The sequence below is a fragment of the Suncus etruscus genome, chromosome 13 (genome assembly GCF_024139225.1).
Source record: "Suncus etruscus isolate mSunEtr1 chromosome 13, mSunEtr1.pri.cur, whole genome shotgun sequence".
NCBI classification, from domain to species: domain Eukaryota; kingdom Metazoa; phylum Chordata; class Mammalia; order Eulipotyphla; family Soricidae; genus Suncus; species Suncus etruscus.
In genome coordinates, this window is record NC_064860.1 from 16,974,205 (window position 1) to 17,045,774 (window position 71,570).

At 45.1% G+C, this 71,570-nt stretch overlaps 2 protein-coding genes across 3 annotated transcripts in view; both read left to right on the top strand.

Annotated features, from left to right (window-relative positions):
- The first annotated feature begins 20,883 nt into the window (after positions 1-20,883).
- On the top strand, positions 20,884-47,685 carry CLRN1 (clarin 1). 2 transcript variants are annotated; one of them, XM_049785362.1, is made up of 4 exons: positions 20,884-21,136; positions 38,445-38,624; positions 45,902-45,944; positions 47,418-47,685. In XM_049785362.1, the coding sequence occupies exons 1-4, from the start codon at positions 20,884-20,886 to the stop codon at positions 47,683-47,685; spliced, it is 744 nt and encodes a 247-aa protein (XP_049641319.1). The 2 variants fall into 2 exon arrangements, with proteins under 2 accessions (XP_049641319.1, XP_049641320.1); XM_049785363.1 differs by lacking the exon at positions 45,902-45,944 and having other exon boundaries at positions 47,420-47,685.
- An 11,805-nt stretch (positions 47,686-59,490) lies between these two features.
- MINDY4B (MINDY family member 4B) overlaps positions 59,491-71,570 on the top strand; it is a 22,490-nt gene continuing 10,410 nt past the window's right edge. Inside the window, exons 1-9 of the mRNA XM_049785516.1 lie at positions 59,491-59,603; positions 59,830-59,860; positions 61,622-61,783; positions 63,003-63,119; positions 65,134-65,222; positions 67,402-67,567; positions 68,123-68,188; positions 69,891-69,961; positions 70,671-70,743. Coding sequence (XP_049641473.1) covers positions 59,491-59,603; positions 59,830-59,860; positions 61,622-61,783; positions 63,003-63,119; positions 65,134-65,222; positions 67,402-67,567; positions 68,123-68,188; positions 69,891-69,961; positions 70,671-70,743 — 888 coding nt within the window. The remainder of the gene's footprint in view (positions 59,604-59,829; positions 59,861-61,621; positions 61,784-63,002; positions 63,120-65,133; positions 65,223-67,401; positions 67,568-68,122; positions 68,189-69,890; positions 69,962-70,670; positions 70,744-71,570) is intronic.

Sequence of the window (71,570 nt, forward strand, 5' to 3'; positions counted from 1 at the left end):
TGCTATTGTGTCTTTGGTTTTCAGGCCACACTTTGTGTGCTTAAAGCATACTCCAGGCTCTGTGCTCAGGGAACACTCTTGATAGTGCTCAGGGGAATCTATGTGATGCCTAGGATCAAACCAGATCCAACCACATGCAAGGCAAGTACCTTAACCCCTTTACTATCTCTAGTCCCCTAGCTTCAATATTTTAACTATTTGCATCAAGGTATCTATGTTGTTTAGAAAGTAATTCTAATGGGAGCAATAATCATTATAATAATAAAGTTATTTAAGATTTAATGAAGATTTTGTACTAGACACCAATTCAAAGAGGTTATATTATTATCTCATTTCATCCTCAAGATCCATTTAAACCCTCCACCCTTTTTTTAAACTATTGGACCAGGGATCAAATCCAGAGCCTTTACCTTAAAATCTCTAGCTTTACCTCTGAGCTATAAGCCCAGACCCCAGAATTCCTATTTAATCTGAGGACCACTCTCACAGTACAGAATTGGGTATTGGAAGAGTCTAGGCTTCTTTATGGAGGCTGAGGGTGACAAAACACCCAAACACCCATGTGCAAGGGAGCATGTTATGCTCAGATATTTGGTTTCACTTCAGGGCTAAGAGTCGGCTATTTGGGTTGGTTCCAGCATAGATGGGGACTTCCATTCTTGGTTCACTCTTGGCACGCACAGTCCAAACTCAGACCCAGCAGCATGGAACATCTTGCTCTAGTGATTATTACCAGGCTAAATTTTTCAGTATAAAGACAAGATTCCTTTGTAGAGTTCTGAGCAGATATGACAGCCCAGAATTTCGGCATTACGAAAGTGTATTTAGGCTGAGGTCTGTTTGGACAAAAGGGCCATACACGGGATGATCTAAAGTCTCAAAATGGGTTAGATAACTAGTCCTCACACCCACTGATAGGAATGACCTGGAGATTGGGGGGGGGGGGGGTAAAGTAGCCTTAAGTCCGATTGGAAAGCATTTTTAGTTCGTTCACTTTAGGTAAAGTTCCAGGGGAGGTCCTGGAATCACTTATTTTTTTTTCTTCAAAGGAAGCAGAAGGTCAAATAAGTTTGGGTTCCTCCTTTCTTTTCTTTTCTTTTTTTGTTTGTTTGTTTGTTTTTGGGTCACACCCGGCAGCACTCAGGGGTTACTCCTGGCTCTATGCTCAGAAATCTCTCCTGGCAGGCTCAGGGTACCATATGGGATGCCGGGATTTGAACCACCGACCTTCTGCATGCAAGGCAAACGCCTTAAGTCCATGCTATCTCTCCAGCTCCATGGGTCCCTCCTTTCTAAGCAAAGGGCAAGGCCCTGTTGGCTGGCACGGCACAGAGAGTCCCAGGAATGGAATAGAGCCATGGGCAAAGCTGGTCACCCTGAAATCAGTTGCTGCCATTTCTCAGGTGTATTGCAAGAATAAAAGCACAATAAAGCAGATAGGAAGCATGAGCTTCTGGAAAAGTCCAGATATAATTCTTTTTTTTGTTTGTTTGTTTTTGTTTTGTTTTTCGGCCATACCCCTTTGATGCTCAGGGGTTACTCCTGGCTAAGCGCTCAGAAATTGCCCCTGGCATGGGGGGAACATATGGGACGCCAGGGGATCGAACCACGGTCCGCGGTCCTTCCTTGGCTAGCGCTTGCAAGGCAGACACCTTACCTCTAGCGCCACCTCGCTGGCCCCCAGATATAATTCTTGAATCAAAGTTCTTATGTGGACTTTTCTGGATCCCTTTGTAAGTTAATAGACCATTGGAAAAAACCTGAAGACTCTAAGTAAAGAATTTTCTTTCTGATTTTTCTGGTCAGGACATCTCCCATTGGCTGAGTTGTTGCTGGGCAAAAAGGACCCACCCCCAGATCTTCCAGTACTGCCTTGGTCAATGAGGTCCTATAGTATCCTCTGGATGGATTCTGCAGGTTGTGAGTTACTGAGAATACTGCCAACTCACTGGCCTGTTATTTTTTTAATGTTAAGGAATCTGTGTCTCAGTGTTTTCTGTCAAAATTTCACATCAGATTAAAATGCAATTAAAATATCTTTATCTTTTGCCACTGAGATCTATAGTTCAGCTTGGTTACTCAGAAGCACTTTCTCCAGCTACTCTGGCCAGACAGCCCTTATTCCTGGAGTGGACTCACTCATGAGATGCTGGCCCTGCCATCAGCCTACAACTGCTCCTCAAAGTCAAACTCACTTCTTGCTTGCAAGGAACACATATGCAGTGCCACAGTCAAGTCTTGATTTAAATGAAGAATTCAAAGGATGCTCTACTCAAAGTGGCTACTCTTAACTCTTTGGTCCTCCTGGCACCCCTTCATCTGTGTGGTGTGGGTCCACACTCCTTTGCAAGCAAGCATCATTCTCCCTCATCCTCCAGGATAATCAGCCCCAGATTCCTGGTGTCATCTGAAAAAAGAATGAATAAAGAGCAGTCTAATGGTGTGAAAGCAACTTAAGTTGACAGTCCGTTGCACCAGTGCAAGCTGGAGAAAGTGCTTAAAAGAGAGGAAGCGGGAATCTTACTTCTTACCTTGCAGAGAATGGAAGATTCTAAACTTTCTTTAGGAGACTCAGCATACTCACAAAGGGAAAGGATAATATTCACATTATTTTTTACTTAGAGAGTTTTTTTTTTGTTTGTTTTTTGTTTTTGTTTTTGGGCCACACCCGGCGATGCTCAGGGGTTACTCCTGGCTGTCTGCTCAGAAATAGCTCCTGGCAGGCACAGGGGACCATATGGGACACCGGGATTCGAACCAACCACCTTTAGTCCTGATCAGCTGCTTACAAGGCAAACGCCATTGTGCTATCTCTCTGGGCCCGAGAGTTTTGTTTTTTTATAAAGTCTTTACTTAAGCACCATGATTACAAGCATGATTATAAATGGGTTTCAGTCATAAATAGAACACCCTCCTTCACCAGTGCAACATTTCCACCACCAATGCCCCCCTTTCTCCCTCCCAACCCTTACCTGCATTCGAGACAGGCATTCTACTTCTCTCATTCATTAAGATCGTCATGATAGTTGTAGTTATTTCCCTTAACTGCACTCACCACTCTTTGTGGTGAGTTTCACGTTAGTTCACACACCTACAATGAACATACGTGGCAAGTACAGGAAACAGCAGGAAAGCTCTGTCCAGCATCAGATGTGTTCAGGGATAGGTGGCAGAAGAGGTGCCACTGTGCTAGTACTGCCCATTTTGGAGCTGATCCTATAGATGCATACAAACCTGAACCCTGTCTGGCCCCAACCTGAGTCAAGATAGTGTCAAGAGGTGGCTTTTTCAGGAAAGGATGTCAGAACTTCTAAACTTCAGGCCTCAAGCCAGTCTGTTTGAGCTTTACCCAGCCCCAGAGTGTCTAAGCTTTGCTGTTATTGTTGTTTTGGGGTGGGGGGTCAAAGTTACCAAAAAAGCTTTGGCACTTAGCTTTCCAAGGTAGAACTCTTCTCTTCACATTTTCACCAGGAAGCTTTCCTGGGCCATGGTTCTTCCTTGAAAGGGGTTCTTTTTCCTCACCTCTGACTAACCTGTGTCACACTTGGAGAACAGAATTTAGAATATGATGTAGTAATGGCCAAAACCAGTGGCTTCTTGCATTTGTTTTGCTCTGTAGTCACTATAGATCTCGGGTCTTGGCTGGCATCTCTGGAATCATGGCCTTTCCCTGTTACCCTTTGCATCCCAAATCATTTTCAAGCCACCAGATTCCAAGTGTAACCTGAACTTATTTCTTGCTTAATTGCCCAGAGGAATTATTCCGTCAATGCCTGGCAGTCATATGCAAGGCAAGTGCCTTCCCTGCTATACTATCTCTCTCCACCCTCAGACTTTTCTTTATCAATTGGTATTTTCAACTATGCTATTTCACTTCAAGACTCACCTTCCCACTTTCCATAGTGTCTTTAAAGATGAGGCCCCCAGGGGCCAGAGAGATAGTGCAGTGGATAGGGCATGCAGCTGGATCTGGTTCAACCCCAGCATCCAATATGATTGCCTGAACATTGACAGGAGTGATCCCTGAGTATAGATCCAGAAGTAACCCCTAAGCACAGTCAGGTGTTCCTGCCACCCCCCTAAAAAATTAAGAGTGAGGCCAAAGAGATAGCACAGCAGTAGGGCATTTGCCTTGCACATAGCTGATTCAGGATGGACAGTGGTTCAAATCTTGGCATACCATATGGTCCCCCGTGCCTCCTGCCAGGAGCGATTTCTTTTTTTTAAATTATCTTTATTTAAACACCGTGATTACAAATATGATTATAGTTGTATGATTACAGTCATGTAAAGAACACCCCCCTTCATCAGTGCAACATTCTCACCACCAATTTCCCAGATCTCCCTCCTCCCCACCCAACCCACACCTATACTCGAGACAGGCTTTCTACTTCCCTCATTCATTCACATTGTTATGATAGTTTTCAGTGTAGTTATTTCTCTAACTGCACTCATCACTCTATGTGGTGAGCTTCATGTCATGAGCTGTACCTACCAGCCCTCATCTCTCTTGTCTCTGAGATACTGTTAAAAATGTCTTTCATTTTTCTTAAGACCCATAGATGAGTGAAACCATTCTGCGTTTTTCTCTCTCCCTCTGACTTACTTCACTCAGCAAAATAGATTCCATGTACATCCATGTATAGGAAAATTTCATGACTTCATCTCTCCTGACGGCTGCATAGTATTCCATTGTGTATATGTACCACAGTTTCTTTAGCCACTCGTCTGTTCCAGGAGCAATTTCTTACTGCAGAGCCAGGAGTTATTCCCTGAGCATCATTGCCGGGTATGACCCCGAAAGCAAAACAAACAAACAAAAAAAAAGTAGACCTCAGCTTAGCACTATAACCAGAACATGTACATATGCCATAACTAAAGAGTATGAACCTACAATGAGTGTTCCAGGACCCCAACTAATATATAGGCAGGCACCCCTCTTACCCCAACTCTATCAAGAATGAAGTTGAGTGTGCAAGCTATATGGCTAAATGTAGGGCCCTGGGTGAGTACCCTGAACAATTATTTGTATATATGTGTGTGTATGAGCACATGCGAGCACACATGATGACCTCCATCAATGCAACAACAGCAGGAATGGATGAGAGGAAAGCAGGCCCAGGAACCACACTGGTTCACACAATGCAGGCTGTCTGATGTTTTTATCCCCATTGTATGCAAATCATAAATGAAAACTGGCCCTACCAGATCTGCCCATGACCCCAACTATGGTAACTACAAATCAACTGGATGCCCAGTGTCCATCCAGAGCTGCCTGTAGGTCTTGGAGCAATAAGGCACTCCCAGGCCTCCAGTTATCCTTGTTTTGAGGCTAAACTAAAATATTGTCTTGATGGCATTTTTCAGATAATAACTACCACTGCTACCCACTGGGAAAATAAGCAGAGACAGTCAAGAAGCCAACAAGAGCCCATACTTTAGTCCCCACTCAGGGGAAAGGGCAAGAAGGCCAGGGCCACATCAAGCAGTACTCAGGAACTACTTCCAGCTTGGTGCTCAGAGCATCACTCCTGGTAGTGCTTGGGGACACTGCGGTACTAGGGATGGAACCCAGGTCTTCTGCATGCAAAGCCTGTGTTCCCACCCTCTGAGCTGTCTAACTTCCCAGCCTCTGGAAAGGGCTTCAAAACTTAGAAAGTTTCTTGTGTTTTACAATTGTTTCAGCAAGTTTTCTAGTCAGCATTTTGTTTTGTTTTGTTTTGTTTTTGGGCCGCACCCGTTTGATGCTCAGGGGTTACTCCTGACTAAGCGCTCAGAAATTGCCCCTAGCTTGGGGGAACCATATGGGACACCGTGGGATCGAACCACGGTCACGATCTTTCCTTGGCTAGCACTTGCAAGGCAGACACCTTACCTCTAGTGCCACCTCGCCGGCTCCTCTAGTCAGCATATTTTAAATGTTTTGTTTAGTTGGGTTTTTGTTGTTGTTGTTGTTGTTGTTGTCTGCAGGTGAGTGGGAGTTCATGCTCATGGAGCTGATCAAACCCAGGACTCCTGGATGCACATATGTCCATCTTTATTTTTGTATTGTTCTATATTTCCAATTTTTCCATAGTGACCAAAAGTCAATTTTGTATTTCCTAACTCAAAAAAATACATTTATTAATACTAAAATATGCTATAGAAAAAGCACCACAGGAAAATTCCAAGAATATAGTGATTAGAATAAGGAAAGAAAGAACCAATATTCAAAGGCAGCAGAGACTGAGAACTAGTCTTTGGTAGGCCACATCACCAAAGGAAAGGAACAGGGCAGTGGAAACACAATGGTACAAGTGGAGAGCAGCTGACACTCTGGTGGAGAATATAATGTTATAATATTTCTTGCAAAATGTTAAAACACTGCCCCAGCAACTAGTCTCTTCATGCCCAAGGGGACAAGGCTGTTTGGCAAAGATGAACAAATATGTGGTTCCCTTCGTTTTCTCACAGGCATCTATATTTGTTTTTGATAATTAGACTGGGGAGGAGAAAGAAGACAGGAGAGCATTCAAGAGGAAGGGTAGAAAGAGAACATTGGGATAGAAGAAAAAGCATTTAAAAGATGGAGCCACACAAGGTCTCTCCAGTCCTCCAGGATGGGCAGAGAGGTACACTGAGACTCACACAGTCACCTTGGCAAGGAGGGCACAGGGACTACCCTGAGCTGGTACCTGGTTGAGAACTAGGTAGAGGACTCTGAGCTGGGCCTCAGATAAGGAGGGCAGGGGAGTCAGGTTCCCACTGCATGACCTTTTCATATCATCATCATGTCCTTGTGGTTAGCACAAGGGGATACCGTTTGCACTCTGGGGTTCACAGGGGTCTCCCTACCTCCTGCCCTTCTCAGAAAAGCTATCTCAGAAGGTTCAATAACCTTAGACTGTTGGTCCCTGCAGGTTGTGGGTGAGGAGAAAGAGGAGTCAGTAGGACACATATTTTTTTTTTTTTGGTTGGTTGGTTTTTTTGGTCACACCCAGATGTGCTCAGAGTTTACTCTGGGTGGGCAGAGGGAGCTACAAACTGGGTTTATACCCTGATATTGAAGGAAGTTCTCCAAGATGATATCCCAGACTGAGCACACATGCTAGTGTTGTTCTGAACACTGTAGTTGTACTTACAGCTGTCATTTTACACTTCTATCTGGTTCATCAATTGTCTTTTTTGGGGCAAAGCCTACCAACCCAGTTTTCTCCGAGTGGGCATATTTTTTGCCGCTAAAACAGGGGTCTCAAACTCAATTTACCTGGGGGCCACAGGAGGCAAAGTCGGGGTGATCCTTGAGTGCAAAGTCAGTAGTAAGCCTTGATTGGGGGGTGTGACCCAAACAACTAAAACAAAACAAAACAGAAAAAGATTCCTCATGGCAGGGCCACAAAATGTTGTACGGAGGGCCGCAAATGGCCCGTGGGCTGCGAGTTTGAGACCCCTGTAATATACACTATGAAAGCAATCTCAACTCTCCCCTTTGTCTTTTTATTACTTCCTGCTGTCTTATTCACAGGTGATGCTCAAATGAAGCTTTGCTTAAAGCTAATACTTTGGATGCTAGAGTCTGCAATTTGATGAAAGCCATAGATAAAAGTGTGTGTGTGTGTGTGTGCGTGTGTGTGTGTGTGTGTGAGAGAGAGAGAGACAGAGACAGAGACAGAGACAGAGAGACAGAGAGAGTATTTGTGTGTGTTAGGGTATGGGGAATTAATCTAAAGATCCATCCAACACTGCTCTTTGACAAAACAGAAATCCACCTAATTGGACAATTATCTAATTTTTCATGATGAGAATATTTTCAGAGACTTTGTGATCTGACTGAACATGAAGTTAGCTGCTACCTTGAACATGTGAAGGGAGGAGGAATAGGTTATCAAGTCACGGCCCCAAGTGTGTCTGAGGAGAAATGAGTTGACACACATAAAGTATTTTCAAAGACAGTAAAGAGAGAAACCCACAGATATAGTACATTTTTGTTAATTTTGCCATGACTATTTTGATGCAAGTCATCAAGAAAATTGTCAGTATTTTAAGTGTCACACACCCACACAGGGAACACATTTATACAATAATCATAGTTGGTAATGACAGACTCAAATGACTCCAAAATTTACCATCATATCCACCCCAAGTGATATCAATTAGGCACTACTTCATTTTTCCCCAGTGCTGGGAATCTGCTCTGTCTCCACCTTTTAAGGGATGCATCTCAAACTCTATCTTATTTTGTCACTTATTTAAGGTAAATAAGGTGACATAACCCACTCCTTTTTTGGCCTAGTATTTTTTCTGGGTTGAAATTAATGTATCAATCAAATATTGGTTTAGATATCAACAGAAATGTGAAAAGATTGAGACAATCACATATCTTATAGTAAAATTCCATGCCAGCAACCTTTCCCACTTCAGGTGAGACCTTCTTTAGGTTATAATCGCTTTCCACTGGAAGTAACCCCCCTCCAGTAACCTTCCCTTAACCTTCCTCAACTTTCAGCTTTCTGCCAAAGTGGCCCAACTCCTGAAGTTACTTGGCATACCCCCCAACAATCACAGCCCTGAAAACCCCTCTACTGAAGCCCTTCCCTCAGTCCAAATCCACCATGGCTTCATCTGTATTCCAAGGGAACTTTGTTTTCTTTTCCTTTCCTTCCCTCACCCCTTCTAATCCTCTGGTTCAAGCAATTAGCTCTACAAATATTAGCTGCAATCAAGGTCTAGCATATGTGGTAATTTCCCCCCTAATAAATCAATCAGTTCTTTCTGTGGAGTGTTTTTTTCCTCTTTCAGTCATTAGAGAATTACAATGCTACTTGAGGATCACCAGCAACTTGAATTCGTCAAGGAGTGTCAATCAAAATTGCTAGATTTTGCTTTAAAGAAGAATAAAATGGGACAGATTCACAAAGGCCTCTTGTCTTAGAATAGGAAGCTTGATAAACTCAGGCTGCATATTTTTTGAGAGAGGCCTTGGGGTATAATGATCCATTTGGAAGAAAATCTAAATCAGTATTACCCGTGATAAATCAGACAAAACCCAGAAACTCTCATTAAATAATCTAAAAAATAATAATTGGAATAATCAACCATCTAGTGTCTCCAGGCAAAGTCATATTCTGTACTAGCTAGCAGGTTAGGATAACAAAGGGAACAAGAATAGGAATGAATTCAGCAAATGAATAAATCTTAATGTCCTAACTTGCAGACTATGCTTTGTTTTGTTTTTAAGGTAACTTAAGGTTCACAATCATCACAATGCTTCCCAGAATGAATTTTTTGGGTGGGAGTAAGGAGCTCTCAGGGAATACAAAGCAGTGGGGGAAGTGTCTTGATTTTACGCTTCCCAGTAAAGAAGCTCAATTGAGACTTCTGATTCCACTCGAGAAGGAACTGGCCTCTCTGCTTAAGAATAACCTAAGACTTTTCCCTACAGCTCACATCACATTTCAAAAAAGTGTATAGTAGACATTAGAGAGATGAAAGTCTTAATAGAGTCTCCCCATTCAACCAGATCTTGGAGTCCATATTTTCTGCCAGGACCCATTTCTCCCCATACCATGCTGCTTCTTGTTGTTGGGAGAAACAGATGAAAATTCCCACATCTTCAGAGGTCAGACCTCTTCTCTCTGTCTCTCTCTGTCTCTGTCTCTCTGTTTCTGTCTCTCTCTCTCTCTGTGTTTGTAAGTCTCTCTTTTCTCTCTGTCTCTTTCTGTCTCTTTCTGTCTCTTTCTGTCATTCTCTGTGCTCTAGGCTTTCTTCTGGCTCTTCATTTAGGAATCATTCATGGAGGGCTCAGAGGATCATATGTATTGCAGGGGATTGACCCCAGGTCAGCCACATGTAAGGCAAGTGACTTAGCTGCTGACTTATCTATTTAGTCCCTTGGTCTCATTTTTTAATGACTATAAGGAAGATTCCGTTAAGTCAAGTACTTGTGAACCAAGACATAAATTCAGCATTGAGAGTCCTCATATCAGGAGCATTTGTGGGCCTTTCTCATTCACACACTGAGGAGTGAGCTCATGGCCTGTGCCTTCAGGGGTCTTGAAGCAGGAAAAGGTCTCACTACATTTCCTTATGTCACTTAATGCAGTGCCATTAAGACTGAGCCAAGGAAAGATCTAGTAGGGTACCTGGTGAAAACTTGTTGACATTAATGACTCATATTCTCAGGGAGACTGCAAAGAAAATGGTGTCATCACTGTCATTCAAGACATTTCAGATGAAGATTCAAAAGACGGCTGTCAGGTGTGATGAGTAGAGCTTGTATTATCACATTATCAAAGGGTGGATGCTACACCCAGCAGCACAGTCAGTGGGTGGCTGGAACTGAGGGATAAAAGGATATTGCAAGGGGTTGGAGCAGTGGCACAGAGTGTAAGGCCTCTGCCTTGCCGTCGCTAGCCTAGGATGGACAACGGTTCAATTCCCTGGCGTTCCATATGGTCTCCCAAGCCATGAGCGATTTCTGAGCGCATAGCCAGGAGTAACCTCTGAGCGTCACCAGGTGTGACCCCCCAAAAAAAACAAAAAGAAAGGAAGGAAGGAAGGAAGGAAGGAAGGAAGGAAGGAAGGAAGGAAGGAAGAAAGAAAGAAAGAAAGAAAGAAAGAAAGAAAGAAAGAAAGAAAGAAAGAAAGAAAGAAAGAAAGAAAGAAAGAAAGAAAGAAAGAAAGAAAGAAAGAAAGAAAGAAAGAAAGAAAGAAAGAAAGAAAGAAAGAAAGAAAGAAAGAAAGAAAGAAAGAAAGAAAGAAAGAAAGAAAGAAAGAAAGAAAGAAAGAAAAAGAAAGAATGCTGCAAGGAACAGGAAAGGGATGGAGGATCAAGTAGGAAACTCACAACCAAGCACCATCATGGTGACCTTTCACTTGGTGAATCATGATCAAGGTCATTAGATCTTGGAGGTGTGAGAACCAGACCCCACTGAGACTTTTTGACAAGAGAGTGCTGATGTTGATATGGACCCAATTTGGGAGAGTTTGGGATATGTGGCAGTGCCAACTTCTTGATTCAGAGGAGGAGATTGTTCTGGGTAATTGAAATCTGTTTACATGTGAGCATCGACACGGCCACAGAGAGGGTGTGTGTAAAGAAGCTGAGAAGATGGGGCCGGAGAGATAGCATGGAGGTAAGGTGTTTGCCTTTCATGCAGAGGGATGGTGGTTCGAATCTCGGCATACCATATGGTCCCCTGAGCCTGCCAGGAGTGATTTCTGAGCATGGAGCCAGGAGTAACCCCTGAGCACTGCTGGGTGTGACCCAAAAACCAAAAAAAAAAAAAAAAAAAAGCTGAGAAGAGGTGAGCCCCAGCTCACCATTGTGGCTGCAAAAGGCAGCCTCACAAAGTCTGTCCAAATCAAAAAAATATCTGAATCCCAAGAGAATCCATTGAGCAGCCAGACTGTAGCAACTGAGAGGTCTCTAGGCTATGCTCACTTTCCACAAGGGACTCGGTAGGTCAGTGGGGTAAGGCTCGGCTGGGTTTAAAACAGGGAATGGATATGGATGCAACAATTTCTAGATATCTCATGATATACTAAATTCACCTATGATGATTTTTATTAAAGAAAGAACATTTTATTTAATTTTAAATAAAATACTCTCAAGGGATAAATAAAATTCAAGTTGATTTTGATTCATGATAAACAGGAAAGAGAGTTGGGGAGTTGGTTAACTGGCATGGTCTTTCTGTGTTAGGCACAACAAAAAACACTTTGGGGGCCGGGCGGTGGCGCTGGAGGTAAGGTGCCTGCCTTGCTTGCGCTAGCCTAGGACGGACCGTGGTTCGATCCCCCGGCGTCCCATATGGTCCCCCAAGAAGCCAGGAGCAACTTCTGAGCGCATAGCCAGGAGTAACCCCTGAGCGTCACAGGGTGTGGCCCAAAAACCAAAAACCAAAAAAAAAAAAAAAAAAAAAACACTTTGGAAAAAGTGGTCATGGAAACACATGACACTGTGCATTCATTAATGACAGTGACAAAAAGGAGGAACTTAACCCAAAACATTAGAAAGGTAATGACTGCAGCTCAAACTTGGCTGGACTCACCTAGCATTCAGCTTTTGCTTGTCACCACACTTGGGGAAGACCTCACTGCAAACTGAGACACACTGAAAGATTGATGTGCATGTTCCCTGCATCCATTGCCAGAGCAATTCTCCATACATGTGGCTAAGTAGGGGTTCACCGACCCATACAAACTACCCCTTTTTATACCATCCTTTCTGTAGAGGACTCAGAACTCTGATGACATGGTAGGTAATTTTTACTTCTCAGAGTGGAAATGTTCTAAGTGTAGCAGGTCAGCCCCTGAAGAGGTTGACTGATGGTGGGATGGAGAATGAGGCCCTTTTCTTCCAGCTCGGAGTACGCGTCTGCCACCCTGTCTAGCCCACGGTTCTGAGGTGAAACGGCAGGTTTTTGGGCCACACCCGGCGGTGCTCAGGGGTTACTCCTGGCTGTCTGCTCAGAAATAGCTCCTGGCAGGCACGGGGGACCATATGGGACACCGGGATTCGAACCAACCATCTTTGGTGCTGGATCGGCTGCTTGCAAGGCAAACGCCGCTGTGCTATCTCTCCGGGCCCGAACTTTCATACTTTCATGCTGGAACATGTGCCAGGGGCTTTCTCTGCATTTGTAAAATCTTGTGTGCTCTCTTGAGCATGTTTCTCTCTCCTTCTCCTTCTTCAGAACCACTGTAAAAAACAAAACCTGTTTTGACGTCACTACCCATCTCTTCCTGGAATTCTTTTCTGAGAGAAGTGATGGAACTGGAAAGTCTGGTAAGGTCTAGGACTGACTTTTCTCTCCTGAAAAAACATTGGCTACAGTCCTAGATCTCCCGAGTCATTCCTGGGTGGCAAAGTTGAGTAGAGAGAAAGTAGCAGTCTTCCTTCACAGGACTTCCCCTTTAATCCCCCACTTCACATAAGTCATGTGGGGACCCTCACAGACTTCAGAACAAATTTTCTCTGACTTCTTTTTTCTAAGCTTACAGATAGATTAAGACAACAGAAGCTAACACAAACCATGTCCTGGACCAATCAGAAAGACCATCCTCTACCATCATCTAATAATGCACCACTAATGATGTGCTGGTTTCTCCAATTCAACCCCATGAGAATCTCCTGTTCTGTCCTTGAGGTCCCTCACAAAGCATCTAAATCTCAGAAAGAGAAATTCTGGGTTGGATTTAGCTCCTGCACCTTCTTGTGCTGTTCTATGCCCCCAGCAATGCATTGATACCTCTTGATCCCTTCTTAATTTTATAGAAAAATGCAGAAATAAGTGGTAAAACAAAGTAATCCATATCCTAGGGTTCAAAAAAAGGCGGGAGTCCCTATTTAAAAGATAAGAAATTAAAAAAATGAAAGAATAAATGAGTGTGTGGCAGGTTTTATTGGTTTGTTTGCCTTTGTTTTTTGCATAGGCACAGCAAAAGATGGGTAAATAGAAAGGAAAAACCTTTGGCCTAAAAACAGGGAGACCCTATCCATGAAGCATCTTGTCATAAGACTAACTACACACTCCGGGCATACTAAGTTGTCTAACCCCAAAGTCCTTTTTTTGTGTTCCCATTGAAAATTCTCAATCATGGTTGTCGCAGCCAAATTCCTGTAATTAGAGATCCTGATATTTCGTATAGATTCTATATTGAAGTCAGGGTGACACAGAGCATCGTCTGGTTTCATTTCACCATTAGGTGGCAATGCAGGAAAGCAAGTTGTTGATGTTACCAAGTTGCCAGGGTGTCATATGAACCCACTCTAGAACAAGTTGATGCCAGGGCCTTTCCTGGTAGAAATCTGATTCCTGATGCAAAAATCATGCAGAAAACTGTCCTGGTTTCATAGATGGGATCCAAGATACAGGAGTGAATGGCCAATGTCCAATCTTCTGAAGCCTAAGCCAAGTTACTATGACAAATGTTCAAGGAGTAAAACTCCACTGCAATGTAAAATTTATGTATTTCTTTCCTTTGTTTTCACACATAAGATTTCTCCATTATAATGTGCCTATGCAAAAGGGATCAATGCCGTATGGTACTACTGGTGCATATGGGGGTAAAAATAACAAGCTAAACAATTTCTATAACCTGATTCTAACATGAACTCATCTACTAGGATTTCTTACTAAACAGATTTCCTACTAAACAGTTCTATAAAAAGGAATGGGGAAAACTGCCTCTACATAAGGAAATAGATAATAATTATACTTTTATTTAGTTTGTTTTTGTTTTTGTTCTGTCAACACCCATTGATGCTCAGGGGTTATTCCTCACTATGCGCTCAGAAATCACTCCTGACTTGAGGGGACCATATGGGACGCCGAGGGATGGAACCATGGTCCATCCTAGGCTAGTGCTTGCAAGGCAGACACCTCACCTCTAGCGCTACCACTCCGGTCCCCAAAATTATACTTTTTTTTTCAAAATTATACTTATTAAAGGAAATATATCTAAAAATATATGAAGGAGATATACATATTCCAATTAAGTCTTTTGAAATAGTCTGGGGCCGGAGAGATAGCATGGAGGTAAGGCATTTGCCTTGCATGCAGAAGGTTGATGGTTCAAATCCCATATGGTCCCCTGAGCCTGCCAAGAGCGAATTCTGAGCATAGAACCAGGAGTAACCCCTGGGTGCTGTTGGGTGTGACACAAAAATAAAAAAAAGAAAAAAGGAAAATAAATAGTCCGAGATGGGAATAAAGTCTGGAGCACAGCTTCAGCCTGCAACATGGTCTTGTGAAGTCTGAAAAATGGCTCCTAGCAGTCACATTTCAGGAAATATCCTCAAGCTGGGAGTTTCTCAAAAACTGAATCTGGTAGTGGCCAACAGTTCACAGCAAAGGGAGGTGGGAGAAATAGAGCCACCAAGAGCAAATCAGCAGCAGCAGTGGCAGCTTCTTCTTGGACTGAGGCAACATAAGCTGGGAATCTGTCTTTTATCTTTAGGACTGGTTGACAGCTGGTTGGGGTGGGATGAACATTCCAGTTCCTGGGGAGCTATTACCTTAATAGCACTGCCTTCTGAGTCTAATATAATATAGCACTGCAATGTAAAACTAGGGCGACCAACCCATATCTACAAGTACCACTGTGGACAAAAAGATCAAGGAGTTTTTATAGACATAGTAAAATTAACACATTAAAACTTCTTCGAGTGAGCACTGTAGTGAGAGACCTTGGCCTCCAAACACATTCTGCATCAGTTTCTGTGGATAAAATCATTAGAACAATATTTTGTAGACATCTATAAAGAGCAGCCAATTGGACACCTGTTCAATTTGAACAGCTGCATTAGTTGCTGAAGGTCTCTTTGAAGTATAGACGAGAATAAAAGCTTTTGTGATTCTCCTCTTTCACTCAGTTCCTTCTCTTCTCGCTGTATTCTGGGGCTAATGTGTTCAGGACAACTACCAATTCGACCATTGTGATGCTTCATGCAGTTATTCTAAATACCACATATAAGTGATATCATTCTGTATCCTTTTTTTCTTACTTAGTTCATTTAACATAATATCTTCTATTTCCATCCATATTGCTGCAAATTGCATGATGGCATCATTCCTTACAACTATGTAGTATTTATTGTATATACACCACATCTTCATGATCTACTTATCTATTTTGGGGTATCTAGATTGATTCCAAGTCTTAGCTATTGTACTGAGTACTGCAATGAATAACAGTGTGCATACATCCTTTTGGATGAAAGTTTTTCTGTCCCAGGGATAGATACCCAAAAGGGGGTTGCTGGGTCATATGGCAGCTCAATTTTGAGTTTAGTGAGAACCCTCCATATTGCTTTGTATAGGGGCTGGAATAAAGAGCATTCTCACCAGTAATGGAGGAGAGTTCCTTTCTCACCACATCCTTGCCAACAGAGATTGTTCCCAGTATTTTTTATCTGTGATATCTTCATAGGGTTTTTGAGTTTTGTGGAGTTAACCTTTGTGAGTACTTTGTATATCCTAGAAATCAACACTTTATCTGAGGTGTTGAGTGCAAAAATTTCCCCCATTTAGTTAGCTGCCTTCTAATTTTAATTCGTGTTTCTTTTGTCAAATAGAAACTTTTTAGTTTAATGTAATCCTACTTATTTAAATTTGATGCTATAGCTCTTGCCATTGGCATTCTATCATAGAAGACTTCTTTGAGGTCCAAGTCTTGGAGTGATCTAGGAAGAACACTCCAAGAAAACATAGGCATGTTTTCCTCAATAAACTTTATAAATTTGGGTTTAATCTCAAGATCTCTAATCCACTTTAAATTGACTTTTGTGTAACGTGTGAGTATGATCAATTTTTAATTTCTTACAGATATCATAGTTATCCAATTGTTTCAACATCATTTTTTGGAAGAGTTGTCTATGTTCCATTTAATATTCTTGGCTCTTTGTCAAAGAATAGTTGACCAGGGGCTGGAGAGATAGCATGGAGGTAAGGCGTTTGCCTTTCATGCAGAAGGTCATCGGTTCGAATCCCGGCGTCCCATATGGTCCCCCGTGCCTGCCAGGAGCAATTTCTGAGCATGAAGCCAGGAGTAACCCCTGAGCACTGCCGGGTGTGACCCAAAAACCACACACACACACACACACACACACACACACACACACAAAAGAATAGTTGACCATAAGCTTGGAGTTTGTCACCAAATATTCTATTCTGACCCATTGGTCTGAAAATCTTTTTTTGCTCCAATACCATGCTGTTTTAATCACTATGGCTTTCTCATTTAGGGCACTATGTCTTTGCTTGTGTACTGCCTAGTGGATCTGTCTAGTAGCAATAATAGAGTATTGAAATTTCCCACTAATATCACGTTTCCATCCATATGTTTCCCTAGGTTTATGAGCAAAAGCCTTACATATTTTGCTGGGTCTACATTTAGTGCATAGACGTTGATCAGACTTAATACTTTTTAGTCTATTGTTCTCTGATCAATAAGTAGTGTCCATCTTTGTCTCTAAATACTTTCTTGAGATTGAATGCAGTTTGGTCTGATATAAGTATAGCTGTCCTAGCCTTTTCTTGTTTTACAGTGGCTTGTATAATTGTTTTCCTTCCTTTTATTCTGAGCTTGTGTCTGTCCTGAAGTTCTAAGTTTGTTTCCTGGCCCTTTTGATGGGAGAGTTTAGTCCATTGACATTTAAGGAAACTAATGCTGCCATTATATTGTGTAGGGTTGTTGTTGTTATTACAACTGGGAATTTGGTTGTGTAATTTCTCTTTGAGTAGTTCATTTGGGGTCTGTTTGTTAGCCCAAATATTGCATGTTCTTTTTTGTCTGATTATGTTTTTAATTTTTAATCTTTCCTCCCATGTAAATGAGAGTTTTCCTGGTTCGTGGACTCTAAGTTGAAAGTTTCTTTCATTCTGAATAAGTCATTCCAATATTTTCTTGCCTGGATTGTTTCAAATGGAATATGGCTTAATTCTTATGGTTTTTCCTTTTCACTTGATGGTGTGCTTCTCCCTTACTGCCTTAAAGAGTCCATCTCTCTCTCTTTGTTTTATTTTGCCATTTAAATTACTAAATGTCTTGCTGTTGTTTTGTTAGGGTCTACTTTGTTTGGCACTCTTTTTGACCTGTCCATTTATGAAAAAAACTCTTCCCGAAGAGTGGGAAAGTTCTCTGCTATTATCTCCCCCACTACTTGTTCTTTCCCTTTCCTGTTTTCTTCCTATATTTCCTTTTTTGATATTCCTATATTTCGGAGTTCATTTATTTTGTCTTTGTTCATTAAGTACATTACATTTTCTTTTAGTTTTTTGTCTCTCCTTCCTTTTATTGACTTCTTTATCACTGCTGGCTTGCAATTTGTCTTCAAGCTCATTTATGTGATTCTTCACCTGTAAAATTCTACTTTTATGACTTGCTAACATTTTTTTTTATTTCTTCAGTTCCATTTGTATAGATTTTTTCATCTTCTCAAAGAGTTCTTTGAGTTGGTTGAATTGTTCATTTATAGATTTCTTTGTTTGTTTGGTTGGCTGTTTTTTGTTTGTTTTGTTTTGTTTTTGCTTTGTTTTGTTTTGGGGCCACACTCGATGATGCTCAGGAGTTACTCCTGGCTATGTGCTCAGAAATCACTCCTGGCTTGAAAGACCATATGGGATGCTGGGGGATCAAACTGCAGTCCGTCCTAGGCTAGCATGGGCAAGGCAGATGCCTTACCCCTTGCGCCACCGCTTCAGCCCCATTTATAGATTTCTTAATTTTGTAGGCTTGCCTCATTGGTTTCCATTGCTAGATCTTTATGTGTTGATTTTAGGTCCTCATCTATAAAGTTTAGGCATTTGGGTGGACTTGGAAATTTGACAGGATTTCTCTCCCTATCCCCAACTGTAGGTATCTTCCTTATCTTCCTCATTGATCTTTGCATTTAGTGGTTTGGAATACTAGAGTATCAGAGTGTTTAAGAATGTGATCTATTGAGCCTGGAGAGATAGCACAGTGGCGTTTGCCTTGCAAGCAGCCGATCCAAGACCAAAGGTGATTGGTTCGAATCCCGGTGTCCCATATGGTCTCCCATGCCTGCCAGGAGCTATTTCTGAGCAGACAGCCAGGAGTAACCCCTGAGCACCGCCGGGTGTGACCCAAAAAAACAAACAAAAAAAAATGTGATCTATTAAATTGTTTGTATAAAAAGTGGCTTGAGGTATATCTTTGTTAGAGGTTATTTTTTAAAGTAGCAAAATTATCTAAGTATGATAAAAAAATATTGCATACTAGCTCATTGGTTTGTTCAGGTGGGTTTTGTATATATTCTAAGAGAAAGAAGTGCTAGATCCAATATGCCAGGAACTCTATGATATAAATTGAAATGACTACTTGTACACAGACCTGACTCGCCCCAGGGGGCAGATGGTCCTAGTCTGGAACTAGAACCCAGAAGGAGGTTGAAGAAACCCATAAAGGCACCCCTGTTTGCATTTTGTGGGAGAGATTAAAGTTTCCTGTTTCTGCCCAGACACAAACCTGGTCAGCTTTAAGGGGCAGACAATCAGCAATGGTGCATGAACCTGGAAGGAAGCTGAGGAAAGGCCTGAAGCTCTGTGTTTCTGGTTGAGAAAACAACATCAACATCATAAATATCTTTATTATTGATGGATTGGTTCTAAATCAAGGAGCTGGGAGAAAAGAAGGGCAAGGGCCCAGAGAGATAGCACAGCGGCGTTTGCCTTGCAAGCAGCTGATCCAGAACCAAAGGTGGTTGGTTCTCGAATCCCGGTGTCCCATATGGTCCCCCGTGCCTGCCAGGAGCTATTTCTGAGCAGACAGCCAGGAGTAACCCTGAGCACTGCCGGGTGTGGCCCAAAACCCCCCCCCCCCAAAAAAAGTGTAAAGAGGGGACTGGAAAGATAGCACAGCAGCGTTTGCCTTGCAAGCAACCGATCCAGAACCAAAGGTGGTTGGTTCGAATCCCGGTGTCCCATATGGTCCCCCGTGCCTGCCAGGAGCTATTTCTGAGCAGACAGCCAGGAGTAACCCCTGAGCAATGCCAGGTGTGCCCCCCCCCCCAAAAAAAAAGAAAAGAAGGACAAGTCTGGGAGGTGCTGGACACAGTTTGAGGAGAGGGCTTCCTATCATTGCACAACCTAATTGGAGTTGATAGCTTATTTGACTACAATTTACATTTTCCACATTTCAGTTTAGTTTATTTTTGGATCATACCTAGTGGTATTAAGAACTCACTTCTGGCTCTGTGCTCACGGATCAGTCCTTGAAGGGGCTTGGTTGGACCATAGGAAGTGCTGGTGATGAAATCCAGATTGGTGGCATATGAGGCAAGTTGCTTTTGCCTGTTCTAATCTCGCCAGCTCCAGAAAAACACATTTTTCAAAAGCAATGGATCTCCAGCAGCTATGCAAGCTTTTTAACCTTTGTCAAAATGCTTCTCTCTTCCCCATCCAAAAAAAAAAAAAAAAAAGAGAAAGGGAAGGAAGTTAGGAAGAAGGGAGAAAGAATAAAAAGGAAAGGAGAAGAAAAAAGAGGATAGGAACAGAAAAGGGAAATGAAAAGGAAAGGAACAGAAAGGAAAGAAGAAAAGAAAAAGGAAGAAGAAAAGAGAAAAAGAAGAAAGAAGGAAGGAAATAAAGAAAGAAAGAAAGAAAGAAAGAAAGAAAGAAAGAAAGAAAGAAAAAGAAAGAAAGAAAAAGAAAGGAAGGAAGGAAGGAAGGAAGGAAGGAAGGAAGGAAGGAAGGAAGGAAGGAAGGAAGGAAGGAAGAAAAAAGAAAGAAAGAAAAAGAAGAAAGGAAGGAAGGAAGAGAGAGAAAGAAAAGAAAGAAAGAAAGAAGAAAGAAAGAAAGAAAGAAAGAAAGAAAGAAAGAAAGAAAGAAAGAAAGAAAGAAAGAAAGAAAGAAAGAAAGAAAGAAAGAAAGAAAGAAAGAAAGAAAGAAAGAAAGAAAGAAAGAAAGAAAGAAAGAAAGAAAGAAAGAAAGAAAGAAAGAAAGAAAGAAAGAAAGAAAGAAAGAAAGAAAGAAAGAAAGAAAAAGAAAGAAAGAAACATCAGTAAGTGAACTTCTCCAGTTGTCTGGCAGCTTCTGGTAGGTGCCAGGGCTGCTTCTCTGCAAGTCTGACCCAAAGAGACAAAAGGCTGGGGAAGGGACAAGATCAGGTTACTGGAACGACGACTCCCCTGTCATCTTAGACCTTTGTTACCAAGAGCCTCTGAGCAGCCCGCAAGAGTTTAAGTTTCCAGCGCCTTAGTCCCAAGATGGCAAACTGAGAGAGGCGGCGGAGAAACCCAACCCGAGAGGGTGATGGGACTCCCTCGTCCTGGGGCTACTCGGACAGCGCCCACCAGGGACCCCTGCTCCTCCTTCCTGATGCTCAGGGCGGGGTCCCGGCCTCTCGCTGCTCCCCTGGGTCCGGCTCTCTGGCCTCGCCATGCCCAGCCAGCAGAAGAAAGTCATTTTCTGCACAGCCGGGGCGCTGAGCTTCGTGTGCGCCCTGGGGGTGGTGGCTGCTCTGGGGACCCCGCTGTGGGTCAAAGCCACCTTCCTCTGCAAAACGGGGGCTCTACTGGTCAATGCATCGGGCCAGGAGCTGGACAAATTCGTGGGCGAGCTGCAGTATGGGCTTTTCCACGGCGAGGGCGTGAGGCACTGTGGCCTGGGGGCCAGGCCCTTTCGGTTCTCTGGTAAGTCTTGCCCTCTCTCCCCTGTGCCTAGTCCAGCGGTCACTTCAAGGACTCCGGCCCTGTTTTTTGCAAAACCTGGGCCAACCCTATGAAATACCCCTAAGACTCTTCTGGAGTCCTGGGTCGTCTCTGGCTTTTCAAATTCTGTTTTATCTGACGATGTCACCCTGGCTAGATTAGGATAATTATGATTTATAAACTTCTATGCCACAAAACCTTTGGAAAACATAAGCTATGATAGTTCTTAAATATTAAGATTAGGTTCTTTATAAAGGGTGGAGACTGGGAGAAATAAAAAAAAAACTGTAAGAGGTGCTCCTCAAAATTTGGGGGAATATTGGGGACACGCCAGCAGTGCTTAGAAGCTATTCCTGGCGCTGTGTTGAGGGTTTATTCCTGGTGGTGCTAGGGGAGATCAAATTGGAGCATGCAAGGCAAGTGTCTGAACTCCTGTATTGTCTCTCCAGGCCCCATATTTTGTTCCTTAAACAGAAATGGATGGGAAAGATTTTGCCCTGGGTTTTGTTCTCAGCACCCCAAAAAGTAAAAAGTAAAACTTTATTTGTATTTATTCTTTGGCCACACCCAGCAATGTTCAAGAGTTACTCCTGGCTCTGTACTCAGAAATCTGCCCATATGGGGGACCATATGCGATGCCAGGGATTGAACCTGGGCTGGCAACATAAAAGTCAAAATGCCCTATCTACTGTACTATATCACTGGTCAAAAAAATAAAATACATTTTTTTAAAAGCAGGGATTAGGAATTGGTGAACCTCTTTAATCAATCTAACTTGCTTGCACCTTGCCCAGATTTTGACTTTCTATCTTCCTGCTAAGCCTTTTCCCTTCCTGCTATCTGATAAATACTATTTCTTCTTTCTGTAACCATTTCGGAATCATCAGGCTATAGAAATTTAAAATGATCAGCTGTGCTAACTGGGAAGGAAATAGATGCCTATTTAGTGTAGAAAATTGCAACTGATTGACCTCCAAATCCTGGAGTGAGTAAAAGACCCATTTTTTTCCTGGTTGCAATTTTTTCGTGAAATGAAAGCATTCTTCACAATATTTATAACCTGTTTATCTTATGAGAATTTAGGAGGGAAATTACCATGTGAATAGGCAACTCATTAAATGAAAATTAATAAGAAGTCATTTGTTATATCTCTCACAACACACATTCAGAAATTATTATTATTTCAAAAGGGCTGGATTGGAGCAATCTTATGAAGGCAGAGCCAGTAAATTACAGCATAAATCACTCTTCAGGAAAGGCAGCTACCAATTGAGGCATTTAAAATGAATTACTATTTTGCTGGGTGTTTGTTTTTATTTTCTCCAGCATAGGTAGAAGACCAAATTAATTGACTTTATTATTAACATATGCAGTATCTAATTAAATTGGGGGGCTGGTCTATTTATACTTCTGTAACATCACTTCTTTCTTCATAGTCTGCACACCAACCCTTGGCTCACAGAGGTTATTAAGGGATATGAATTTTCATAGGGATCTAGAAAATCCCCAAGAATTACTCTTTGGGGCCCAGAGAGATAGCACAACGGTGTTTGCCTTGCAAGCAGTCGATCCAGAACCAAAGGTGGTTGGTTCGAATCCCGGTGTCCCATATGGTCCCCCGTGCCTGCCAGGAGCTATTTCTGAGCAGACAGCCAGGAGTAACCCCTGAGCACTGCCGGGTGTGGCTCAAAAACCAAAAACCAAAAACCAAAAGAAAAAAAAAAAGAAAAAGAAAAGAAAAGAAAGAATTACTCTTTGGCTTTCAAGGAATAATCATCTTGATTTTGCATTCGTCAAGTGTTGCAGTCGGGTGGGGGGAGAGGGTGGAAAGTCTTGTGATTAGCAAACCATATTCACAAATGGGGAGCGGGAAATGCATGAAATGATTTCGGCGACAGAGAGGACGTAAAGTTTTGAGACAAATAGGTGCAGGTGGGAGCCTGGACTGTGGGAGTTTTCTGGAATCTTTGCAGGGAGATGGAGAGATGCCTGATTCCCACCAGGGACCATTTCCAGAAGCTCCAACCATCTTCTGGCATCAAACCCTAGCTGCCTGCTGAGCCCAGTGTCTATTTGAGCTCATTAAATTACCCTCTGCCCTGTTCCTTTAGAAATGAGGACCCCAGGGCTATGCCCCAGGCTGGTTCTGCCTCTGACATTTTAAATCTCAATCTGAAGTTTAAACAAGAGCCCAGAGCAAACATTGTTCTGGTGACTCTCCATGTATTCACCCAAGCTGGTGGCAAAAACCTGCCATTGATTTGCTGGAAGGGGTCACTTCTCTCTCTCAACTGTCCCCCGGCACTTTTAAGCTGCATTCTCCAACCAACCCCCCTACTTTTTTTTTTTTTTTGCTTCTGTTTGTATTTTTTTGTTCATTTGTTTGTTTTTGGACCACACCCAGTGGTGCTCAGGGGTTACTCCTGGCTCTGTGCTCAAGAATTACTTCTGATCAGGGACCATATGGGATGCTGGGATAGAAAGCAAGCTGGCTGTGTACAAGGCAAATTATAGCCCCACCCACACCTATTTTTTGCAGTGTTGATTGAGTCCTATGATGGTGGAGATCACCTGGACAACCCCAGGGTTACTGAGGGGACCAGGAGGTACCAGGGATGGAACTACTATCGGTGGCATGTAAGATCAAGCCACCAAACTTATATCTATAAACACCAGTAGAGTTGCCAGACAATATTCTTCTGCATAAGCAAAAAAAGTAGCATTTTGGAGGTCAAGGAAAAAGCTTGAAGGGCTAGGCAGAGGTCTCAAACTCGCCGTACAATATTTTGTGGCCCACGGTGGGCCTTCAAATATCACAGTATTCGCGATTATTCGCTTACTGAATAATCGCAATAAAAATCGCATTAAACATTCGCATACCCCGAGCAGTTCTGTTCAGGGTATGCAAATGTTTAATGCGATTTTTTTCTTACTAATGCGATTTTTTATTGCGAATATTTGGTAAGCGAAATCCCTTATGCGGCCCTGCCTCACCCCGACTTTGCCTCCTGCGGCTCGCAGGTAAATTGAGTTTGAGACCTCTGGGCTAGAGCAAACATGATGCATGTGGGAACTCTGGATTCATTTCCAGGTGCCTTGTGGTTCCCCCAAGCACTACCAAGAACAACCTTCCTTCTGCCAGCAAAGAGCCAGTAGCATCTCATAACATACACAAATAGCCTCATAACATGATGGAATATGAGGGAAATGTGAATTAATTAAATTCAATTAAATCTGAATTAAATTAATCTGAGTTAAATGCATCTAAGGAGCATTTCAATGAAAGCTACTGTACTCAGGTTAATGCTCCCACATCGAGGGGACCTCAGACCATCAGATAACACCAGGCGCCCACCCCCTCTTGCCCCCTCCTCTTCCAGTGCAGCAAAGCATCCTAGGCCATGCCTTCCCACTCAGATGCCACCACTGGTCATGACGTAGTCCCTTTAGTCCGGGACAGCCCTAGGGAGCAAAGTAAATGTAAGAGCAACTTTCCAAGGCAGGAGAAACAGAAAGGGGAGTTAATCATGAAAGTTTCAGTCTCACTTCAAACTAGTGCCCTTCCTGTGACACACCATTGTCAGTTTCTAAGGGGTATATTATATACATATATATATATGTATATATATATATGTGTGTATGTGTGTATGTATTGTAGGGGTATATTATTGTTCTGTTGCATTCCTGAAGGACCATGCTTAATCTTTGTTTAGATCAGCATCCACCAAAAAGACTATGATTCAAGCCACACATAGTTTGTGAAAGATTCAAAAAGCTATATGTAAAAACAATAAAAGGCTGGAGGACACTTACCTTGCACATGGTTAAGCCAGGTCCGATCCTCAGCACCTCATTGGATCCTCAGAGCTCCGCCAGGAGAGATTCCTGAGTGTAGAGCCAGGAGTAAGACCTGAACACCACCAGTGTGATCCAAACTCCAAAGACATAATACTTAAATAATAAAAGGAAGCAGGTGAAGTTAATGTAATTCAACTTTTCTTTTTTTTTTTGAGGTGCCACATCTGGCAGTGTTCAGAGTCTACTGGTGGTTCATTACTAGGGACTGCTTCTAGGATTCCCAGGGGAACTATATACAATGCTGGGGATTGAACCAGACAGACCTGCATGCAAACCCTGTTTTCGCTCTCCCTGTCTCCCTCTCTCACTTCTCTCTCTTCTCTCCTCTCTCTTCTCTCCTCTCTCCCTCTCTTCCTCACCCTTTATGCATCTCTCTTTCTCCTCTCTTTCTGGTCTCTGGCTGGTTACTGACACTTTTCACCCAAGATGTCGAGAAGACCATCATTTCAATATATAAAGCCACTCCAAGAAATTACTTTTAACCCTTGAAACCTTCTGTATGTGGCCCATACTGCAGGCCCTCTTGTTCCAGATGTAGCACATTTTAAGAGCTCCCAGTCATTTCTACAAGGCTTACAGCTGTGCTGCTGTACAGTGCAAACTTACACCATAGACTCCGAATGCAAAGAGACGTTCCCTGCCTAAGCCAGTGCAGCCTTGCTCAAGTCAGTGGCATATGGGTTCTACACACTTTTTTTTTTTTTTTTTGGTTTTTCGGCCACACCCGGTGACGCTCAGGGGTTACTCCTGGCTATGCACTCAGAAATCGCTCCTGGCTTGGGGAACCATATGGGATGCTAGGGAATTGAACCATGGTCCGTCCTAGGCTAGCATGTGCAAGGCAAGTGCCTTACTGCTTGTGCCACTGCTCCGGGCCCCACACTTACTTTTTATGTGTGAGTAAGTGGTGTGACATGAAGACTGACTCAAGGAGTAAAACAGTTGGGTGATATGGTCAGGCTTATTCTTGTCTACTGTGTCTGACTGGCTAGTCTCCTTTAATCCCCAAAGATTGGCTCTGTCTTTTGGCACAGGTTACGCTGGGAAAAATTCCGCCTCCTTTACTTCCTCCGCCGACTGGCTGATTCTTTCCCCTTTGCTGGTCAGTGATGCACTGTCCAGAGGTCCTGGCATTCCTGCCCAGTGTACATTCATGAAAGGTTTATTCATGAAAATGAAGGTCTGTTGATCTTTCCACCCAGCACTATGTCTGAGCTTCCTCCTTCTGCTGCATCACCTGTCAAATTTTAATAATGGTGTTTCAACTCTAAATGTAGCCACCAAGGCAAAAAACTAAAACAAAAACTCTGGCAGTTTCAAGCTCCTCACATGTGGGTGATCCTCTTTTTGGGTGGTCTAACATTTTGTGGAGCATCATCAAAATCAGATTCTCAGGAATCATATGGTATCAATCTAGACGCATCGAGCTCCTCCTTGCCAAGACAGTTCAGTGAGCTGTGAAAAGCATCTGGAATCTACTTTTTAGAAACGGGGAAAGGGAAACGCAGCCCCTTGTGGCTCACAGCTTGCGCTTTTGTCATCCTGTAGAATCTTTTCATTTGGACCCAGAAACCGAACATTTGTTAGAAGCTTCATGACAAGTTTGCTCACTTCCTATTTCTGAGGTGCTCTTTCCTGAGCTCAGGAGGCAGGTGACCCAAATTAAGGACAGAATGAATGAGCAAGTGAGTGACTTTTCAGACCTATGTGGGGAAAGAGTCATTTAGTCTCAAAGTTGCCTCCATCAAAATCAGAGCTTTCAGGCACAGACCACTGCCCAGAATGTATTGGGCACTTGAGATGGTACCAGGAATTGAACTCCTGATAGTATGCTTACATGAGTAATTGGGCCATTCCTTGGGGCTCACACAATGGTGCTTGCAGTGTCTCTGTATAACTCTTCCTCTTTTCCCTACCTTCCTTTGTGCACTGCTTCATCCATTAAGAATGGATGTGGGAAGGCTACCAGGACACCAGGTCTGGGCAAGAAGACACATGTCTTTCTCACCCAATGAGTAGGAGCCCACTGCCCAGACTACCTCACTCACTAGAACAGTCCATCAAGTACAGATTTTTCTCCCTCTCCCTCATTAAAAATAAAGTGATCTGGGGGCCAAAGTACAGCAGATAAGTCACTTGCTTTGCACATGGTCAACCACCACAAAATGTCCCCTGAGAACTGCCAGGAGTGATCCCTGAGTGCAGAGCCAAAATGAGCCCTGAGCACAGAGCTTGGAGTGAGCCCTGAGGATAGGCACATGTTATCCAACCCCTAAATAAAGATTGAGAGTGATTTGTGGGACCAGTAGATAGCTTGGGGCCAGGAGGAGAAGAAAGTGGTGGAAAGAGAGGTGGAGGAGGCAGGGGTAGGAGAGGAAGAGAGGGAAGCAACAAGAAGAGGGAACAAGGAGGACTTTGTCTCTAGCCCTGAGGACCTAAGCACTGGGAAGTATGTATGGCTCCAGTGTGGCTTTGGAGACTCCTAAGAATGGTATCCAGCACTGAACCACTATGCCTGGTTTGCTGAGTATTAGCAAGCATTGGAATAATCTGGAAGCTTGTCCAGGTGATTCCAGTGTGCAATAAAGGCTGGAGGGACAAGTGGGGGACACTGGAAGATGATGAGTTCTTAACTGTGAAGAGGGCTCCTAGTCAAATGTAAAGTGAGACCTGATGTTTGTTCCTTTCCATTTTCTTTTTGGTTTTCATGGTGAGTTGATTGGAGCCACACTCAGCATTGCTCAGGGATTACTCATGGTTTTGTACTGAAGATCACTCTTGGTAGTACTGGGGAGCCTGTAGAGTTGGGGATGGGTTCCAGGTTGGCTGTGTGGGGGCAGGTGCATTGCCTGGTGATTGTTCTCCATCCCCTTTGGCTCCAGTCTTCACGGGGGGGGGGGGGGGGGTGTGAATGGTCAACTGAGTTTGCAGAAGGCACTGAAACTTGGGGCTAAGTTCACCAGTGACAGAAGCCTGGACCCCTCTTCATGTGGGCAAGAGGCCATCCTCAACCCTGCAACTCTTGGTGGGGAGGCCTAAACCTCAAAGTCTCACTGCCTGGAGGGTATCATAGTCTATTTCATCCTTCAAGAACCATCAGGATCACCGAGGTACTCAGGCCAGTATGGGGCAGGTGTGAGATAAGGCCTTAGACATCAATCAAATCTGGCCTTATCACCATCTTCACCATCAGATCTGTGGTAAATACGAACTGTGGAGATCTGAACCTCTAGAGAATTTGTCTAAACTCCTGCAACCTAAGGAGTCCTGTTTAGTCTGTGACACAATATACAAGTGTGTGTTCAGACCCCTGAGCCTTTAGCTTGATTCTGAGCTGAAAATACATGAAAGGGCCCATGCTCCCACTATGATAACAGAAACAAGCCACCTCCTGTCAGCACACACAGGTCATGTCGACTGACATGTGGGAAGGATCCCACATAAACGCCTCACCTGAGCCTCTGGAGCATCCAGGGATTTCATTCTTTTCCCTGCCCTTTTACAGTAAAGGACACAGGCAAACAGGCCCAGTGGAAGGTTCTCTTAAGCCCCACCTGCCAACACATCTCCTCACTGCCATTCGTGATTTGGGCAGTGCTTAGCAATCTGAGCTCCCAAGACCAAGCTGCCTGTGACAGTCTAGGGTATTTCTTGCTTCAAGACATGCAGGACAAAGGATATAGTTCAGCAAAAATCAGTGGCAAGATAAAAGGAGAAAAAAAAAACTTGGAGATAGAATGGAACAGAAGAACCCAGCAGAGAGAAATACAATAAATTTTCAAGCAAATGAAATGAAAGCCATACTTTTAGAGATATCAAATCAAACCTGGATTCATGGCGAGCAATAAAGCACCCGCCTTCACAGTTAGTAAAAACAAACCATGTCTCTTAACTTGTATCGCCTCTGATGTTCTGCTGAAAGCAACACAACCATGGCACAAAGATACTGGGGATCTGAGAGCCTGGCAGTGCAATGGGTGCCTCTGATGTGCTCTCCTGGTATTGCTCTGAATCAGCACCAGGTCATTCCCAGGATACAGCCATGGTCCAACGGTATCATCTGTGACATAGAGACCAAGACTGCTGGCCTCCTGCAGAGGCCACTGACTTCTCTGCACAGAGCCCGGCAGTTTTCACAGACAGTCAAGGGGCACCAACCACATCTTCCACCTAAGTCCGAGAGGCCCCAATGAGCAAGAGCTAGACCTCACAGCTTGAAAACCACTTAAGACCTTCACCATCATGGCTCAGGCTCGCAGAATGGCGAGAACGACAAATAACCCTCTGGACAGGCCAGAAAAGGTGGGAAAACTTCTGAGGCTGTGGAGTGAAATGCTTCCTGTTTGAAAGACTTCTCTGAACTAGGGATACAGAGACACATATTCTCATTTAATCTTGACACAGAACACAATAATTGGATGAAAACTAATAATGGACATGAGTTAGGACCAGAAATATTAGCAACTGGATCCAGAGCGGTGGCACAGCAGTAGGGTATTTGCCTTGTGCGCGGCTGACTCAGGACAAACCATGATTCGATCCTTCGGTTTCCCATATGGTCCCCCAAGCCATGAGCAATTTCTGAGTACAGAGCCAGGAGTAACCCCTGAGCATCACCCCCAAAATAAATAAATAAGTAAATATTAACAACTAAGAAGATAGTACAGTGAGTAGAAAGGGCATTTGCTTTGCACATAGCTGATCCAGGTTCGTTTCCCAGAACCCCATATAGTACCCTAAAGCCCACCAGGAGTGAACCCTGAACACCTCCAGGAGTGGCACAAAACAAAACAAAACAAAACAAAAAAAGTAAAAGAAACACCACAAACTAAACAGCAGGAAGATTCCAAAGAACCGGCTGTGAAAGATCCCTGGGCTCCCTGTGTCAGGAAGAAATGGAAACTTCCATGACCCTAAAGTGGACAGAAGTCAGATTCGCATCATGCTTACAGTCTGTTCTAAGGATTCTGGGATTGTAACTGAGAGTCCCAGTCTAGCACAAAATAACTTTACCATGTATTAGCACACTTGTAGAATGGCTATAAGTGGTACAAAATATAAACAAAAAATGGTCACAGTTCTCAGAGCACACAGAAGTGTAGGGTTCTGGAAGGACTTCTAAACTTAGGAGAGAGAAATCTATGGTGCTGGACAGAGCAGGTAGGCAACAGAGATGAGCTGAAAATCAAAGGCCACATGGGATGGCAGCCAGAGGGGGTGTTGAGGATGAGGCAGGGGACTCTACAACAGGAAATGAGCCATTACTAATAAGTCAGTCCTACTTGGTGTGTGTGTGGGGGGAGATATCCATGTACACGAAATGAGGATGTAGCTAATTCCAAAGTGGAATATGACTGGCCACAGCACTGAACATGGACCAGTGTAGATAAAGCTCTGTCCTGACAGCCTGGAACTCCTATTGTCTTAGAAAATAATGAGGGGCTGGGGAGATAGCATGGAGGTAAAGCATTTGCTTTACATGCAGAAGGATGAAGGTTCAAATCCTGACATCCCATATGGTCCCCCGAGCCTGCCAAGGGCGATTTCTGAGCGTAGAGCCAGGAGTAACCCCTGAGCGCTGCCGGGTGTGATCCAAAAACAAAAAAGAAAGAAAGAAAGAAAGGAAGGAAGGAAGGAAGGAAGGAAGGAAGGAAGGAAGGAAGGAAGGAAGGAAGGAAGGAAGGAAGGAAGGAAGGAAGGAAGGAAGGAAGGAAGGAAGGAAGGAAGGAAGGAAGGAAGGAAGGAAGGAAGGAAGGAAAGAAAGAAAGAAAGAAAGAAAGAAAGAAAGAAAGAAAGAAAGAAAGAAAGAAAGAAAGAAAGAAAGAAAGAAAGAAAGAAAGAAAGAAAGAAAGAAAGAAAGAAAGAAAATGATGATCTGTCATTAAGAGCAGAAATGGGAGGGCAACAGAGCTAGGATAGGGGTTAAAGCATCTCAATTGGTCCTGAGCCCCACCAGGAGTGATTTCTGAGTGTTGAGCCAGGAGTAAACCCTGAGCACCAGGTGTGGCCTCCAAACAAACAAACCAAAAACAAATAAAAATACAAACAAAAATAATTCACTTTAGGTATAAAGGTCTTGGACATTATTTTTTTTTTGGATATTATTATTCTCCTTGTGCAAAGGATTGAAATATATGAAGCTTCAGCACATGTGCTCAGTCACTGGCTCCTGTGACTTTCAGCTCATGCATAGCAGCGAGCCACTTCCACCACAGTCCATAATCCAGAGAAACAGGGGAGAGGCTCAAACTGCTGAGTTATAACTCCACCACTAACACTGCACCATCCCCTGAGCATCACTGGAAGTGGTCCCCAAGTACTATGAGTTATGGACCCCCACACCAAAAGAGAGAGAGAGAGAGAGAAAGAAAGAGAGAGAGAAAACAGGAAATCTGTGATTCTGTCTCTGTACTTTATCCACTTTGATATTTCCAGAATGTCATATTACACAACCTTTACATCTGGTAAGTTTTCATTAGCAAAATGCATTATATAATCATCTGTGTTATTGTTGCTTTCCAGTGATTTTTCCCTTTTGTTAGTAAGTTGCCTTTTATTGTAGCCATGCACCAAAGTCTGTCCATTTACCTTTACATGGACAGGATGGATATTTTAGTTGCTTTCAGTTTTCTGGCAAAGACCAACCAAATCACCACAAACATCTACAAACAGTTTTCTGTGTGCTGTTGTTTTGTATTCTGTTAAGCAAGCTTTGGGGGATGGGATTGACAAGGAATATGTGAAATGGAAGGAAGGAAGGAAGGAAGGAAGGAAGGAAGGAAGGAAGGAAGGAAGGAAGGAAGGAAGGAAGGAAGGAAGGAAGGAAGGAAGGAAGGAAGGAAGGAAGGGAGGAAGGGAGGAAGGGAGGAAGGAAGGGAGGAAGGGAGGAAGGGAGGGAGGGAGGGAGGGAGGGAGGGAGGGAGGAAGGGAGGGAGGGAGTAAGGAAAGAAAGAGGAGGAGGAAGGGAGGAGGGAGGGAGGAAGAGAAGAACTTGAATCTTGCTAGACATAAAAAGTCAAAATAGTGGCGCTAGAGGTAAGGTGTCTGCCTTGCCAGCGCTAGCCTAGGACGGACCGCGGTTCGATCCCCCGGCATCCCATATGGTCCCCCAATGCGGGGTCCTGTAAGCCCCCCAAAGGGGCCCGGCCAGCGGAGAGTGGACGAGAGGCTCACGAACAGCCGCACCTTTATTTTTTCGAGGCTCAGATCATAGTCACACCTGTAAAAAATCTAAGAGAGGTTAATAACAAAAGACCCAAGACGAGAAATTCCGTTCAAAGGCATTTTGATATGAGCCTGCATCCTCTTATATAGACAAGGTAAGGGAGGCAGGCAAAAGGCAATGTCAATCATTCTTTTTGGCGCACAGGCTATTTCATTATTCCAAATAAGGTATAAACCCAGTATAGGTTAGGTGGAACAAAGAAAGTAAATCATTTCCCAAATAAGGAAAGTGGGCAGTGGGGCAGGGGGTGAGACAATCTTGCAAGTCCTGTTAGATCAGCAGCTTTCATGGAAATGCCCTATGGCCCTGGGTAGGGTCTGCTGACCACATTCTGGAACTCTCAACAGGTTTATGGTGGGGCAAGCTTTATTGCACAGGGCAATAAAGAATACCTTATTAACTCAGGAATGTGGGCCAGGGGGGTTTAGCTCCATTCCTGGGAGTGGTACCAGGCTGTGTCTTTCTCCCCTGGGCTGAGAAGTTATATTATTACTTTTATGGTTGCCTTTTTCCTGCTGGCCCAGAGGCTTTGTAGCAAACAGCATGTAGGACTGGAAAATGGCAGAGAGGTTTTTGCAAAAGTGGCCACTGTCAGGTCACGGTAGCCAACACCCCAAGCCAGGAGCGACTTCTAAGCGCATAGCCAGGAGTAACCTCTGAGCACTACCGGGTGTGGCCCAAAAACCAAAAAAAAAAAAAAAAAAGAAGTCAAAATAACTGAATCAGAGACTTAAATGTAAATTTAAAAACTAATCAAAGTAACTCCCAGATGGAAAAAAAATAAAGTATTTGTAACCCTGCACTGACATAGTCTCCTAAAATGAGACATCAGAAACAGGAAATATAAAAGAAAAAAAAAACTGATCAACAAGACTTCACACACATAATAACTACTCTTCAAAAGACACTGAAAATTTGAAAAGAGAAGCCACAAGGTTGAAGAAAATGGTTGAAAATTACTATTCTGATCAATGGTTTGTATCCAGCCTGAACAAACAATTCCAGGGTTCAGAGAGTAACTGTGCAGCAGCCTAGAGCACCTGCCCTACAAGAGTCTGGACAGGTGACTGCAAGTATCTGGACAAGAGGTCAATGCCTGCTGCCCCATGTGTGCAGAGCACGAACCTGCAAGCTCTACTGTCTGCAGACTCTGGAGCTGCTAGAAATTTCCAGGTGCACTGTGGCCATGTGAGTGTGCACATTGAAAAAGGTGTGAAACGCCCATCAAGAAACAAAGAAATAAAATAATTCTAAATAAACTACTGCTGCTGCTACTACTACCACTACTACTACTACTAATGTTTTGTAGGTATGAGCTCTGGGGTTTTATCCCTGGCACCAATAGGAGAAAATAAAAGGAATGTTTGTTTCTAAATTATATTGTGGGGACCCAATACAGGGCTTAGTGACAAAAAAGCATGCCTGTAACTGTGAAGCTGTGATTTTTAACCCTGGAACCACTCATATGTGCTGAGCATGGTCCCAGCACATCTGTCTATGATTCAGTCACAGCAACAGTGCACCAGCCCTGAGAGAACTTGCGTGAGCACCACAGCACTCCCTGGATGTCTGTGAGTGCCAGCCACATGTTCCAGCCCCAGCTAGAAAGCACAGGGCCTGGTAAGCACCAGAACCAGAAGTGTGTCTGATGTATGGGAACCACAGCAGCAATGAAGAAATTGTAAAGGGGAGATGATTTTTTGAAACATTCTATGAGACATCTGGTGTTCAATATTACAGGGTAGAGTTTCCCTTGCATACAACCAACCTGGGCTCAATCCTCAGCATCCCCTGAGCATCGCCAGGAATGCAGAGTCAGGGGCCGGTGAGGTGGCGCTAGAGGTAAGGTGTCTGCCTTGCAAGCGCTAGCCAAGGAAAGATGGCAACCGCGGTTCGATCCCCCGGCGTCCCATATGGTCCCCCCCAAGCCAGGGGCAATTTCTGAGCACTTAGCTAGGAGTAATCCCTGAGCATCAAACAGGTGTGGCCCCAAAAATCAAAAAAAAAAAAAAAAAAAAAGGAATGCAGAGTCAGGAGTAACCCATGAACACTAGTTGTTAGGGTATGGCCTAAAAACAAACAAATAAACAAAATCCTGTAAAAATCACAGTAAAATGATAGATACTTTACCAGGAAAAAAAAATATATATATATATAAACAGATATATGCACTCATACTGACACACACAAAGATGCTCAACATCATTTGTTGACTGGAAAATGCAAATTAAAACTGCATTGAGGGGAGATAAATAATTTTAAAATTAAAAAAATAAAAACCTTGCGGTGTGACAGCCTCCACACCTATTAGGGGACTGGTTCCAAATAGCCTGACCAAGGACAAGCCAGAATGCAGAACAGCTGTGACTGCATCCATGGCTGGCAGAGGGTGAAGGGGGTTCAGAGCACACCTGGTTGCATCTGAGCACCCCTGGCAGGGTCTGAGATGTTGCTCCACCCACAATTAGCTATGGGCAGGCTGGTGATCAGGGGGACATGGGCCGTGTTGGGAACAATGGGGCTGTCACAGCACACAGAGCTGGACTCCAGAAAGGGCCGGTGCTTCACTGTGATAATTTCCCAAACCCAGAGTGAACACAGGGTAAGGCAGAGAACTGTAAGGTCAGGGGTATAAAGCCTGCATGTGCAACCACAATCTGAACCCTGACACTGTCCGAGCCCTACCCTATGTACCACCGGGCTAGTCCTGTGCCCCTCCCCTACCCCTGTACTATTGGGGCTGAGCAGGTCCACATCCTCAGGCCTTATTGGAGCCCTTCCAGCCACCCTGTTGTGCAAGTAATGCTGGGATTGACCCTGGAGACCCAGGACAGATTGGGAGGCCTCCCCCTCCAACATACTCTTCTCCAGCCCCCAACAAAATAATGGAGGAGGCATAAAAGCAAGGAAGAGGATGTGACTATGTGAGGGCAGTGAATAAATTCCCTGAGCCTCAACCTTCAGGAGTATTAAGGATGGAGTCTGGGACCTGCAGAGAACCAAGCAGGCAGCTATTCTGACTGATTATGACTTTTAGTTCTCCTCCTGGGAAGCTTGGGGATGGCAAATGGAGAGAAAAGAACAGCTTGGGGTTTAGGAAGACTGAGCACCTGGCTGGGCATATTGGCTTGCAGGGGCAGGAGAGAGAAAAGAGGAGAGGCACAGCACCCAGATTGAGTAAACCAAGATTGAGCCTGGGTCAGCCCTGAGCAAGGCAAGCCTCCTACTGGCTGTGCAGTCGCTCTGCCTCACAGATAATGTCTTTCACTTGTCATTTCTATAGGCCAGAACAAATTTGTTGGGAATTTCATGGCAGCCCCTCCCCAGATTAAAAAAAATGTGTTTCAATTCTCAACCTAGAGGAACAAACACAGCCTCCTGGCTACACAACACCCAAGACCATGCAAGGGCTTGTCCCTGTGCATTTCTGCACCATTGCTTTCAGCTGTGGCCAAGGATGAGGACTGAAATTATGTTAGCTGGAAGGTGGAGGGTGGAGGAAGGAGGGCAGAGGAGAGGAGAAGGGCAAGGCAGGTGAGGCCAGGGAAAGAAAAAGAAGGGCAGGGAAGGGAAGAATAGGATTAAATGTCCTGCCTGATGATTAACTCAAAAAGTGGGGGTTCTCAGAAATTTCAGAAGAATTAAAGCACTTTTTAGGACAACTTATTTTTGCTTCTGACTTTCTTTCCAGGAGGCCCATCAGTGTAGCTTCTTCCTACAACTGTTCCAACTTGGCAGTGACCCAAAATTCTCCATCCTCCCCCAGTCACCCTATCAGAATGGAGGAGGTGGGGAAACAGAAACTTGGTTTAGCGAACTGCTTGTGAAAACGCCATGCACCACTGACACATGGGGAATGGGCAATGGCATGGCTGAGTGGTATCTGTTACTGATGCCTGAGAGTGGGTGATAGTGCAGCACAACTGTAAGAGACACAGACCATGGGGCCCCCAAGAAGCCCTTCACCTGTGAACTTGAACATACACTATGTCACTACCAAGTCTTCCAGAGGGGGGAGACTGAAAGTATTACCACTAGTTACCAGCCCCATCCACCCACTCATCTATCCATCCATCATCTATCTATCATCCATCTACTCTTCCCTCATCCATCCATCTCACCCCTTCATTCTCTCCCTCCCTATCCTACATTCTTCCTTCCCTCTAATCCATCTACCCTTCTTTCTACCCCTTCTTCCCTCCTTTTTTCCCTCTCTATCCCTTTGCTCTCCATATATTCATTCTTCCCTCCTTCCATCTGCTCATTCTCTCTTCCATCCCTCCAATCCTCCTTCTCCATCTACCCATTCTTCCTCCCTCCATCTCTTTTCTATTTGAGGACCTTTAAGTACATCACTACAATGCTATTAAAATAACAAGGTCAATCACAGATAATATCTAATATTCAGTTCATGTCCCATTCCCCCCAGTAAGCTCAAAAATGACTTTTTTTTTTTCAAATCACAAATGTGTCAAAGAAGGGACAGAGGTTGAAGAGGCTCATCTGGTGGGTGGGACAGGAACAGACATGTGGTCAAAGATATCTCAGGTCAGGTCAAGTTCAAGATGACTAAGGAATCAGATCTGCCTATGACAGGCGGGATGGTGGGTGAGGACAAGTTCAGCCCTGTCTAGGGGTCAATGAGGGTACAAATTTACTTGTCACTTGCTTTTGTCTTCCCAAGAGGCTAGACCCCCAATCTGCCTGTCCTCATCTCTTTCTGACATCTTTATTTCCTGCCCTTTGGGCAGTGCCTGGCACAGGTAAAGTGCATGAAGCAGGTAGCAGGCACTGGATGTAGGTTAGGAATAGGAAAGTGGAGCCCCCCAGAAAGGTATAGCCAAGTTCGCTGCTGCAACAGGTCAGCAGCACCCTCCATGCCCCTGCCCCATTTCCACCTCTCCCTCACAGAGTATTTCCTCTGTGAGTTAAGAAAACTTGCCCCAAACACATCTTTCTTGAAATAGATTTGGCATCATTTCCTAAATGGAAAATATTTCTTACATCACCCAAAATTATTTTCCCACAGTTTGTGCTACATGAAAATACTGAAGCAGACTGCAAATACCCCTGGGGTGGGCTTGAAACACTGTGCAAAGGAAGCCAGAAAATCCTCCTGGTGTGCAGACTCCCCCAAATCACCCACAACCGGAAACCGTTCCTGTCACTTAAAATAGATTCAGAGAGAAACAAAGATGGTCACCAAGAAATGCCAGGCCAGGCCTGGTCACCCACATGGATACTTTCAGATTGCAAAATTAATTTTTGCTTATTTAAGAATTACAAATGACTCAGGGCAGAAACATCGCTCCTCTCAAATAACTCCTTTGCTAATTTTTTTTTAAAGCATTGTATTTCCATTGTAGATAAGATGATTTATCTACTCATCATGCCATAGGAAACTGAGATGGTTAGCTTTAATTCTTTTATTTTGTTTTGTTTTGGTTTGCTTTTTGGGTCATACCCAGCAGCACTCAGGGGTTACCCCTGGCTCTATGCTCAGAAATCTCTCCTGGCAGGCTCAGGGACCATATGGGATGCTTGGATTCGAACTGCTGACCTTCTGCATGCAAGACAAATGCCTTATCTCCATGCTATCTCTCCGGCCAGCTTTACTAATTTTTATAATGACTTTGTTATTTTTTTTTCAAAAGCTCACACTTAAGCCTTTTGAAAGTCCCATGCAAATTAGTGAAAATGTGGAATCTGAAGGATTCCATGAATTTTTGAAATTAAGAAAAAGGAAAGGGACCGGGAAGGTGGCGCTACAGGTTAGGTGTCTGCCTTGCAAGCGGATGGACCGCGGTTCGATCCCCCGGTGTCTCATATGGTCCCCCAAGCCAGGGGTGATTTCTGAGCGTGTAGCCAGGAGTAACCCCTGAGCGTCAAATGGGTGTGGCCCAAAAACTAAAAAAAAAAAAAAAAAAAAAAAGGAAAAGGAAAAAGATTGATTTTATCTTTTTGTTTTTTGGTTTAGGGGCCACACCCAAATGTGCTCCAGGCTTACTTCTGGTTCTGTGCTCAAGGATGGACTACTCCTGGCAGTGATTATATATGGGAATATTTGTGGTGCCAGGGACCAAGCCTGGCTGGATTCCTAGCAAGGCAAGCCCCACTGTCACTGTCCTGATCCCTTCAGCCCCTGTTTTTACTTTTGCTGACTACCTCTAAAGCATCTCTCTGTTCTTTCTTCTCTCGAATTTACAGTCTTCCCGGATTTGCTCAAAGCCATTCCTGTGAGCATCCACGTCAATGTCATTCTCTTCTCAGTGGTCCTTGTCCTTCTGACGATGGTGGATACTGCGTTCTTCATGTACAATGCTTTTGGCAAACCCTTTGAAACATTGCATGGGCCGCTTGGCTTATATCTTCTGAGCTTCATTTCAGGTAAGGACAAGACTCAACCACTGAAGACCAGTGTGTTTTTGAATGTGTCTAATAACAGGTCTGCCCCTATATACAGCTAGAGTGTGTGTCCATGGGTGTTCATTGCATCACCTGTAATCTGTGGCTTTCTCTAAACCTACATCTATAGAGCAAATGTGGAAAACAGTGAGGCACACCAAAAATGATATACATGAATATGATGTGGGCATTGATTTATTTTTTCCTTTTTGGTTGAGGGAGGGTGGTTTGAACTGCACCCAGAAGTGCTTAGGGATTACTCCTGGCTGTGCTACCAAGGATTGAGCATTGTTTGTAATGCAAAGCAAACTTTTTTTTTTTTTGGTTTTTGGTTTTTGGGCCACACCCGGCGGTGCTCAGGGGTTGCTCCTGGCTGTCTGCTCAGAAATAGCTCCTGGCAGGCAAGGGGGACCATATGGGACACTGGAATTCTAACTAACCACCTTTGGTCCTGATTGGCTGCTGTGCTATCTCTCCGGGCCCGCAAAGCAAACTTTTAAACTGATGTACTATCCCTCCAACTTCACATTAAATATCTTTGAAGGAGATGTCATCAAAATACTCAAATAACAGTTAAATTTTAAAAGTAGTATTTTAGAAATATAAAAACATTGATTATATATATAAACAAAAATATAAACCATATGTACAAACTATATACGGGATCCTACATATACATATATAAAGCATATTTATATATAGACATCCACATACATATTTTATATACATTATATTTTATCTATATAGTATATTGTTGGTAGTTATTCATCTCTGAATGATAAAATTATGAATAACTCATTTTCGTGTACACTGTGTATCTTTCCAAATACCTAACAGCATTCATTCATTTATTCATTATTAAACTCCAAAAGAAATTATTCCCAAATCATAAAGGGCCAATGATCTTCCAAATTCAGAGTTACTATACACTCAGGCCTATGGAGACTCAATGGAATTTAGCTTGTAGGAAAACTCTAAATACAGAAATTAGTTCATCATACCCTTCTCCCCATCCCCACATACAAAAAGCAGGGTGAAGGCAACAATGCCAAAAATACCCATCTGATAAATATCTTCCTAGATTGCCCCAATTTAGGGGGGGCTTAATTTCACTCCACTGTTTGTTTGCACAAACAGGACTCTTGGTCAATTCCCAGAAAGCAAGTTATTGGATCAAGATTGTGAGGAGAGACAGGCAGAAGCTCTTCCAGCAAGACAAGAGCAAATCCCAGATGCTCCTTCTCTGAGGAGCACCTAAGTGAGATACTTCCTAACCTAGGCCAGAGACTCCCCCCACAACTGTCCTCACCACCCCCAGTTCAACTCCAGCCACATGCCCTTTCTAGGGTGGTCCTGGTCCATTTAATGCCTTAAATACACTGAGGAAAAGAGTCTTCCCCTATTTTCTATTGTGCTCATCAAACGTTTCATTCAGCCCAATTCTCCCTCCAAAAGGGGTTCTTCTGCCTTCTCCTGCCTCACAGTTTCCAAGTGTGCCCAAAGAGACAGAAGCCAAGTCTCCAAGTCTGTTTTGTTTGACAGGGGCACAGATCCAGATCCCAGATGAAGGAAGGAAAGAAGGAAGGAAGGAAGGAAGGAAGGAAGGAAGGAAGGAAGGAAGGAAGGAAGGAAGGAAGGAAGGAAGGAAGGAAGGAAGGAAGGAAGGAAGGAAGGAAGGAAGGAAGGAAGGAAGGAAGGAAGGAAGGAAGGAAGGAAGGAAGGACAGATCAAGAGGAAAAACTTCAAGACCAAGTCTCAATTCTGATGAGGGTCTCATCTATAAGAACATCTGGGGCTTCCCCCAAGCTCACCACATGAGTGGTCGTGCTCTTTTAGTGAAACTTCAGAACAAAGTCACTCAGGGCAGCCGGGCAACCAAACAAGGCATTTGAAGTGCTAAGGGCTGCGTGAGGCCTCACCCCACATTTCTCAGTGACTATTCCTGGCTCTGGGGACTCTCAGCAGACAGTAAGTGCTGCCAGAGAGCAACCAGAGTCAGCCAACACCTTTATACCTGCACTCTCCAACCCCAGACCTGCACTGTTATATTTATATTATTTTTACTTTTTTGCTTTGTGGGCCACGTGGGTGGTCAAAATGGACAGCCAGTGATACTCATGAGATGCTACGGGGATTGAACAGGATCAGCCACATGCAAGGCCCCACCTTCTGGATATCATCTCGCCTCACCTCTGCACTTTTTCCATGGGCAGAGGGGGATCTGAGCAGAAATTCTGAAAACAGGGGTTCTGCTTTGGAGCTTTGGGGGAGCTTGCCTGAAGACTGGCTCTGAGGCCCCACCAGATTCCTGAAAAGCTGGGGCGTGGAGCCCCGTTTTAATTTACCCTCCCAGGATGGCTGCTTTCCCTCAGTCAAGTTCCAGAAACAGGGCTGCAGTGGGGAGCCTCAAAAGGTGTTGGTAAGGCTGAGGGCGGAAAGGAGACACAGTGGAAAACCCGCAGTTGGTCATTCCACAACATTCCAGAATGCAACTCTCAGCCCTGGTGGTGGGAGAAGTCAGGGGAGAACTTGGGGTCACCAAAACCTGGGAGCTGCAGGAAAGGTGTGACTCTGATGTCAGACCTTCGAAGGGTGTCACTGTCCCCAGATAGAGTGGGAATAGAAAGGGGGACTCCTTGGAAAGCCTCACCCTCTTCTAGGTTTTCCTCCTGATCCGCCTCCATAGCAGAAGGGGGCACTGCCTCAAACCTGCTCGCCTGCTCCCCAACACCCGATCAAGGGATCTCCTAGTGGTGGATGACCCTGGATGGCAGCTCTTCACGCTGAAAAGGGGAGGAAGGGAGAGAGAGAAAGACCCACATTAATCGTATGACCAGTGCACACACTTCTGCTGCCCAGTGAAAGGCACCACGATCCATTTGGAAGACAAGTTATCTGAAATTCCTAACAGAAGGTCAAAAAATGGTATATGAAAGCCAAGGTAACTCAAAATGTGAATTCAAGTCCTGAATCTGATTGATCTTGGCTTTTGATTAAGTCTGATGTAAACAAATGCTGCAGAGGCAGGAACAGATCCCAACATTTCTTTTGTTGTTGTTATGTTTGGGAGCCAAGCCCAGAAATATTCCTGACTCTGCTCTCAGGGATCACTTCTGATGGTGCTCAGGAGACTATATAGGATGCCAGGAATCAAACGTAGATAGACCGCATTTAAGGCAGCACCCTCCCAGCTATACTATTACTCCAGCCCCATTTCTTTAACTTTGAACCTGCTGTGGTGTTTGACAGAGTGAAGGAAGAGGGGTAAGGGATACCAGCTTTGTCCTACACAGCAATAACTGGTCCAGAAGCAACTGGTCCTGGCAAGAAAACCTCTCCCTCTGCATTTGACTTCCCACCAAGACAGCATCATTGCACAGAAAGCCAGCACCCATACCTGCAGGCTGGGGCTCTCTCGCCACTCCCAGCCCCACATATATCATCTTTCAAGGCTCCTTAAAGAAGGAAATGATCAATTTATCAGTTGCAGAGGATATGGGGCGCATCTAAGATTCGCCATCTATCACAGCATTTAGAGATAACTTGGGGGCTTTATGAAAATGCTACTGTTACCTCAATGTCAATGACTATCGCTGTCCAATACCTGAGATACAATCATAGGGATAACAGAACATCACTTGGCAGATTGAATTCCCACAAGAGTCTGACTTGTGGGAAACCCTGGGTTCCCAATTCCCACAGATCCCAGGAGAGATCCAAGGGGTTTGTGGTGGGGTCCCCATAGTAGGGGAGTGGGGATGGGAGGACGGAGACACCAGTGTCTAGTACATTACAAATGTTCCTTAATTGACTGATAATTCATGGCGTGACAGCCCCATAACTCAGCTACTCTATTCAGTCAGAAATTAACTCAGCCATCAAAGTCATTACAACAGGGGGGAAAAATGGTGAGATTACCAACCAGATGGTGGGGAAATAAAAGCTGGCTGCAGGTGCTGAAGTGAGAAAGACTCTGGTGTGGCTTTCATGCAAGAAAAAGAAGCCCAATCTGTGTGAGACTCCAGGTTTAAGTCCCAGACGCACAAAAATAAGACGCTAGGTCTTAGGACCCAATCCTGGATGGAATTGAGTCCTGATCCTCAGCTGGGCAGGCGTCTCCAGTGCTACCCTCTGGACTGAGGGCCAGAGTGGGGCTGTAAGAGGGACAGTCCCTGTGGTCAGCTGAATCGCAGCTCTGACCCCAACATCTGGGAGGCTATGGGCAGGACAGTCAGGAAGAACACCCACCCCCATCTAAATGGTGAAGTGTCTTCACTCTTCTCTCTCTATCTGATATGGGAGGGAACAAGGATAAGCTCAGGGTCACCACTTTTCACTTCTTCCCCCATATCTCAGCCCTGTGTGTTCCATAAACTTGGGAACTGAACACCAAAGAATACAGTGGGGCCATTGGAACTCTTTTTTTTTTTTTGGGGGGGGTCACACCCGGCCGTGCTCAGAGGTTACTCCTGCCTGTCTGCTCAGAAATAGGTCCTGGCAGGCACGGGGGACCATATGGGACACTGGGATTCGAACCAACCACCTTTGGTCCTGGATCGGCTGCTTGCAAGGCAAATGCTGCTGTGCTATCTCTCCGGGCCCGCCATTGGAACTCTTTCTTCCCCCAAAGAGGCATAAAAACTTGGGGGGAAGAAAATGGGAGCCTGGGTGAGAGCACCCCCTAAAACTCCTGGCCAGAGGTTGCTGGCCACATTTTACACTTAATGGAATTACTGGGCCCCACATTTTATACTTACTGGAACTACTGGGCCCCATTCTCTGGCGGGCAGCCCTACACTGTGGCATCCTCTCCCTGATGACCTCATGTCCAGGGACCCTCAACTCATCTTAGGGGGTTTTCATGGCCCTACATCTGCAGGGCCAGGGAAGAATGAGCACTCTAGAGGTAGGTATACCCTGTCACCTTTCTCAGCAGTCAGGAATATGAGCAGAGACTGGGCAGAGTTCCAGGTGCTGACTCTGTCTCCTACAGAACAGGGGTGTGGAAATGCAAGGGTGACTCTCCTCCCCTCACCCCTGCATGTAGTTTGGGTAGTTGTGGTATTGGCACAAAGCACTGGCTCCGCCCAAAGGGGCATTCTTAGCCACACAAGCATGTCATTGGGTGGGGGACATGCAAGCTCAGGGACAAACTGTCTCAGGGAACAGGATGAGAATGTTTCACAGGCTGGAAAGAGCAGAGCTGTCTGCTGCTCAAGAGTGCAGACAAGGCAGGGTCTGAGGCAAGCAAGCTGTTCTCACAAAGGCAGCTTCTATGACTAAAAGCCTCTGTCTCTTCCATGGCATAAAAAAAATAGGACAAAGAGAAAACAGACTGGCAGCCCTTTGGTTTTCTTTCACAATAACAGAATAATAAGGTCTGCCAGGGGAGAAAGCCCAGTGTAAGCTCAGATACAAAAATAGATGGACAAAATTCAGCAATGGCCTCACTCACAATGCAGGATGCAAGGCCTCTAGAAGATTCCATAAGCTGATTATCCCGAGATGCATGTTGATCTTGTGAATGGGGCCAGCCCCAAACACTGTTCTGATATGGGAGAATAAAATTTCTCCTGTTCTGCTCATCCCTATCCTCCTCCATGCAGCCTCAACTATGTTCGAACCTGGCCTTGGGAAAGTAACGGCCAGTCCTTCATAGTCTAGCATTTCCTTGTGTCTGGAACATTCTACCCATGCAGTGGGGCCTCCCTTTGCATGGGCAAGACTTTCTACAGCCACTTCCAAAGGAAATTCCCCACCCCCTGTCCTCTAGCTATTGTTTGACAGATACCATAAGAGCAGGATCAAGAAGGATTGTTGTTGTTTTTTTTTTTGTTTTTTTTTTTTTTCAAGTGGGGAAAGATTACTCTTTGCTTGTTTGGGGGCACAATAGACAATGCTCCTGGTTATTCTATACTCATTTTGGGTTCATTTTTGGTCGTGTTGGGGGAATCATATGAGGTGCTGGGGATAAACCCAGGTCAGCTCCATGCAAAGTAAGTTTCCTACCTACTACCCCATGGAGATTCCTTGTTTAAATCTTTGCCTTGCTCAAGGGCTACTGAATAGGTGAATAAAACAGGGCTAAAAAAAATGGGGAAAGTTCCATCTCACTGTTGCCATACCCTGCGGGTCTGAATTGTCACTATAGAAAGCACTTAACCTGCCTCCTTCCGACAGGAGTTATAGATCCAATGCACAGCACGAAATAAGCACCATAATTCCTAGTTTGGGGTCATCTTCTGAGGTGGAGTGGGATGATGGAAAGAAATAGCAAGAGAGAACGACTACATTTTTAAAACCTTAGGGACAGGGGCTGGAGCAATAGCGCATCAATAGGATGTTTGACTTGCACGTGGCTGACCCAGGACAGACCTGGGTTCGATCCCCGGTGTCCCATATGGTCCCCAAGCCCGGAGCGATTTCTGAGTGCATAGCCAAAGGTAACCCCTGAGTGTCACTGGGTGTGGCCCCCAAACCACACACACACACACACACAACCCTAGGGACAGAGCTCGGGAGATAGCACTGAGGGTAAGGCACTTGTGTTGCATGTAGCCAAACCTGGTTTGAACCCCCTGCACCCCATATGATTCCTAGAACACTGCTGAGCACAGAGTCAGAAGTAGCCCTGACTGGTGTGACACCAGAAACAACATCCCCACCCAAAAATAAAATGAAGAGAAAGGCATAGAGAGTTACCTATGAAAGGCCTAGATGTGTGGGCTCTAAAGCTAAGGGCTTTTGCTCTCAGCCATGTTTTCCAGGAGACTGAAATGGGGTCAATGAAATGGCCTACGGGTGTCTGGGGAACCCAAACTGGTTTAGCTCTAAGAAAAACATGTCAGCAAGTTTGCCACAAATCAATACCCACTGTGGTGTCCTGGGAACTCCTAGAATTGAGGGATCCACAGAGCCCTGAACCCCAGCCCTCCTGCCCCCTGCTTCTGCTCCCCTGTACCCTAACCCATTCTCCATGTTCGGGAAGGACCTAGACAACCTCTCCATAGCCTGGAGCAAAGGGAGCTACAGAAACCATCTCTAGCCTGGCCAGGTAACACAGGCTTCAGGGAGGGGAATGAGGGGACCATAATAATGGTCACCCAACCAAACTAGAGGTTTACTGCACTCTCCCGACAAAACCTAGTATAAGGTTTAGGATTGTCCTAGTAACTTGTGATAACCAGGATCCAAAGCAGACCCTCTATCAACTTCTTGCCTGGTCTTAATATTTATTTCTAAGGTCAATTGACCCAGAGTGTCTGTGGGAGTTCCAGCCACTGCTCCCAGAGTTCAGAGACAATAAGGAATAGGAGACAACATGTAGCCAGGAAGAAGTGCAAAAAGCAGGCCTTGAACAATGAGCCTTTCATGGTTCATGATAATGCTGATGAGAGAATAAGGAAAAACAACCCTAAACCCAGGTCCACCATAAATAAACATCATTCTTTGCAAACCTGCTTTCCTTCTGTTATTCTGCTGAAAGCTGCAACTGTCAGCATCTATCTACAGCCTTATGTGCAGCTGCACTGTATGTTGATGAGTCCTAGTGGCCTGCAAATCACAAAGAAGCAGACACCTCTCCTACCACCATAAGACAGCCTTGACCATTCTGGGGCCTGATACCACCACCCTGCTTTTACCATTTTGTTTTGTTTGTTTTTTTTTTTATTTTTTGGTTTTTGGGCCACACCCGTTTGACGCTCAGGGGTTACTCCTGGCTATGGCTCAGGGGTTACTCCTGGCTATGTGCTCAGAAATCGCCCCTGGCGTGGGGGGATCATATGGGACGCTGGGGGATAGAACCGTGGTCCTTCCTTGGCTAGCGCTTGCAGGGCAGACACCTTACCTCCAGCGCCACCTACCCGGCCCCTTGTTTGTTTATTTTGTATTTGTGGGGACCACGTTGGCAATTTTCAGGGCTATTTTTTTTTTTTTTTAGTTCTGGCTCTGCACTCAGAAATAACTCCTGGAAATACTCAGGGGCTCATATGAAATGTTAGGGATCAAATCTAGGTTGACTGCATACAAGGCATGTGCCTACCCACTTCCCCCACCCCTTTTGGTTTTTTGTTTGTTTTTTTTGGCACACATGATAATGCTCAGGGATTTCTTCTATTTGGGGGTGGGGGGAGTCACACCCAGCAGTGCTCAAGGGTTACTCTTGGCTCTCAGGGGTCCTCAGACTTTTTAAACAGGGGGCCAGTTCACTGTCCCTCAGACCATTGGAGGGTCCTTCTGCATGCCAGGCAAATTCCCTACCTCCATGCTATCTCTCCGGCCCCATTTTTTCTTCTTTTTTTAATTAATTAATTAAATTTTTTATAGGGATTACTTCTAGCTCTGTGCTCAGGAATGACAATAACTCTTGACAGAGTTCAGGGGGCCATTTTGGGTGCTGGGGATGAAACTCAGATTGGCCACATGCAGGGCAAGTGTTTTACCCGCTGTACTATCAGTCTAGCTCTACCACCATCTTGCTTTTAAGCCACACAGAAATTGTCTTCTCATCATGTCCAGAAAGTTCTCTTTCAGTCTGTAAAATCACCTTGATTTTGTCCCCCACTGATTTCTTGCCCCCAACCCACCCAGAACCATTCCCTGGGTAGGAAATGACTGACTGGACTTGACCTATTTCCTTCAGATGAATGCTAATGAGGATGAGGATGAGGCTTCTTTCTTTGCAATCACCCCCTGCTGTCTTTGCCCCTTCCTCTCTGAAAATATTGGTGTGAGTCATGACCTCCATCTTACACTGTCTGTTCCTTGAAATACAGGCTCCTGCGGCTGCCTTGTCATGATCCTGTTTGCCTCCGAGGTGAAAATCCACCATCTCTCTGAGAAAATCACCAATTACAAAGAAGGGACTTATGCCTACAAGACACAAACTGAGAACTATACCACCTCCTTCTGGGTCGTGTTCATTTGCGTTTTTGTTCACTTTCTGAATGGGCTTCTAATCCGACTGGCTGGATTTCAGTTTCCTTTCACAAAATCTAAAGACTCAGAGACAACTAATGTGGCAGCAGATCTCATGTACTGAAAGGTGGCTGTACTTGGTCCTATCTCCATCAAAACTCGTAATGATGATGAACCAATCGTCGGCGGTTCATTTGGTCCATCCTGATAGGCATTGTGGAAATGCATGGCCTGCCATGGTGATGTCTACAGAGCATTGTGAAGTATACAGGGTGGAAAGTAATGAGGTGGGGAAAGAAGATACTGAATGGCTGCTTTGCCTGATGGGAAACTCCTGTACCCAGAAGTCAAGGAATAGACAGAAGAGGTTCCTCCAAACACTGGCCAAAGCATAGACTGCCAGAGTAGCAACAAACTCCAATCTACACCAGTGTTTTGTGGACTGAAGCCTCTGAGCTACAGTGATGGCAACCAGAAAACAGCTGGACTCACTGTCCTACACTGAGAGGCATTGAGCGAGTGAGGAGAAAATACATTCAGTCACCCTTCTCATGAGCTCTTTTAAAGTACTGACTAATCAGTCATGCCCCTTGGTCAAAATTAGCAAAGCTCTCATGGGTGGGGGTCAGGGGAGATGAAACCCAGTCTTTGCTACAGATACTGTATGTAGCTGGTAGATTCATCGGGGGAGATGTTTTCACTCCACTGGATGCAGAACTTGGAGAGGCTGTGGTTTCTCATGTCCTCACTCCCAAGTATAGAGATGCGGTTCCATTCTGGGGCTGTGGGGAGCATACGCCATCTGAGGTATGGGTCCAGCTGCCTCAGAGTTGCACTCCATAACCATTTCTCTCCTCCAAACTACCTGATAAAGAGCCAAGCAGCTGACCCAAGGCCACAAGTGCATAGGCAACTGCAGGCAGCCATGGGCCTCAGGTTCTGAGCTGACCCTTGTCATCGTTAGGGGAGATGCCTGGAGAATTCTTGAAGGCCCCAGGTTTGGGATTCAATGGAATTTTTTATTTTGCTCAGGGTTTTCTGGAAGTTTTCAGAGGGCCTGGTTCAGTGTAGAAAGATTAGGCAGTAGTGGGGAGAGGGTATACCCCTCGTGGCTCCTTGTGCTTCGATGATATCTAGGGTCACAGGGACCCTGGAGTAACCCTCATATATAAGGATTCTAGCTGTGGAGATCTTTGGGGATTATTGGGAACCAGAGACCTCAAGAGTGATCTACTTCATGAGTGTTACCTCCCTTCCATCACCCACCCCCATCAGCCCCACTTCCTCAGGGACACTGGGGGTCGTCTGGAGGGTAGGGAGGACCATAGTAAAGTGCACCCAGCTCAAGACTAGGAGAATATTAGGGTTTCCTGGGAGAAAACAAGGCAAGGGTGGGGGGAGGCCTGGTGGGAGCTTACAGAAAATGCAGAACAAGGGGATGGAATATTGCATTTTATTGTTTTATTGGGGGTGTGGTTTGGGGACCACACCCAGAAATACTCTAGGGTTATTCCAGGCTCTACACTTAGGGATTACTCCTGGAAGTGCTCAGGAAACTATATGGGATGCCAGGGATTGAATCCAGGTTGTCTGCATGCAAAGCAAGTTCACTACTGCTGTACTATTACTCCAACCCCATGTGGAAAAGTGTATTATACACAGGATGTTGTACCTGGATTCAGGTCAGGCTGGACCTTAAGCTACCCTAACCTTCCTCTACCACCAACTCCCTAGAGACTCAGCACAGAATGCATTAGAAAAGCCACATCAAGAGAACTCCAGGCTCCTGGCCTTGCTGGCTGGGCCCTTCTCTCTGCATCATCAGACCCATGATGTTTGGAGGCTCAAATATTTCCTGTTCTGTGTAACCCTGACACTTTGATGATGGCAAGAGACAATAGACAGGGCCACAGTTCTGAGGTAACTCTTGGAGGCCTGCGGTGAGGTGGCAAGAATGAGGAGCTTCCGTGGCAGCCCAGAGCACAACTGGTTATTTGTCACTGCAGCAGCACCTAACCTCACCAGCTGGCAGGCTGATTCAGTTCTCCTCTCTAGTTCCTCAAGGACTGGCCCAAGACCAGGAGAATCCTGGTCACCAGCATGAGGTCTGTCACCTATGGTGGTGTCCCTCACTGTCTTGAGTCCCCTGGGGCTGGCCACATGCCATGTCTCTGTCTCCTCCCAGCTGAACTGAACACCAAAGAGTAAATTTCCAAACATGGAGAAGCCAATATATGCTTTTGCTTATGCTAGATGGGTCACTCCTGGGTCATTGCCATGTGATGTACCCAAGATCTTTTTCCAGAACTGATGAGGTTTTACCTTAGATCATCTCTGAGGTAGTGCATTGGGGCCACAAAGATTGGGAAAATATAATGAGAGAACAGAGAAAGTCAGAGAAAGAAAAGTTTGCTCAATGATCAGGGGGGCATAAGAAAAAAAGCTTCCTACAAGATTTCAGCCTTTATTCCTCCTGATTTCCTCCTTCTATGCCTCCTTAAAGACAGAGCTCTCAGTGTTAGCCAGTAAAGACCCAGTCTAATCAGGAAAGATTTTTTAAACTCTATGAGTTACCAAGAAATCAACAATTATCCTCATTTTAATTCTCACAGAATGCCACAGACCTGAGGACTTGATTAAATGATGGCAGTAAACTGATTTACAAGTCTCCATGGGAGCCTCTCGCACCTCCTATTCTGGCTCGGGCCTGGGGGTGCCACCTGGTACATCCCTCGCCTCGCAGTCTCCCCCATGTTCTCCCTCCTGAAGATTTGGAGCACCTGGATGAGGGAATTTCAAAGGTCTGGGTGAAGTGAGCTAAGATTTGGATAAAGATATCCATGGTCAATAGGAATTATCCTGGGGCATTAGGACAAGACCCTGACTAGGTTTTTCCAATGTTTTTTTTTTGGGGGGTGGACAACTGGGAAAAATAAAGTATCCTTACATAGAAGGCAGTGTTTAAGGAAGAAGTATCTCCTTAGACCAGCCCTTTATTTTTGTTAGTTTGTTTGTTTTGAGGCCATACTCATTAATGCTCAGAAATTACTCCTGGCAGGCTCAGGGGATCGTATTGGATGCTGGAGATGAAATCTGAGTTAGTAACATGCCAAGAAAATACCCTACCTGCTGTACTATTGCTCCAGCCCCTGCCCTCAGAATTTCATGGCTCCCTGAGAGAGAAAAAACTTACCCCTCCCCACTTCCCTCAGAACCAGTTGGAGCCCATCTTGTTTCTGAGCACATGAACAAGAAGGTAAGAAAGCGTGATTTATTGGGGGTGGGAGGGAAGCCCCAGCAAGGACTGCACTACTGAGTCTCAGCCAACCCAGAACACTGTCCAGGGGAGAAATTGCATCTGGAAATCTATCTATCAGGCCTGTGGAGCTCAGTCTCAGGGAGAGAGTGGCTCTTTACCCTGGTCCCCACCCCTGGGCTGGACCCAGGGGCCAGCACCTACTCCACTTCAGGCCATGACATCTAAACCACCAAGGGCAGAGCAGCAACTGGGGTGCATAGGAAGCACCCAGATTTCTGGGAGCCACGCAGGCTTGGGGGAAAATCTTCCCCAGGTTGAGTCAGTTTCTAAACTGAAGGGTCAGGGTCAGCAAAGCTCATATGCTAGAGGCTGGGCAATTAGTCTCAGTGACTTGGCAAACCCACATGGCTATTGCCCTGCAATCCTAGCATGCAATATGTGCCCGTGTTCCAGAAAAACAATCTCTGGAGGAGCTTCAGAGAGAGAACAGTACGTGAGGCCCTAGCCTTGCCCCAACTGTGGTTCCAATCCCCGGTACTACATATGGTGACTCTGAGCACTGCCAGAGGTCACTCCCAAACATAGATCCAGGAAGAACCCAGAAGAAGAGCATCTGCTGATTCAAATCTCACCCCTCCCGATAAAATTAAAATAAGATTTATATTAAAAAACAATCTATGGATCCTAATTTAATATCATTTTCATGACATTTTATTACATAGATCATGATATATCAATTAGTTCTTGGGGTATTAAGAGAATCTGAGATGTCATTATAGTATGAAATAATACACCATTTGGCTTCATGCCATGCAATATCTCTTTTATTTTTGCCCACATAAACACGTGAAAGCCATTCTGAGTTGCAGGCCCCAAACACAGATGGCCAGACAGATTTGTTGGCCTGGGGGCCATTGCGTTTGCATGGCAAGTCTGGTTTTTAGATGTATTTTGTGGAGAATTACACTGAGGACCATCGAGGTGCATTCATTGACCCACAGCACATAGAGGCCAAACCTGCAGTCCTTAAAATGCACAAGAGCATAGCAGATGACACACTGGGAGGGCAGAAGGTTCTCAGGGCTGCTGGAAGGGCCATAGGCAGGGAAGTATGGCCACTACTCAAGGACACCCATGCTGACTGTCTATTTCCTAGTATCCATAATCCCTCTGTCCCCTGGAGTCAAATCAGGAACACCAATCTAAGGGGTCCCTTAGCTGAAAGTGGGGGGATATATCAAGTTGTTAGATGCTGCCTGTGCTGTCCAGAGGCTGACACAGGAGTTGATGGTAGGAGGCAGCACCCAGCCAGCCACCATTGCTTCTGATGCTCCCAGATGCTTCCCAGACAGCCTGCTGCAGTCTCAGAAGAAGGTACTGAGAACATGGAGTGAACAAAAGGATCACAAGAAACATCAGAAAAGCACTGGAGCCTATAAATAGTCTCACATCTGAGACTATGAGGCAAAAGATAACATCAGCCTAAGAAGAGGCATGGGAGCCCCAAAACAGAGATAGTCAGCATAGAAGGGGCTGTTCTCCCACCTTGAAATCAACCTCCCCATGTCCAGGAGAGTAGGTCTGAAGGTCACATGGCAGAAGCCAGGGCTGCCCCATGCACTCTCCAGGGTCTGAGAAGATCTGGAGAAGATTTGCAAGCAAGGGGAAGCAAGGGGAGGTGATGTGCTGCCAGGTGGAATCACAAAGAGCCTCCACTTCCTTCCAGTCACCTGTGAAAATATGGCCTCAGTAGACCAAAAGAGACATCTATGAAAAGTATAAGAAAGATTAGCTCTAATAACTTACTTCAAATGATTAAGCTTGAGTGGTATATCTTCCTCAATCCAGACTTGATGGGGCCAAAAAACCATGCTTTGGTCCTCAGTACCACGTGGTGCCCAAGTATCACTCTGTGTGGCCTCTGAGACCCCTGAGCTATTAGGATGGCCAAGTAGCCCCTGCATCATATCCTCAAACTGACCCAATAGCCCAGCTAGTGGGAAATCACTACTTACTTCCCCCACCCGGCATCAGGATCTTCTGAGCACCTCTTAGAAGCCCCCAAACCCCAAATATCTTTCTAAGTTTTGTTAACTCCTCGTAGAGATTCACCGGAAGGAATGGTTGGTCCGTTCTGGAGAAAGGTCACTTGCTATGTGCCGAAATGTATGTGTTTCTCAAGTGTTCTGAGTTCACAGAAATGGGGTGGTTCAAATAATCACCTCTTTTACAAGGTCTGGAGAGGTGCTGTGTTGTGCCCCCAGATGGGAATGGGGTGCACAAACCCACAGGCTAGGCATCTGTGTACTGCCCTCTCAAGGGCCTCTTGGCAGCAGGACTTAGGATCAAGAAGGACACCCCGAAGATAAAGAGGCCCAGTCTCCAGAATGATAGAGTAGCAAACTCTGTGAGGTGAACACAGATTAGACTATGAGATGATGGAAGAGAAACCATTCCTGGAGTGAGCCTGGAGAGGGAACGTCCCTCTGTGGAAATGGAAGACTGGGCAGAAACAGAGTAGGCAGGGAGCCCACAAGAAACTGTTGAAAGCAGTATCAACAGAACACCAGCAACATCAACTACAACCACCAGGATTCTTTTGCCCTCTTTTGCCAATCAGAGCCCCCTTCCAAGCTTCTTTCTGTCCTACTGCTAGGCCCTGAGTTTCATCCCAATTTTGCAGTTTTCATCTGCATCCCTTCTGGAAGATCCCAGGACACTCATCAGGCTCCCAGTAAAGAGACGCTGCTCTCGAAGAATCTTCAGCCATCCAGCATGGAACACACACTCTTAAGATCCCTTGGAAAAGTCACCATGCAAGACCACATTCTGTGCCCCAAAACACATCTGTCAGGTCAACCAGTTGACCTTGAGTGGCTACAACACTTAACATTCCAGAGACCAGGTGTGGTCTCAGATGGCAAGAAAATTAGCTAAAAACAAATAAGGAAAATAAGTAAAAAAAAAAAAAAAAAGTAAGATATGGGTATTAAAGCACATGGGTCAAATAAGAATCATACTTTTAAACTTTTTATTTTTTTATTTTTTATTATTTTTTTTTGGTTTTGGGGCCACACCCGGCGGTGCTCAGGGGCTACACCTGGCTGTCTGCTCAGAAATAGCTCCTGGAAGGCACGGAGGACCATATGGGACACCGGGATTCGAACCAACCACCTTTGGTCCTGGATTGGCAGCTTGCAAGGCAAACGTCGCTGTGCTATCTCTCCGAACCCAAACTTTATTTATTGATTGATTCCTTGATTGATTGATTTCTGGGCCACACCCAGTGGAGCTCAGGGGTCACTCCTGGTTCTGCACTCAGAAATCGACCCTAGCAGGCTGAGGAACCATATGGGATGCTGGGAATCAAACTGGGTCCCTCACAGGTTGGCCGCATGCAAGACAAACGCCCTACCACTATGCTATCTCTCTGGCTCCTAAACCTTACTTTTAAAAAGATTAAACGTGCAGAGAGAGAGGGGGGGAGGGAGAGAGAGAGAGAGAGAGAGAGGGAGAGAGAGAGAGAGAGAGAGAGAGAGAGAGAGAGAGAGAGAGAGAATGGCCCTGGGTTCTGAGCAATAGTACAGCATTTAAGGTGCTTGCCTTGCATGAAGCTGATATAAGTTTAATCTCCAGCATCCTATATGGTCCTCTGAGCACCATCAGGAGTGACTCCTGAGAACAGAGGCAGAAGTAGCCTCTAAAAATCATTATGTATGGCCCAAAAATCAAAACATCAAAACCTGAATGAGCGTTTTTCTCCCTTGAACACATATATAACTTGCTTCTTTCTATATCTCTTTGCCTGCTCATGTCCATGCTGGAGAAACCTGTGTTCTTTCTTGGAGACATATTTCTACTCTTTTTCTCCATTCACATTTTCTTTTTTTTATTTAGGGCCATATCCAGTAGTGTTCAAGGGTTATTCCTGATTCTGGAATTACACTTAGTGATACTCGAGGGACCATATGAGATGCCAAGGATCAAACCCAAGTTAGCTATGTGCAATACAAGTGTTCTACCTGCTGTACTATTGCTCCAGCCCTCTCACATCTTTCTAAAAAAGTTTTGTTTAACTAAAACTTCTTGTGAGGTTAGAGCAATAGCATAGCATGTAGGGCATTTGCCTTGCATGCAGCTGAGCCAGGTTCAATCCCTGACATCCCATATGGTCCCCCTCAGCCTGCCTGGAGTAATTTCTGGGCACATAGCCACATGAGTAACCCCTGAGCACTGCCAGGTGTGGCTCAAAAACCAAAGCCAAAACCAAACAACAACAAAACTGAATGAATGAAAAAGGTACATGACATCAATATCTATCAGGTACTACAAAAAAAATAGGAATTTTACAATACTGTTAACATAGATTAGAAAAGAACTACATTCTGAAAACAATCATCTAAGTTTAGAGCCAATTAAATTCAAAATAAGGCTAAATTATTTATTAATTTTAAATAATTAATAAGAATGAGGAGTCAAAATCAATAAAACTGAAGATATGAATTCAATAGAAATTTAAAAAAAAAAGACAGCCAAAAGCTATCTCTGGAAAGATTAATAAAACTAAGATGCCTGTAGGTAGGATAATTAAAAAAATGAAATAAAATTAAAAATAAGAGGGTACTATGGCATACAGAATGTGGAAGGTTATGATTACAAACCTATGAACTTCAAGAGCATAATAAGGGTACCAAGTATAATGGGAAGGGCATTTGCCTTGCATGCAATTGGCCCAAATTCAATCTCCAGTACCCCTTATGGTCCCCCAAGCCTGATTTGAGCAATCCATGAGCACAGAACTAGAAGTAAGCACTGAACACTGTGTCCCCCCACTTAAAAAATGAGCACAGAAAAAGTGAAGGATACAGGAAGCAACTCTAAGCTCACATACTTGTTAACCTACATAAAAATGACTAATTACAGGACCAGAGAGATAGTGCAGTGGATAAGGCATTTGTCTTGTATGTCACCGACCTGGGTCTGACCCCAGGCATCCCGTATGATCCCAGAGCACCACCAGGAGTGACCCTTGAATACAGAGAGAGGAGTAACCTTCTAGCATCACTGGACGAGTGTCCCCCAAAAGACTAATTGCTTGAAAGATACATAAAAATGTGTTAAAAGTCACATAAAAAGAGATCTCAGAATTCCCCAAAGTTATTTGCCTATCACCCTCTTTTCAAAAACACATTCAGTGCCCTCCTGTAAGCAAACCAGAGAACCTGCCACTCAACTGCTCCTGAGGCTACCACTTTCCCATTGATCCATCCAGCACCTTTCAGGGGATAGTAGGATCTACTTTGGGATCCTCTGGATCCATAAAAATACCAGCAAAAGGCAAAAAGAAGTGGTTCATCTTTCTCTTCCCCCCATTAGTCCTAACACACAGAGAGAACCTGCAAACTGAAGAAGTCCCACTTGTCAGTTCAGACAAGCAGATTATCCTAGAGGCCCTGGTCTAATTGAGTGAATTATTTATCAAAGAACATGGGTTTCCCCAAAAGCAGAGATTTGATGTAGCAAATAACCCTTTCTTTCCTGTCAGTCCCAGAGACAGCAGTTCTATGGTGAGAAGAAAATTAAATCAGCCAAAATTTGTGCACATTTGGGATTTGCAGGGGGTGGGAGGAGCCAGAATAGAAATAAAAACTAAAGGTCTAAAAAATAAATACTGGGCCTGGAGAGAATAGCACAGCGGCGTTTGCCTTGCAAGCAGCCGATCCAGGACCAAAGGTGGTTGGTTCGAATCCCAGTGTCCCATATGGTCCCCCATGCCTGCCAGGAGCTATTTCTGAGCAGACAGCCAGGAGTAACCCCTGAGCAATGCCGGGTGTGGCCCAAAAACTGAAAAAAAATAAAAATAAATAAATAAATACTGAGAACCCCTGAGAAGAAACTCTAGTGGAAGCTATTGGGTGCCTGGACCAGGCAACAAGAACAGGAACATCAACCAAGACCCCAACAAAGTCATCTGACTCCACGGCATGCTTGAAATCCTGGTTGCCAAGTATGAGGCCTTCCACACCAACCATATTACTTACTCTTCCACTTCGATTCAATGTAGACATTAACAGCTTGTAGTTAGTTAGACTCCATATATTTGAGCCCAGTCCTACTAAATGCTTTCCCTTCAAACTCTAGCTGCAAACTTCAGTCCATTCACACAATCTGGGGTGCTCCCAGAACCCCTTTTCATGCTCGGTGACTCACTAGATTGGCCATAGAACTGAAAAGCCCCTTTCCTTATAGTTTCCAGTGTAGAATACATGGATTAGACACAAACACAGATGACGAAGTCCAGAGGAAGTGACATGAAGCCTCACCCCCCAACTGGCATAGATCTTTGCAGGGTCCTTCACTGCTCTGTCACACAGCTGTGCTCCTCCTGGAAGCTTCTTGAATCTCACTGTTAAGACATCTGAATCAATGGATTTATGGAATCCTTAGCCATTGGTGATCAATGAACCCTAAGAATTAGAGCTCCTTAAAGCAACCATAAGACACAGAAGGAGAATCTAGCAACCACCTTGCAGAGTGCAGGCAAAGAGTGCACTCCTTTTAGAAAGAAATAAATCCAGGAAATTTCTATCACCAAGGGAAGAACAACTTAAGAAAACAAATTATAATTAAAGCATAGAGGATTTCACTCAAACCGAAAGAACTTTCCACAGGTAAGGTTAATTAACACTAATAGGATTTTTTTTTTTAAGAAAAAAACCAAAGCTCTGAAATTCTGCTTCTAGATCTCTGTTTGTGAACTGGTTAGGAAAAAGGCAAGAAGAAAGGTTGAAAACATAGCCAATATGCTTCTTAACCCAAGTTTTCAGAACTAACGCTCGGGCAGAATTGAGAAATGCCAGTAAAGACCGGTCATAATTTTCTGGGAAACTGAGCTAATATAAATCATATTACACTTGTACATACTAATTTCCAAGTTGGAACACATACTCATTTTTCTCAGGAAATTGCTGACATCATTTTTCAAAATCACCCACAAGGGAAGTGAATGAATTTAGGCAGGGTTCTGACCCTGACACAGAGTCTATTCCATGGTTTTTGCACTGCAGCTCACTTAACAAACCTGGAAAGCTCATCTCTTCTTGGCGCTGTCTTTGTATTTACTTTGGGGGGATATTGAGTGGTGTTGAAAAGTGAACCCACATCACACTCATGCTTAGCCCGAGCTGCATCCCATTGCATCTGCTCTTTGGCTTTTGCCAACCCATTTCTATCTGAGACCCAACTCTTGACTGCACTGTGTCAGTCGTGGGACAGAGCACTGGGCAATGTTCTACACCCTGTAGACAAGAGCATACAACAGAATAAAAGACCATTCTAGAGTTTATCTCTTCCTGGACTCTCACACCCCAACCTGGCCCAGATCCTCCAGCTATATTTTCTTCCTGCACCATTTCTGAAGCCCAAACCTCCTGCTCTAAGTCCCCTATCCAAAAAGAGATGGTTTTCTTTGAACCACAAATTTGAACTGTTGGTATTTCATGAGACCAGGCCTTTGTATCTGAGCAAATACCGAACTGAAAAGGGAAAGAGGGGTGATGGAGAGAGTTCCATTCTTTTTTTTGTTTTGTTTTGTTTTGTTTTGTTTTGTTTTGTTTTGGGGCCACACCCGGCATTGCTCAGGGGTTACTCCTGGCTGTCTGCTCAGAAATAGCTCCTGGCAGGCACGGGGGTGGGGGGACCATATGGGACACCGGGATTCGAACCAACCACCTTTGGTCCTGGATCGGCTGCTTGCAAGGCAAACACCACTGTGCTATCTCTCCGGGCCCGAGAGTTCCATTCTTTACTGCAAAGAAAAGGACCAGAAATTCCCACTGGGGAATAAAACCATACAAGAAAATTTCCCAAATAAGCAACACCCTAAACATGAAAATAGTCCCAACCTTTCTAGGCATTCCTTTTAAGCACTGCACTGCAGAGGGTTAAAGAGAGTAGCAGAGACTTGCTCAAGAAGAGGGTGCAGCACCTCAATCTTCCTGCCTCCACCCCATAGCAGTTTTTTATTGCTGCTCAGATCCACATGGCTGCAAAGGTCCATATAAAAAAAACTAAGAGCACTTGCTTTGCATGTGGCTGAGTCTGCTTTGATCCTGGGCATCCCATGTGACCTTCTAAATTTCACCAGGAGTAATCACTGAGCACTGCCAAGGATAGCCCACAAAACAAAAACAAAAACAAAATCATCTGGGTCCTTCACTCAAACATTTGTTGTCCCTTCACATGAATTGTACCCAAACACGTTTGACAGGGTTCTTTAAAACCAACAAGGATGGGTTTATGACCTTCAAACTCTACCTTGGTCACATTGTTTTATCCATAGGCACTATCACATTCCACAGGCCAGAGGCTCTGTCATCAATTAAATGATCCCATGGCACTGATACTCAGAGGTAATTTCAAACCTTTTGTTTATGAATCTATGTCCTGGATGAAACATTCATGGTATCTAGAGTGAGAGCAAAAATACACAAAACACTCCACCCCTCATCATGAAATTTTAATCATGACCGAAGAGCAGGGGCTTTCAGTGAGCCCTGGGTGAGTTATTGGGTGGCATGATCTTGGGGCTGGTCCAAAGTTGGGGCTGTTTTCTCGGAGAGCAGTTGGTGTCTGCCTCTGCCCAACTCCTGGACTCCTCAACCAGAGACAATGAACATGGAAGTACCAGACCAAGCACAGAACTTCCATGATCTGGACTTAGAGGAGATTCGGGGGAAAATTTCTCTTCTTGACAAATGGAGGGAGATCTTCAGTTATCCTGGGTAAGATATGCTTTGTCTTCTCAGTTCTCAGGACCCAAAGGGAATGAAAGAAAACTTCACTCTGCATGTGAGTGAATGGCCTTACCCAGGAATCTCTATGAAATCTGCTTTCTGGGCAAAACTGCAGAAAGCTTTTGCTCTCAGCAAGATGGGGTTCTGGGGAGGTATGCAAAATAGAGGGCTAAACAGAGCAATTGACACCATCAATGTTTTCTTTCACTTATAGGTTGAGAATTAACAACAACACCGCTCTTCAGGTAATTGCTTTCTCAACACAAACACACACACACACACACACACACACACACACACACTAACATTTAATGTGTGAACACATAAAACTAGAGAACCTGTTTAAAGATCCCCCCCTTGGGCTTCTTTTTATTTATTTATTTATATTTTACCATGGGAGAAAAATAAAAAAAAATCTCTGGTTTTTAAGAGGTACTTTTTATTATTAAGAGCCCCTATTGCTTATTACTTCAGAAAACACTAATATTCATATTTGAATTTCTCCACTTGGCAAGCAGCATTAAATTTCAACAAACATGCTGGCTGGGGTGTCCCGGGTAAAACCAGTTTTGAAAATCTTCACTACCTGGACCCCCTTCACCATTACCATTTGCAAATAAGATGACCAGATACAGGCGTTAAAGATAGTTTAAATGTGTTTATTTGTTTTTCAAAACATTTTCTTTGGGAAGACCACACCCAATATTTTTCAGCACTTCCTCCTGGTTCTATGCTCAGGGATCACTTCTGTTAGTACTCAGGACCATGCGTAGTGCCAGGAATTAAACTGGGATTAGCAGTGTTTGAGACAAGCATCTGATGACACCATCCCCCATCTCCCTGGCCTCAAGGGTATTTTAAAAATAATCTTACAATATCATGAGAGCTGTTTGTATTTGCTGCAACCTAACCTGAAAAGTTAGAACAGACTTAGCATCTCAGCTACAAATTCAGTCACTAGACCCATAGTAGTCAATGTTAGGGCAATTTTTCTGGTGCTCGTTGATGATATGATCAAACACTCAAATTATGAATATTTTAACTCAAGCCCCAAAGCCTCTTTTTCCAAACACTTGTGATCAGCGGCTCTCTTTGCACAAAAACTTCTCTTACCCAGAGTCTAAATTAGAATCAGGGAGATAATGCTGTTATCTCAGTTATCCAAGTCTTCAGTACTGACAGGTACCATTGGGGGTGGGGGTGGAGAGAGAATTGTGGAAAGATAAAACCATTGGTGAAAGAAAAAAATGTAAATAAAGGCTTGACACAAGCAAGGGAAACCCATTGCTACATACACACAAAGATTTTCCATTCGATTCAGACTCTATGTCTCTTCCTATGGGCAGCCTGAGGATCTGAGTGCTGTGTCGTTGTGATAAGCAAATGCACAGGCCTCTAGGGTTGCAGAGATGCTAAGGCTGGGAGTTTGGGGGCATCGGTCTCAAAGTTAGGGAGAGGGAATATGAACTTCTATTTGGACACCATCAGAATCAGGAAGCAGAGTAAAAATCATTTGGTTTAATTGGGAGGGGGGAGTGTAAAATTCTCTCAAAATTATTGTTGCCCTTTTTTTTTTTTTGGAAATTGGAGAAGATGTGTACGACAAAGTATTTTACGGGGCTTGTGTCAGTGGAGAACAGAATGAGAAGTAACCCCAAAACAGCCTGGAAAGATGCATTTGTTGTTCGGGAAATGCCGTGTCCTCTGAAACCAGGCGATGATATTTATACAGGGCAGGAAACATCCAGCCAAGGTCTTGATCACATTCATTATGTTTCCATAGCGACATTTAACCTCTTGTTTCCCGGTAAGACAATAAGAACGCCCCCCCACCTTTGCCCCAGGATTTTTTCGATTCTTTTTAGGACTGTGTCTGCCCCATGGTCAGGCTGCTTTGAAAAAAAGACAAGAAGAGATCAGAGAAACAGGGAGGAGGTGGGGAGTATGGGGGTGAGAGTCATGGCCAGCTCACTCTCTCCTGTGTTGTACTACTGTATTTTGCACAGATCCAGGCAGGCCTCTCCACTGAGCAGCCTGAGGAGGAAGCCAGAAGTGGGCAATACCAAGGTCAAGGCCTGGTGGCACCCCGGAGGCTCTGTTCTGTCCCCAACCTCTCCATCATTTCTTCTGCATCGGGCGGCTTCCCTATCTCCCCGGCGATGGCCACGGTAAGTCGAGCTTTGGGACGAAACGTGATCTGCCCCCACCAGGCTGGGGAAGCTTATCTAAGGTCTCGTGTGTGGCTTATGGAAGGGAGATAAGGGGTGATGGCTGCTCTCAGTAAAGGGGGGGGGGCATCATTAAAATGACTTATTGATGGCATTTGTCAAGGGCACTGGTGACATTTGTCATTTCTCTTCCTTCCCAACTCACTCTCTGTCTCTCCAACCCCAGCAAGTCAGGGGGGGTTTCCTTCACAAGGATCTTTGCTAAAGAAAGCACAGACCCCACTGACTGTCAGAAGGGGGTTGGCCCACTATTGAGTGCTAAGACAGGGTCCTGGGTGTTAGGAGGAAAACAGGGTCCCCCACCCGCAGCTGGCTGGGATGGAGAAGAGACATTTGAGGGTCCAAAGGATCTGGGAGCTCCTGGTTCTGGGGAGAGGAGTCAAAAGAATAAGGTGAAGCGAGGTGAAAGGAGAGGGCAGGTCAGAGGCAATCTGGAAGCTTCTTTACAGATCCAAGTCCCAGGGCAGGGACCCAAGGACCAGATGGATGGTCCTACAGGCCTCACTAAAAGGGAAGTGATGCCGAAATGGGCCTGAAATAAAGTACTTCCTCAGGGAATGCATCCCAATTCAGCTTCAACTCAGCTCAGTCCAAATCTTGGCATCTTGAGATCATCTCCCCTCAGGGACCATCTCCCTACAGGCAGTTGGAAAGATGGAGGGACACATCCTGCCCTGAGCACCCCTCCCCAGGCCTAAGGAACCATCCACTCCCCACTAGACACTCAAGATTAGGAAAGCTCTGGCCCAGCCCTGCCAAAAGGGGGAGCTGAGGTCAGTGGGCAGGACCAGACCTCAGTCATCCAACACAAACTCTCACATACTCACACTCCCTGTCATACCCTCTCACTCCAGCACCCTAACCCACCAGTTGGCCGCTATCCTCATAACTGGGCTGCTTTGAGAGATAATTCATTGTTTATATTTATCATCTCTCAAGAGAGGCAGTGCAGCAGATAGGGCTGACCCCTCAGGCTCAAGTGCAGTCTCTGGAAACATGCCAGGGGATGGGGGGGGCATGACGTGACTTGAGACCCACCCCCCCAATGCAGAATTCAGAGCCCAGCCTTGTATCCTGATTTCAATCCCAGCAGCATGCAGCTACAGCAGTGCCTGGGGAGAACCATCTTGTTGCACTCATTTCTCACCTCTCCTTCCAGAAGCTTCGACAGAGCCTGTTTGGAAACACAGTGAGTGTGTTTAGCACAGACTGGGAACAGGCCTGCTTTCGTGTTCACCGCCCATCTTCCCACCTGACCTTTCTGAAGGCCAGCAAGGTAAAAGTAGAGGGGGAGCTTCTCCTGCTACCCAAACAGTGGTGAGCTGGGACCCTCCTCACAACTAGCACCCTTACACTACCGGTAGGGAGTGATGGTAGAGATGGTAGAGGAACATTCAAGATAAGATGGCACAGGGTGGGGTGGGGGCTAGCAGCTGATCCATGACAGAAACATGAAGCTGCAATCCCAAAATCTGGCTGCAAACCAACGCTTGGAGATCAAGAAAATTTGTTTGAATAAATGCTAATAATTGTCTTAAATTGTCAGGCACAAACAGGGCTAGAGTTAGCTCAACAGGCTGAGCATAGACTGTGCACAAAGGGGCCCAGCTTCAAACCCCAGCACCAACAGCACCCAGAGTACAGTACCAGGAGTAGCTTCTGAGCACCACCATTTGTGCCACCTCAAAATTTAAAAAATAGAAGGGACTGGTTTAGACAATATAGCAGGAAGGTACTTGCCTTGCCAGTACTTGAGTATAGGGGATATGGTCCACAGGGGCCAAAGCAATAGTCTAGTAGGTAGAATATATGCTTGCATGTGGTCAACTTGAGTTCAATCCCCACGACCCCATAGGTCTCCTGAACCCACCAGGAGTGATCCCTAAGTAAAGAGCCAAGCCTTGAATACCATAGGACAGAATCAAAGGAATGGCCCAAAAATAAAAACTAAAACAAAAAAAAAAAATCAGTGTTATATACTTCCTAGATTATAACAAAGTCTCAGATTCCCACTTTGCAATTATGATTTTTCCTGGTCCTCCTCTCCATGTTCTAAACACCCTAAAGATTTAGCTATTTCTCCATTGGGGTCTCTGGAAGAGCTGAGTCTGCATATCTCTTTTATTCCAGTTTTGTGCCGTTCCCAATAAGGTACTCATGGCTAAATGTTCAAAGGTTACTCCTACTGAGACTTCAGGGATCATAAAGTACCAGAGACTGGGGACCAGAGATGTAACACAGCAAGAAGGGTACTTTGGGCCCATACAAGGCTGTGCTAAGGGCTTAATCCTGGCACTGTACACAAGAATCACTTCTGACAGGGCTCTGAACACCACTTGGGGACCAGAAATTGAACTTGGATCAGCCTCATGCAAGGCAAACACCCGGTGCACTGTTCTACTGCTCCACTCCAAAAATGGAAAATACATTTCCTCTCTTTACTTTGTTCTCTTTCCCTTTACCTCATACCTCTTGTAGATTTCCCATGTTGACCTCCAACTCATAATCCTGCCCTTGTATAAGTTTTTAGAGAAAATTCTAAAGCCCAAACCATCTTCAAAAAAAGAATAATTGGCGAGACAGTCCAGCATGTTAAGTATTTGCCTTGCATCCTGCCAACTCTGGTTCAATCCTGGCACAACAGATGAATCCCTGAGCACTGCCAGGGTCACTCCTAAGAACAAAGCCATGAATAGCTCCTGAGCATGGCCATATATCCCCAAGTTTCCTATAGAATAATCAATAATGCCACTGATTGCCAAATACATGCATTTCAGGGATGAAATGAACAGTTCCAACTTCTAATCTTGATGTTGGGCCATGGTGAAGGGGAGGAGGAAAGAGGGACCTCAGGGTCTCCTTCTGTAGGGTGCCCCCAAACAGCCAGTCTTTGCAGCCTGGGGCACCAGTCCCATCTTCAGGTGGTATTGCTACTGCTGGCAACTGCCCTTGAAATGTTCCAAGATCTCCAATGTTGCCCAACACTGTGGGAAGCAGTGAACTCACACAGACTATATCTTTTCTAATTTCCCATGCTGAACTGTAAGTTGCTGCTCAGGCCAGAAAGAGAAGAAAAGAAATAGAGGCAGAACAAGTAAACAAAGGGTGATTTGGGGTCCAAGCCACTCCCCATGCCACAGGGAGGACTTCCAGGCCACGGGCTGATCTGGGAAAGTCAAAGTAGAGCCACAGTAGAGCCAGTTTAGGGCCCCCAGGGAAGAGGAATGTTCTAGCATCACTCCCATTCCTGGTCTGCTCCAGCCTCACTGACATCCACATCCCAACTTCAGGGTGGTGCCCGGACTGTTCAGATGGTGGTTCAGAGCTTCATCATCAAACACCTGCTGTTTCCCAAGGGCAGAGATGGCAATCCTCATGGGTAAGGACCTGGGATATGGGAGAGGAAAACTTCGCATGCAGCTCACTGTGGGTCAAATCTAAGCACCTGTCATAGTTCCCTGAGCCCTGCCAGGAGGAAAGCTGAGTGCAGAGCCAGGTGTGACCTCCAAACAGAAACAATAAGACAGGGCTGGAGAGATAGCAAGAAGGTAAGGCATTTGTCTTGCATGCAAAAGGTCGGTGGTTTGAATCCCGGCATCCCATATGGTCCCCTGAGCCTGCCAGGTGTTATTTCTTAGTGTAGAGCCAAGAGTAACCCCTGAGTGTAGAGCCAGGAGTAACCCCTGAGCGCTGCCGGGTATGACCCAAAATTCAAGACAAACAAACAAAAAACAATAAGACAAACACTAGAAAAAAATGTCACCTCTCCAGAATCTTCCTATATGGCCACTCACTGGGAATGTCCCTAGAGTTGCAGCTCTGAGTGTCTGGGGGGGGGGGGTGCCTTGTGGTCCTATGGTCACTCCCACTCTCCAGTCATGGGAACAGAGCTGATGATTTGTGTGCTAACCCCTCAGGGGAGACTAGAGCAGGAGCCCAGGAGCTGATGTAACATCCACTTCCTCAGGGGGACTGGAAGCCTGAGCCACAGAGGGTGGCCTCTGTCCTGTCAAACCTTGGACTGGCAACTGCCTGGTTGGAAATTCCATTCAAACTGCATTTCCCTAGAAGTGAGTTCAGAAAGCATGGGGTCGTAGGAGAAGAGCCTAAGGGAGAATTGGGGTGGTCTTTGTGTGGGTGACAAGGGGCACATCCTGGAAGACAAGAGGGGGCAGGCAGGGGAGGAGCAGCCAGTGTGTGTGTGTGTGTGTGTGTGTGTGTGTGTGTGTGTGTGTGTGTGTGTGTGTGTGTGTGTTTTGGTTTTTGGGTCACACCCGGCAGCACTCAGGGGTTACTCCTGGCTCTATGCTCAGAAATCATTCCTGGCAGGCTCAGCGGACCATATGGGATGCCAGGATTCGAACCACCGTCCTTCTGCATCTAAGGCAAATGCCTTACTGCTGTGCTATCTCTCGCCCCCCCTCATTGTGTTTTCAAATGAAGGCCACGCCCCCACATGCTGGGGAAGGTCTATACCAGAGCAGCTGGGGCGGGTGGTGGAGGGCAAGGGAAAAGGGGACAGGTGGAAGGTATCATCCAATGAACAAGAAGCATCTGGCATGCATGATTAGTGAGATATGACACTGACCACCTGCTACAGCGACTGCCAGGATGCCCTGGACCCTTCTCAGTCCCAAGTATTCCCTTTTTTCTCCCCACCTCATCATACATTTTACAGACACCCTTATCCCTAAGGTCAACCCAGGGTCTAAAACCATTGCAAAAAGGGGGTAAAAAGGAGTCATTTCTGAGTTCAGAGCCAGGAAAATCCTGATAATTGCCAGAGAGAGAGAGAGAGAGATTGAGGGAGGAAGGCGGGGCAAGACAGGTCACTCGCTGCCTGCTTCTGCCTCTGCATGGCCACCTTTGCCAAGTCCATGAACCGCCCTCCCGCTCAGCAGCTTCATTGATATTAAATACTCAGACATGAGCACAGGAAGCGTCTTGTATGGAAAGATGGTCCCTTTCACCACACCACCAGGACTGACAGGTTAAATAAGCCTGAGGCCCAGAGCAGAACATAGACACCATTCAGCCTGACTTAACCACTCAACTTCCTTCCTGTGTGCCACATGAGATCACATTCTCTTGGGTTCCTGGAAGTCTTGCTCAAGGACCCTCCAGAGACCTCTAGACCAAGTTCAAGTGGTCAGGGGAAGCAATTGTGCAGCCTCAGAGAAAGCCTGGAAGGATGGGAAGGGACTGGTGTGTCCATGGTGTGAGGGATAAGTGTCGGAGGCAGGATGAGAAGATGCCTTTGGGGGGTGCTCACCCACTTGTGGGGGTTCAGGAGAGATGACATGGGAGAAAGAAGGGGAGGAGTGTTTGGGCGATGTTCGGAAAGTCAGACTTTGGTTGGGGCAGGGGACTGGAGGGACCCCATGGAGTCCAGAAGAGGACTCTGGAGGCAAAGGTGCATGGGCTAGCATGGGTCAAGGCTGTGGAAAAAGGACTCCATGCTCAGAGAATGCCCAGGGAATGACAGGGGACACCCCAGTGTTAGCCAATGGGAACCCAGCAAAGGGGAACCCAGACAGGTAACCTATATCTCCCCACAGCCTCTCTGCACTTGGACCCCAGGAGCAGGGGCGAGGCCTGGCAAGGGCACTCGCAAGTATCCTGTGGACTGCTGGAGCAGATCAGAGGGCCACCATTTGCCTCATCACAAAGGACTCCTATGTCGCCTCTACACCTGACTATCATGGGAATGATTTCACTGAGTGGGTGAGTGTATATATGCCCAGGGTCATAGAAGCCTCTGCACATGCTAAGGTCACCCCATTTAGGTCCAGAGCACAGGGGCAGGATGATGCCAGCAGGGAATATCTCCATCTAGGGCAACTCTCATCTGAACTCACATCCACCACACTGATTTACACAGCTCAATGAGGGCAGAGGAGAAGCTCTGGACAAGGGCATAATGCGATCCCTGGCACCTCCAGGCGTGTCAATCACTAATGTCAAGATGACTAAGTTCTACCCACCAGGAGGGGAAAAAATCTGCTTGGGGTCATACTGCTGAAGATAGCTAGCCAGTTTCAAACCCAGCGACGTGCAAGCAATGCTGATGGCTGTGGCTTCTTAAACTCTCCGATTTTACAAATGCATCTTTCCTTGCGTAAGATAAGACACCCGTTTTTCAGCAACGTGCATTTGCAATAGAAGTGTTAAAAAAAAAAAATCTAGCAACTCCCTTGAGGCATTAGTACCGCCTTGACATCTCGCAGACATTAACTTTCATCTTTCTTTTCATTTTTATCTCCTCTTCCTGATTTATAGCTTCGGCTGTTTGAACTCTCTGAGAAGGAAGCCACCGAGAAATTCATCTATGATCATTTACAATGTGTAAGTGTTTAAGTGGAGAGATAATTCCTTTCTGCTTGAAGCCCGGACCCTCTTTCGTTTGTGAAGTGTATTGCTAATGATGCTTATTAAGAAAACCAGGTCATTTCAGGGGGGACTAGAAGGACAGAAGGAGAGAAAGAGAAGCCCATCTCTCTCTTTCCACAACTGGGAAGAGTCAAACCCCCCACAATCACATTTTCTGGGCAAATTTAACCCAGAGAATCAGGCAGACCAGGGAGGGCTGCAGGTGCAGGGGAAGAAAATGTTAAAGCAGAGATCATCTTGTGTAATGGAGAGAAAATTAGCACAGTAGGGGCTGGGATGGGGTTCAAATGATAGAGCACATGCCTGGTCTGGGCAAGACTGGGTTTGAGCCCCTGTATACAAGATTCCCCAAATGGCCCTAGTTGCAGTCCCCACACTGCAAGAGGAAATAGAAACAGAGGGGCCAAAGCAACAATACAGAAGGTAAAATTCTTGCCTTGCACACAACCAGCCTTGGTTCGATCTCGGCATCCATCTGGTCCCTGTACCTGCCAGGAGTGATCTCTGAGTCTGAACAAACCTTGAGCATTGCCAGTGTGCCCCCGCCCCAATTTCTTTTTAATTATTTTTTGTTTGTTTTTGGGCCACACCCGGTGACGCTCAGGGGTTACTCCTGGCTATGCACTCAGAAGTCCCTCCTGGCTTGGGGGACCATCTGGGACACTGGGGGATCGAACCGCGGTCTGTCCAAGGCTAGCGCAGGCAAGGCAGGCACCTTACCTCTAGTGCCACCGCCAGGCCCCATCTTTTTAATTTTTTTAAAAAGATAAAGAAATAGAGGCTAACAGCATAGCAGCCAGTAATGTCTGGTGGGCTTCACTTCTCCTGTCACCACCTTCTACCCTATGTCCCTGATGCAAGGATAGTCCATATCCCTTCACATGGGAGGAAGTAGCAAGGTAATAGGAATCACTTTTGAAAGATGCTCAGCAGGAAAGGAATGAATTTGAGTTTTTCTGGAGAATCATGAGCAATGCCACCACCAGGCCATGCAGCCGTGGTCACTTGGCATGAAAGCTGGAAAGTAGGCCTTGGTGAGCCTATGCATCGCTAGCACTAGTGTTCTTCATGTTGGACCTCATGTTCTATCCCCAGCAATGTATAGCCTCCTGAACATCATAGAGAGGGACTCCTACACCCTCATAGCACTGCCTAGAGTGACACAAGAACAGAAATGACTGCAACAAAACCAAACACCAAGCCAGAAAGGATATCTGCCTGCGACCTGCCTTTTGCCATAAAAACTCATTTTCACTCTCTGCCCTCCTGAATTTCAGGTTCCTCACTTTGCATCACTTGCCACCTTCCACCCCATGATCACAATGTTGTGTTTTTACAGCCCCAAAATTGCCTGGCTAACTATGAGCCTCGAACCTTGAGTCCTCAGCATACACAACTTTTCAGTGCATTTCTGAAGACCAGTGCATGACTTGTTTAAGACAATGCAGGGTTAGCTGGGGGATCAGTCTTGTAAAATATGTGTATGTTGCCGCTGGACAGCTAGCTCTAAGTAGATGTAAATATTTGAGGTGAGGGGTTCTGAGGGATATGCAATTGGTGCCCCAAACCCCTACTCTCACTCCCCCGGTGTCCACTAATGACAGCACACACAGCTCCACATTCAGGCAGCTGTGGTCTTCTTATCTCTCCTCAACAGTTCCAAGGGGAAGGCAGCCCAGGGATCATCCTGTTTCTGTACAGTCTTGTCTTCTCCAGATCATTTGAAAGGTAAGCACTAGAGATTTCTGCAGGCATTTCCTGAAGGTTGGAGCACTGCAACCCTGCTGGGCTTCCTCATACCAGGGAGTGCACATGCTCTGTTGGGCACTTGACCTCCACTCTTCTGTGAGCAATTCTGTGCTGGTACCTCCTGACTACCTTGTCTGGCTATTATTCATGGGCATACAGAGGGTACCATAAAATGTCTATCACTGCTTGGCTTTCTTTGTCTAGTAGCAGACTCCATGATCTTTCAGTCCTAATAGCAGGCAGCGTCATTGTGCAGCTGTGTAATTTTCATAAGTAAAATACTTTATTTTTTATCCACAAGCAGAAAAAGATGTGACCTTAACTTTCTTCCAGGTATCCATTTGGGGAAAAAAAAAAAAAAGAAGCAGAGAGGAACATTAGTCCTGGGTCATAACTAAAATATACCCCCCACATAGTGTAAAAATGACTCTGAGTGAAGCAAAGAGTATCCTTAGTAGCAGAGCAGTCAAGGATAGATTTCTGGGAGAAGAAGACTTTCCCTAGATACTCTAAAAGAAAGGAAACTTTTGAGAATCTCATGGGAAAGATGTAGACAGGCAGGCATGGGGGTCATCAGGTGAGCCTAGGACCTTGCTGCTTTGCTTTGGGGAGAAGGTAGTGAGGCTGTAGAAGCCCTGGACCCCAGGGCTCTGTCTGACCTTTGCTCCCACATCACCCCACCCTACAGCCTGCAAACAGACCTGGACAGCTCCACTTCCCACCTGCTGCAACCCCATGCTGGCGGCTTCCTGTGCAGGCAGGTGGGTTGAAAGACTTGGCCCCTTGGTGTAGACATAGAATTCCAAAGCCCTATTTTAACATGGAGTTTAATTTCTCTCCCCTCCCAATAGGCTATATAAGACAAAGGTGCTCCCAGTCTGTTCCCAGGATAAGACCTCTCAATTCCCATTGCAGTTCTTTTTGGTGTACCCCTCAAAACCTTCCCTTGCTGGAGTCTAAAAATGATAACCTCCCTTATAAAGAGACCAGAAAATCCCTTATTACAGAAGCAACTGAGCATGGGGCCAGAAAGACAGTTCAAAGGGCAACGTACCTGTATTGCATGCATGAGGCCCTGAGTTTGATCCCCAGTACCACATGGCCTGAGCACCTCCAGGTTGTGCCCCTAAACACTGAGAGTGCCCCCCACCTTTCCCTAGCCCCCAAATTAAACAAATAAACAAAATCACAAGAATAACCTGCATTTCCTGTTCCTTCCTTTGCATTGTTGCTATTCTGGTAGAGTCAGAGCAGAAGCCCAAAGGCTCATAAGATAAGGCAAGTGCTTGGCCTTGTAGCCACAGTCCCCCCAACACCCTCCAGCTTCCTGCACCTGAGAGTACAATGCTGCAAACCACTGAGGTCACAGCCAGCATAATGGGGGACTGTCTTGGGGATTGGGGCTGCCTGGTGATATGGGCCTGATTGTTTAGTGCTCAGGGGGACCATATGCCAGGAATCAGGCTGAAAGTCTCACACAAGCTGGGCATGTTTTCAACACTGCACCACACCATGGGAATCCATTTTTAAAAGAAAGTAAAAGAAGGACAAGGAGATCAGAGTGAGGCACATACAGTGAGATATAGCT

Coding starts and splice junctions, on each gene's coding strand:
- CLRN1 (XM_049785362.1), top strand. CDS start 20,884: ATGCCCAGCCAGCAGAAGAAAGTCATTTTCTGCACAGCCGGGGCGCTG. Junction 38,625..45,901: donor TCTTCTGAGCTTCATTTCAG/GTAAGGACAAGA, acceptor ATTGACCCAGAG/TGTCTGTGGGAGTTCCAGCC. Junction 45,945..47,417: donor GCTCCCAGAGTTCAGAGACA/ATAAGGAATAGG, acceptor TCCTTGAAATAC/AGGCTCCTGCGGCTGCCTTG.